Consider the following 68900-nt stretch of genomic DNA (forward strand, 5'->3'; position numbering starts at 1 on the left):
AAGAAAGAAAGAAAGAAAGAAAGAAAGAAAGAAAGAAAGAAGGAAGGAAGGAAGGAAGGAAGGAAGGAAGGAAGGAAGGAAGGAAGGAAAGAAAGAAAGAAAGAAAGAAAGAAAGAAAGAAAGAAAGAAAGAAAGAAAGAAAGAAAGAAAGGATTTTAGATGTGCTTGCACAGCAACCTCTTTGGTTCAAGCTTGCCTTGGGGGTGGAGGAGTGAGGGGGCAGGTCTCCCTGGGGTGTCGGGTGGGGCAGGCACCCAGCGGTGCGAGGGGCACTAGGTCCTGCCCTTGAAGAGCAGGGGGCTCCACAGCCATGTCCTGCTCTCCCACCACTTGCTCAGCCTGCGGGGCCCTGGTCATACCCAACAAGAGATTACTGGAATATTTTCCTCTGTAAGGATGGAGTGATGGATGCTTCAGGTTAAGACGCCACCAAGCAGCACTCAAAGGTCACCCTGATGGACCTCCAGGATGCTCTTGACTTTCATCAGAATGCCACTTTTTTTTGTCTTTTTAGGGCCGTATCCACAGCATATGGAGCTGTAACCTACACCACAGCTCATGGCAACACTGGATCCTTAACCACTGAGCAAGGCCAGGGATTGAACCCATGCCCTCATGGATACTAGTCAGCTTCTTAACCTGATGAGCCACAATCGGAACTCCTGTTTTTCATTTTCATATGTGAGAAAATTGATAGATGTGCTGAATCATCATATACTTGTTGACAGACTTAGATAGTATTTAAAATTTTTTTTTTTGTCCTTTTGTCTTTTCTAGGGCTGCTCCCGTGGCATATGGAGGTTCCAAGGCTAGGGGTCTAATCGGAGCTGTAGCTGCCAGCCTACACCACAGCCACAGCAACGTAGGATCCGAGCCACATCTGTGACCTATACCACAGCTCATGGCAATGCCAGATCTTTAACCCACTGAGCAAGGCCAGGGATTGAACCCGCAACCTCATGGTTCCTAGTCAGATTCGTTAACCACTGAGTCACCACAGGAACTCCTAAAAAAAAATTTTTTTTCTTGCTTTTTAGTGCTGCCCCCACGGCATATGGACGTTCCCAGGCTAGTGGTCCAAATGGAGCTGTAATCACCGGCCTACACAACAGTCACAGCAACTCGGGATCCAGGCCACCTCTGCGACCTACACCACAGCTCATGGCAACGCCGGATCGTTAACCCACTGAGCAAGGGCAGGGATCGAACCCACAACCTCATGGTTCTTAGTAGGATTCATTTCCGCTGTGCCTCGAGGGGAACTCTGGTAGTATTTTTAAATAGCACTGAACTGGGAGACAGGAGATCCCTGGCTCCTAAGTCGGGGGCTAGAATTCCCTTGTGCTCCAAATGCTTTGGTTAACCACACGCATGACACTTTTTCCCCCCTCGAAACTTCCTGGGACACTGTTCCCTGACTTCTTGGTCTATCTGACTTTTCCTCTCCTCCTTTCCAGGTCAGCTAATACATGACCTCCCCTGGGAGTTACTCCCAAATCTGGATTAGGTTCACCTTGCGGCTTGAATGTGCTTTCCCCACATTACTTATTACACGGTATGACAACATGTGGGACACTAGCCTGTCTATGTGCCTGTTGCGTGTGGGATCCGTGTTCTGCTTCCTTTTGAATCCCAGCACCAAGCAAGTGCCTGGCATAGAGTTAGTGCCCTAACATTGTAGCGTGAAGAATATTAGCCTCTCTGGTCCTTACTTCCTCCTCAGTTAAATAGGGTTGGCTTTGCTGATCTCTAGGGAGACATCCAGTAGTAGAATTGTTTATTCTAGAATCTTCTGGAGTTCACATCGTGGCTCAGTGGTTAACAAATCCAGCTAGGAACCATGAGGTTGTGGGTTGGATCCCTGGCCTCCCTCAGTGGGTGAAGGATCCGGCATTGCCGTGAGCTGTGGTGTAGGTCGCAGACACGGCTCGATCCCACGTTGTTGTGGCTCTGGTGTAGGCTGGCGGCTACAGCTCCGAATGAACCCCTAGCCTGGGAACCTCCATAAGCTGCGGGTGCGGCCCTAAAAAGCAAAAATAAGTAAATAAATAAAATAAAAGAAAATAATTGAATCTTCTACTATAGTTTTATCTGGTCATCTGTCTTCTTTAGTTACCAGGAGAAACGTGTGATGTCTGTATTATGCTGAAAACGATATTATTTATTGCTATACCATTTCAATAACTATAATGCACAAACTTGGATTATAGTATACATAATGTTCTATAGCTTACTATTTTTCACTTAACAATGTATTATGGGAGCTCCCTTGTGGTGGAGTGGGTTAAGGATCTGGCATTACCACTGCAGCAGCTCGGTTCACTGCTACGCCATAGGTTCGATACCAGGCCCAGGAACGTTCACATGTCATAAGCGTGGCCAAAACAAAAAATAAAAACAAAAATAAAACAATGCGTTATGGAAAACTTTCTCCCCTTGGAACTAGAAATGTAGCTTTTTCTTTTGTCTTTTTAGGGTCTCATCCACAGCATACGGAGGTTCCCAGGCTAGGGGTCCAAACGGAGCCAGCCTACGCCACAGTCACAGCAACTCGGGATCCAAGCTGAGTCTGCAACCTATAGCACAGCTCACGGCAATGCCCGATCCTTAACCCACTGAGCGAGACCAGGGATCGAACCCACGTCCTCATAGATGCTAGTCGGGTTTGTTATCTGCTGAGCCATGACAGGAATTCCTATAGCTTTTTCTTTTTGATGGCTACAGAATATTTCACAGAAGGATGTTGATCAGTCAGTCACCTATGCATGGTCATTTATGTTGCATCCTGTTTTTCACAACTACAAACAAGGCTAGGGGCATTTCTTTCTTTCTTTCTTTCTTTCTTTCTTTCTTTCTTTCTTTCTTTCTTTCTTTCTTTCTTTCTTTCTTTCTTTCTTTCTTTCTTTCTTTCTTTCTTTCTTTCTTTTTGGCTTTTTAGGGCCACTGCATATGGAAGTTCCCAGGCTAGGGGTTGAATTGGAACTACAGCTGCCAGCCTATACCACAGCCACAGCAACACGGGATCCAAGCCATGTCTGTGACCTATACCACAGCTCATGGCAGTTCCGGATGCTTAACCCACTGAGTGAGGCCAGGGATCAAACCCGCATCCTCATGAATCGTAGTTGGGTTCATTACTGCTGAGCCGTAACAGGAACTCCAATGCTGGGAGTATTTCTGTAGGCGACTTCTCAGTGGGTATGTGCAGTTAGCATTCTTATTGGAAGTTCCCACTGTGGCACATCAGAAGCGATTCTGACTAGTATCCATGAGAATGGGGCATCGATCCCTGGCATGGCTCAGTGGGTTAAGGATCCGGTGTTGCCGTGAGCTGTGGTGTAGACACAGCTCGGATCCCTCATTGCTGTGGCTGTGGTGTAGGCCCACAGCTGTAGCTCTGATTCAAACCCTAGCCTGGGAACTTCCATATGGTGTGGCCCTAAAAACAAAAAAAAATTCTTATCAATATTGCATCCGTGTATACTCAAGGTGATTATCACATAGCCAAGAATAATTCCAAGCACAGCAGCCAAGTTTGAGGGGTTCTCTGGACTGGGGCTATAAGGTCATATAGATGTCTCTTGTTTCACATCATTGAAGCTTCTTGAGCCCACTTGATATACAGTGATGTCACCTGGGTCACCTTGATTCCCTTCGAGGGAAGCTCCTGATCCTTTGAACCTCCCTCATGCTATCCAGGCTTTCTGGACTTGAATGGTTTAACTCCTGTCTTTATTACAGTCAAGTGTCACTGCCTCCAGGAAGTCTGCCCTGATCCTCTCCCCAACCTTCTCCACCACCACCCCGACACCCCCATCCCCTGCTGGGTTAGGTGCCCTCCTGAGAGCTCCCCCACGCTGTTTACTCCAGGCTGATCATGCTGGACTGTAATAGGCATGCCTGGCAATCTCCTTGAATGCCACGAAGATATAGTCACAGCAGAAAGAAAATAAACTTCCTTGTGACTGGCAGGTGGTTAATGGGCCAATCACACCTGGAGGCTACAGGATGGAAAACACACCTTTTGACTTTCCCTGTTGAGTCATCTTTTGGACCCTGCAGGTCCAGCTGATGGGTTCCCAAAAGTCCATTCTCTCTTGGCCCCTCCCTCTGCCTACCCCTGCCCCCAGGATCTGGGCTTCATTCTTCCGGCACAAGAAACAAGTACGGTCAAGGTCAAGGAGACCTCCTTTCCCGGCTCCATGGAGGACAGTCATGTGTCTTTATAGTTCTTTGTAGGACTAGGACTGGGCCTCTCAGTTCCCTCATAACAGAGCATCTGGAAGCTGAAAAAGCAGGATCGACCTCAACGCAGTGCTATGTATTCAACTAGTCATTTATTGGGGGCTAACTGTGTGCCAGGCTTCAGGCATAACAACAGTGATAACAGAGATGTGAGGCCTGCCCTCGTCAATAATGATAACATGTGTTAAACCCTTAATACATTCTGGGTACTATGCTAAGCATTTGTAAGAATTGGCCCTTTAATTCTCACCACAGGGAGTTCCTGTTGTGGTGCAGCGGAAATGAATCCATCTAGTATCCATGAGGATGCAGGTTTGATCCCTGGCCTCGCTCAGTGGGTCCGGGACCCACCATTGCTGTGAGCTGTGCTGTAGGTTGCAGATGTGGCTTGCATCCCTCCTTGCTGTGGCTGTGGTGTAGGCCGGCAGGTACAGTTCCAATTCAACCCAGAGCCTGGGAACTTCCATATGCTGCAGGTGTACATGTAGTTCTGTGCATCCTCGGTACCTGACTGGGTCCAAGCAGACGCTGTTTGGAAGGAAGGCAGGAAGGATAAATTCCCGACAGATGCCTCCATACACACAGCTGTGAAATCTTTGCCAGTGTTTGATCAGCTGTGTTGCTTCGAATGAGCCCTGAAACTAGGGTCAGGTAGACCGTGGGAGGAATCCTTGGCCACTCACCAGCCTTGTGACCTTGATCAAGTCACTCTCTGAGCCTCTGTTTTCCTTCTTTGAAGAATGGGGGAGGTGTTCCCTGGTGACACAGCGTGTCAAGGATCTGGCAGTTATCCACTGCTGTGGTTTGGGTTTGATCCTTGGCCCAGGAACTTCCACATGCCTCCGGCTCCTCCAAAATAAGACGAAGGAGGCGGAGGAGGAGAAGAAGAAGGAAAAGGAAAGCAGCAGTGCGTCCTGGGTGGCTCTGGAGGAAGCCCTTTTATACCACAGGTGCTGTCGCCATTCTCCCTTTACAGATGAGCAGACTGAAGCTCAGACGTGGGCTCAAGATCTTGTAGCTGGTGGAGTTCTCGTTGTGGCGCAGCAGTAATGAACCCGTCTAGTATCCATGAGGATGCAGGTTCGATCCCTGCCCTCACTCAGTGGGTTAAGGATCCAGCGTTGCTGTGAGCTGTGGTATAGGTCGCAGACACGGCTCAGATCCCGAGTTACTGTGGCTGTGGTGTAGGCCAGCAGCTGCAGCTCTGATTCGACCCCTAGCCTGGGACCTTCCATATGATACAGGTGAGGCCTTAAAGCGACCCCCCCCCCCAAATAAAAAAAGAAAAAAGAAAAAAGATCTTGCATCTGGTAAGCAGGAATGCAGCTCACAGGGGTGAGTGAGTGAAAGACCGCCCCCTAGAGGTAGCTTGGGAATTTGTGGGTGTGTTCTTCACAGTCGCAAAGACTGCGCCCGTTGGAGCCAGACAGCCCCTCATTCTGCAGGATTGCCCCGACATCCCGCAGGTGTCTGACTGTCCTGCTAAATGTTCCGGAAGCTAAAAAACAAAAACAGGAGTTCCCGTCGTGGCTCAGTGGTTAACGAATCCGACTAGGAATCATGAGGTTGCGGGTTCGATCCCTGGCCTTGCTCAGTGGGTGAAGGATCCGGCGTTGCCGTGAGCTGTGGTGTAGGTCACAGATGTAGCTCAGATCCCATGTTGCTGTGGCTGTGGTGTAGGCTGGCGGCTACAGCTCCGATTTGACCCCTAGCCTGGGAACTTCCATATGCCGAGGGTGCAGCCCTAGAAAAGGCAAAAAGACAAAAAAACAAAAACAAAAACAACCCCCCAAAAAACTTATTTACCATGTCACGATTGGATTCTTTTGCTCCTATACTTAGGGATAACGCCCATCACTTTGCAAGAACCCGGTATTTTCTCATTTCCTCCACCTTCATTTGCCTTGGTGTTCATCATTTTTAAGTTACCATTTTCTCCGCTGGTCTGTCATCATTGTCCCCACTCTGTCTTTATTCAAGTGTCTTCTTGTCTTCACTTTCATTTCCTGGGTGTTAAAGGACTCACAGATCACCCGCATCTGGAAAACAGAAGCTAAATTTAATGCTGGCTCAGGCCAGGGAGCAAAGCAAGCAGAAGTGCCCCTGCTGATACAACAGAGGACAAGACTGGGTTATTAAAGGGTTTGCGGGAAGAATGGGGTTTAGGTAACTAATGCTGACATGGAGTGGTGTTTCCTTGGGCTCTCAAGAGGGAGAGGGGCAAGGGGGGAAAGGGAGGAGCAGAGGATTAACACCTGCCCTGGGCTGAGAAGAAAGTCCTCTTGCGCTGGAAACCACAGAGTTTAAAAAAAAGAAAAGAAAAAAGTAAAAAGCTGCCTCCTTTTCTGTTCCTGATGGCTATGCCAGGAGAGCTGGGAGCTGGTGCTCTAGCCTCAGCTAAAGCAGGAGTGGACAAGCCAGGGTGTGGACTCTCTAGGTCAATGTGACCCACGCCATGAGAGCCTTCAGCCAAGAGTGGAAAATTCCACTTTCAGGTGTTACTGATCTAAACCCCTTCCTTTCATTCACAGTAAATGAGCACGAACATCTGTTTACTTCATAATGCCTTCTACCTCAGTAGAGTCCTGATTTGAAATACGGATGATTTTATGTTATTTTTTTAATTTGACTTTTTTTTTTGTTTGTTTTTTAGGGCTGTACCCACAGCACATGGAGGTTCCCAGGTTGGGGATCCAATAGGAGCTACAGCTGCCAGCCTACACCACAGCCACAGCCATGCAGGATCCGAGCCATGTCTGCGACCTACACCACAGCTCACAGCAGTGCCGGATCCTCAACCCACTGAGCGAGGCCAGGGATGGAACCCACATCCTCATGGATGCTAGTCGGGTTCGATAACCCATGAGCCACAACGGGAACTCCGGGAGAGCATTATATTGAGCTGTTTGGAAACTGTGTGATCAACAGATGCCGCGCAGCTAACCCTGTAGCAGGCAGTGTTCCAAGTGCCTTGCTGTGGATTATCTTGAACCTCTCCCCAACTCTATAACCTGGATACAACTATCATCCTCCGTTTACAGAGGAGGAAACTGAGGCCCAGAGACGTAAAGTGACTTGTCCAGGGTCGCACAGGAAGTAGTGGATCAAGGATTTGAATCCAGGGCATTTGGCTCCAGAATCTGCATTCTTAACCACTCTGCTAGCCCCCATCTCAGGAGGGGGAGATCACCTACTGACCCCCAGTTCAGGATGTTAAGGGGGCTTTCCAAGGTGTTTCTTATTTAAAAGTAAAAGGGGGAGTTCCCATTGTGGTTCAGTGGTAACAAGCCCAACTAGTATCCATGAGGAGCCAGGTTCGATCCCTGGCCTCGCTCAGTGGGTTAAGGATCTGGCGTTGCCGTGAGCTGTGGTGTAGGCCACAGAGGTGGCTCAGATCTGGTGTTGCTGTGGCAGAGGCATAGGCTGCCAGCTGCAGCTCTGATTCGACCTCTAGTCTGGGAACTTCCATATGCCACGGGTGCAGCCCTAAAAAAAAAATTATAAAAGAAACTACATAAATACAAGAAAAAGTGGGTGTTGGTTGAGATCAGGGTCAGAATGCATGACAGAGCACAGCGTGTGTTGTGTCCTCTCCCAGGTCATTCTTCACTCCGTGTTCTGCCGCCACGGTCCTGAATCTGAGCCAGAAGTGGATGGGGGTGGAGGTCAGCTGTGTGGCCATGACCCCCCCAGCCCAGGAAGGGCATGTGGCAGAGGGCAGGCGATGGCCAGGGAGGAGTCAACCAGGTGAGGCGCTGAGTTCCCTGCTGGTTTAGATCCCAAGGGCTGTTTATGCCAGACTCCGCCTCCTCCCTCCTTCCCAGCCCCCAGCCCTGAGGCTCTTCTCTGTGGAAAAATACCCAGCTGGGCGAGCCCCAGTGAGAGGGAGGAGGCAGCGGGGCTGGGGCTCACGGGGGAGGGGATGACTCCTTTCCCCTCTCGTGACTGGTGTTTACTTGGCTGGGTTCTGGGAAAAGGCCAGATTGCATCAGACAGAGCCTGAGGGGCTGGAGCCAGACTAGGGGCTGAGGAGGAGACGTGGCTTTATAAGTCGGGGCCAGTGAACTAGGAGGTGTCAGGAAAGCAGATGCAAACACAGCCTTAGAAGACGGGCGAGGGAGAGAGAGAGACAGAGACAGAGACATTATGACCACCTTCCCGCGAGCAGCCAGCCCCCCCAGGCAGCCCCCAGGCCCAGAGGATGAAGACCCCAACCTGGATGAGTACGACCTCTATAGCCTGGCTCATTCTTACCTGGGTAAGACCCGGCCCTGCCACCTTCCCAGTCCTTCTATTTCCAACACAGTCCGACACCCCATCTCCCCACACTAGAATCCTTCCTTGGGCTCCTGCCCACCCATCACCCTTCTCCAGCCTGTTCCCTTGATCCTTTAAGTTGCCGCCTTCTAACCCCGCATCCACTGAGCATCCCCGTCCTACTTGGCCCTGGGACCTCATACTCTGCTAGAGTGTTTGGAGCAATGACAGATTGGGGGGCGGTCCCCTATTTCCACAGATGGGGAAACAGGGACAAGGACATCCCTAAAGCTACGTGGTCATGACCCCCCAGCCTCCTGACTTTAACCCGAGCTCTTCCACCCCCGCCCGCTGGACCCCAGGCCTGTCCCTTGTGGCATCACGCCTCTGCCCACCTCACCGCGGACCCCTGTCTTGATTCCCAGGAGGGAGAGCCCGGAAAGGTCGCACCAAGAGAGAGGCTGCTGCCAACACCAACCGCCCCAGCCCTGGTGGCCACGAGAGGAAGCTGGTGACCAAGATCCAGAACACAGAGCGGAAAAAGCGAGCAGCACGGACCTGAAACAGAACTCGAGGTAAGGAATCAGGGGCTCCCTGAGTACCAGTAGAGGTCCCTCTGCTAGGAAAGGACAGGCCTGAATGTGCGTGGGTGGGCAGGGAGGAGGGATCAAACAATTGCTGTCCCAACATAGAATAAAATGAGACATATGTTGGACTCTGAGTTCCCTAGTGGCCAGAGCAAAGAGGGAAACAGATCCTTTCCAATTGGAGCAAAATTTGCTTTAGAGAGAGGGAAACCGAGGCCCAGAGAGGGTAAGATCTTTCTCTGGAGTCACGGGTGAGCGAGCAGGAGAGCCAGAATTAGAACCCGGGCCTTTGTGCTTTCACCATCTGCTTTCCTTCTGCCAGGTGAGGCCAGAGCACAGACACCCCACAGCAATGGAGACAGGACTGCGGAGGAATCAGTGCCTGGGGGCGGGATCCAGGCCTGCTGGCCGCCCTGCCCCTCCACCCCCAGGACTTACCCCACGTGACTGAGGCTCGAGGGGCTGCCAGGGAAGCCGCCCCAGCCTGAGAAAAAGGGCAGGTTGGGGAGCAAGAGGCAGGGGGTAGAGAAAAGCAGGGTCATGAAGGTACCCCCACCCCAAACAAAAAAAAAGAAAGATGCTAAAGAGGCTGGAGCTTCCCAAGGGTGACAGTGACAATAAACAAAGTATAGCAGCTGCAGCCTGTGTGTGTGTGTTTTGTCCTCTTTATTTTCGTGGGGTTTTTTTTGGGTACATGTGTATCTGCATTTGCATGAACCAGAGAGAGCAATTTTGGTTAGTGTTTGTATTTGGTTATGCGTCTGGGAAGGGCTGTTTCTAATTTAAGGTGAGCTTTTTTTTTTTCTTTTCTTTTTTTGTCTGCCTGTTTGGGTGCATGTGTTTCTGTGGTTTCTTATGCAGTGTGAGGGAATTTCCTCTGTTCTTTGTAATGCTGCCTGTGAAACAAGCCCTCTCCCCAGCTCCTCTCTGTTTTTGCTTTTTTTTTTTTTTTTTTGAGGGCTGCACCCGTGGCATACGGAGGTTCCCAGGCTAAGGGTCTAATCAGAGCTGCAGCTGCCCACCTACATCACAGCCACAGCAACATGGGATGCCAGCCGTGTCTGCGACCTACACCACAGCTCATGGCAATGCCAGATGTTTAACCCACTGAGCAAGGCCAGGGATTGAACCAGAGACCTCATGGTTACTAGTCAGATTTGTTTCCGCTGCACCACAATGGGAACTCCTCCTCTCCATTTTTTTTTTTTTTTGTCCTTTTGCCTTTTCTAGGGCCGCACCCACAGCATATGGAGGTTCCCAGGTTAGGGGTCTAATCGGAGCTGTAGCTGCCGGCCTACACCATAGCCACAGCAACGTGGGATCCGAGCCGCGTCTGCAACCTACACCACAGCTCACGGCAACGCTGGATCCTTAACCCACTGAGCAAGACCAGGGATCGAACCCGCAACCTCATGGTTCCTAGTCGGATTCTTTAACCACTGAGCCACGACGGGAACTCCATCTCCATTTTTGGAATAACAATCTTATTGTTTCTGTTGTCATCACATAAAACCATTTTTGAAGTAAATATTACTCATGGGTGCCACCTGCAAAATGGAGAGAATGGAGATTTAAAACATTAAGGGATTTCCCAGGGGCTCAAATTCTTATTGTCCTCATGTATGAGGTGTGTCCCTTTGACAAGGGGGCTGCAGGGACAAAATTCTGGGAGGTCAGCTGCGGAGGAAGATTCTTCCCTAGAGTTATCAGTCTAGGAGCCAGACTTTGAGAAGAACTTGGGGCAAATAAGAGGTGTGATGAAGAGGTCCTGGTGTGGTTCAGCGGGTTAAGAACCCGACACAGTGTCGGTGAGGATGCGGGTTCCATCCCTGGCCTCGCTAAGTGGGTTACAGATTTGGCATTGCAGATGTCACAGTCATTTTGGCAAACAGCTCCTTCAGATTTCCCGTCAAACCCTCCTTTCCACAAAAGATTATTTCTTCATTCAAGTTCATGTGTATTAGATGCCTGCTGTATTATCTGGTTGAAGGCATGCATGGTAAGGAGGGACAGATGGCGCCCTGATATGATTGGAACCAGCCCTTAGGGCCAGTGTCAGCTCTTGGACTCAGGAGGCAAATGGCAGGCGTGATACTCAGCACTAGCTCTCTGCCCAGGGCGGATCTGGTGCATCAGCTTCAGAAAATCACAGCAACAGGAGTTTCCGTCATGGCTCAGCGGTTAACGAACCCCACCAGCATCCATGAAGACGTGGGTTCGATCCCAGGCTTTGCACCGTGGGTTAAGGCTCCATGTTGCCGTGAGCTATGGTATAGGTGGCAGCCCAGTCTCAGATCCCGTGTTGCTGTGGCTGTGGTGTAGGCCAGCGGCTGTTGCTCTGATTCGACCCCTAGCCCGGGAACTTCCATATACCATGGGTGCGGCCCTAAAAAGACAAAAATAAATAAATAAATAAATAATCGGGTTTGTCTGGTTTTCAAAGCCAGAATTTTTCCCTTTTTGACTACTGGCCTTAGAACACTGCAGCCAATAATGAGGCATCCTAGACGCTAGTTAACTTCTAGTCAATTACTCCATCTGAGCCTCAGTTTCCCCATCTGTCCATGGCTGAGACCAGCCTCTCCTCTGTCAACTTCGAAGGAGAAAACAGGGTGGGAAGTGTTTCGTCCCTAGCTGGTCGGGGCCCCTCCCTGGGTAATGGGTCCTTTGACACTTGCCAGGAGGCCCCACACTTCCCCTCCCTCCTGGCCGCCAACTGACCTTCCTGGCCTTGCCGTCTCCTGACACAGCCTCTGCCTGGGAAGCCTTTAAGTGGCAGTTCCAGGAACCAGACAGCGTGTTCAGATCTGAAAGGATTCAGGGGGTTAGAGCCCCCTCTTCCTCCTTTGAAGAAGGGGAAATCAAGCCCTGGAGGAGAGGGGCCAGAGACTGGCTTAAACTCATATGAGAACGAGGAATTAAGTCGGCGGGGAGAACCTTCCAGAACTCCCTTTTCTGTTCTGCCCCCTTTTCCTACACCCTTTCTTTGTCATCTCCTGGTTGTATGTAATATCTATTTCCCTCATTTCTTTTTCTTTTTTTTTTTTTTTTTGGTCTTTTTAGGGCGCACCCACAGCATGTGGAGGTTCCCAGGCTAGGGGTTGAATCGGAGCTGTAGCCCCTGGCCTACGCCAGAGCCACATCAGATCCAAGCTGCGTCTGCGACCTACACCATCACTCATAGCAACGCCAGATTGTTAACCCACTGATCGAGGCCAGGGGTCGAACCTGCATCCCCATGGATCCTAGTCAGGTTCGTTAATGCTGAGCCACGACGGGAATTCCTATTTTCCCAATTTCTTGGGTTCCTTTTAAGAACTGACTTCTCTTTCCCCCCAGGGGCTTACGGAAATTTCCCACCAGGTTGCCATGATTCAAAAGATGACCAGCTCTTGCAGAGAATCGAGAAAGTCGGCACGGGGCTCCATTTTAGCTGGTCCTCGTTCACCCACTCCTTTCACAAAGGACAGCTCTCAGCTGCACACTTTTAAATTTCGGAATCACCCAAAGGTGATTTTCAACCAGCACTCCTTAAAGGTGCTAATAACAGTCATACGTACCAGGATCCATTACCTGCCTCGGGGTCTTCCCAGCTTTACCCTTCACACGGCACTTTTGTGATTTCTGCCCTATGTGCCTTCGAGCTACATTATTTACTCAGCATTTTAAAAATTACAAAAGCAGGAGTTCCCGTCGTGGCGCAGTGGTTAACGAATCCGACTAGGAACCATGAGGTTGAAGGTTCAGTCCCTGCCCTTGCTCAGTGGGTTAAGGATCTGGCGTTGCCGTGAGCTGTGGTGTAGGTTGCAGACGTGGCTCGGATCCCACATTGCTGTGGCTCTGGTGTAGGCCAGTGGCTACAGCTCCGATTAGACCCCTAGCCTGGGAACCTCCATATGCTGCGGGAGCGGCCCAAAGAAATAGCAAAAAGACCAAAAAAAAAAAAAATTACAAAAACAGAAGTTCCCGACGTGGCTCAGTGGTTAAAAATCCAACTAGTGAACCATGAGGTTGCAGGTTCGATCTCTGGCCTCACTCAGTGGGTAAAGGATCTGGTGTTGCCGTGAGTTGTGGGGTAGGTTGCCGATGTGGCTCGGATCCTGTGTTGTTGTGGCTCTGGCATAGGCCGGTAGCTGTAGCTCTGATTTGACCCCTAGCCTGGGAACGTCCATATGCCGCTGGGGTGGACCTAAAAAGCAAAAAAATAAAAATAAAAATTACCTTCTGGGAGTTCCCATTGTGGCTTAGCATGTTAAGGACCTGATGTAGTTTCCTCTAGGGTAAGGGTTTGATTCTTGGCCTGGCTCGAAAAGAAAAAAAATTACCCTTCTGGAGTTCCCTGGCGGCTTAACAGGTTAAGGTCACTACTGTGGCGTGGGTTCAATCCCTGTCCCGGGAACTTCTGCATGCCTAGCGCATGGCCGAAATAAAAAAATAAAAATTTAAAATAAAAAAATTACCTTATCTTTTTTACTCAAATGTATTTTAAAAGAGACTTGTAATCATCAAAAGTGGAAGCCCACAATCACTTGTCATAATTAGAAGACAACTGTAAAAAGAAACACTTGGGAGGTTCCCAAGGTGGCTTGGCAGAAATGAATCTGACTAGCATCCATGAGGATGCAGGTTCGATCCCTGGCCTTGCTCAGTGGGTTAAGGTTCCAGCATTGCCATGAGCTGTGGTGTAGGTCACAGATGCGGCTCAGATGCCGAGTTGGAGTTGCTGTGGCTGTGGTGTAGGCCGGCAGCAAGAGCTCCAATTTGACCCCTAGCCTGGGAACCTCCATATGCCCCGGGTATGACCCTAAACACACACATACACAGACACATACACACAAAGAAACACTTAACAACACCTTTTTTTTTAGTCTACCTGTGCACTACCCATGACCTAGCCAGGGAACTTTCATGTGCCATGGGTGTGGCCAAAAAAAAAAGAGTCCTAGACATGCACACTCGGGGAAAAAAAACTGTTGTTCATGGGCCAGATACTGCCAGGAGCTTTGCATACACTGGAGAAGACCTCATTGTAATAGTTGGGAGTTTAAAAAAAATACTGATTCCTGGCTCCCTGTCCGGGAGATTCTGATTTCATTGGTCTGGGGTATAGCCTGGTCACTTGGGATTTTAAAAGGTGACTCTGGAGTTCCCACCGTGGCTCAGTGGAAACGCATCCGACTAGGAACCATGGGGTTGCAGGTTGGATCCCTGGCCTCGCTCAGTGGGTTGAGGATCAGGCGCTGCCATGAACTATGGTGTGAGTCACAGTTGCAGTTCGGATCTGGCGTGGCTGTGGCTGTGGCGTAGGCCAGCGGCAACAGCTCCCATGGGACCCCTAGCCTGGGAACCTCCCTATGCCGCGGGTGTGGCCCTAAAAAGAAAAATACAAAGAAAAAACAAACAAAAAAACCCCACAAAGTGACTCTAACTTGAAGTTTGAGAATCACATTTATCAAAGATGATCATAGCAAGAAGTCCCACCACCACTGTAAGGTGGCTCTCCTTACAGTGTGGTTTTGGTCACCCTCCCTTCCCCAGCAAATGGCAGGCACAGAACTGTCTTCCTTTTGAGCCTGGGAGGACTTTGATGACCATTGTGGCTGCGGAAGTGGTGCCATCATAAAACACCCAGCGCCTCTACCTTGTTCTCTGTGGTTCTTGAACCCCAGACACCCTGCTGTGAGGAAGCCCAAGAGAACGCCCCCAGAAGACAGCACAGCAAGGTCACCTGCTGCTGGTGTTCAGGCCTCCAGTCCAGCTGAAGTCCCAGCGGAAAGCCATCCCCGACCCCCAGACACATGCGTGAAGGCAGCCTGCAGGTATTTCAGGCCCAGCTGTCAGGTTACTACCAGCAGCTGCGTCTTCCCAGATGAGGCCTGAGATGTTGCAGAGTCAAGCCACCTCCGGCTCCCAACCTCCAGAATCTGGGAGCATAATTTCTTAGTTGTTTCTTCCCACTGTGTTTGCGGATGGTTTGCAACATTGCGATAGCCACGCGCCCAGCCTTAGGGTCCCCCAGGCTCTGGTCCAGATCCTGCCTGCAAACTTGGCTGGGAGTGGGGTCAAGTCATTGTTTATCCTGCATCTTTCTTCTTCCTTCCTTCCTTCCTCTCTCTCTCTCTCTCTTCCTTCCTTCCTTTCTTTTTTTGCTTTTTTAGGGCTGCACCTGCGGCATGTGGAAGTTCCCAGGCTAGGGGATGAATCAGAGCTGTCGCCGCCAGCCTACACCACAGCCACAGCCACGCCAGATCCCAGCCGTGTCTGCGACCGACACCACAGCTCGCAGCAACGCTGGATCCTTAACCCACTGAGCGAGGCCAGAGATGAAACCCACATCCTCATGGATCCTAGCTGGGTTCGTTAACTGCTGAGCCACACAAAGGGACCTCCCTATCCTGCATCTTAATTTTCTCATCTGTGAACACTCACCTCTTGGAATGGTTTTGAGAACGAAAGGAAACGGTGTTTTTCAAGCACTTAGCAGGATATCTGAAAAGAACTTAAGAAGGAGGTGGAGGAGTTCCTGTGGTGGCGCAGCAGTAACATCCTCATGAACTAGTATTCATGAGGACACGAGTTCAATACCTGGCCTTACTCAGTGGGTTCAGGATCCGGTGTTGCCATAAGCTATGGCGTAGGTTACAGATGTGGTTCAGTGCTGGTGTTGCTGAGGCAGTGGTGTAGGCTGGCAGCTGTAGCTCAGATTTGACCCCTAGCCTGGGAATTTCCGTATGCCTCGGGTGTGGCCCTAAAAAAAAGAAGAAGACAATGAAAAAGAAGGAGAAGAAGAAGAAGCAGAAGAGGAAGGAGGAGGCGGAATGGTAGCTGATGGCATGGACTCTGGGCCCATTTCTATGGGTTTATGTCTCAGCTCTCTTACCATCTGTGTAGCCTTGGGCCAGTTACCTGGCCTTTCTCTGCATCCCTTTCCCTTCGTGTAAAACAAGAGTGCCAATAACATTCGGCATAGGACTGTTGGTATAACAAAGTGAGTTATTGCTATAAAAGGCATAGTAAGGAGTTTTCCTGTTGTGGTTCAGCCGGTTGAGAACATGACGTTGTCTCTGTAAGGATGTAGATTCTGTCCCTGGCCTTGCTCAGGGGGTTAAGGATCCGGCGTTGCCTCCAGGTGGCATAGGCTGCAGGTGTAGCTCAGATCCGGGGTTGCCGTGGCTGTGGCGTAGGCTGGCAGTTACAGCTCCGATTCGACCCCTAGCCTGCAGGTGCAGCCCTTAAAAAAAAAAAAAAGAGAGAGAGAGAGACAAATAAATAAACAAATAAAAGTAAAAATGAAACATCAGGGAGTTCCTGTTGTGGCTCAGCAGGTTAAGAACCTGACATAGTGTCTGTGAGGCTGTGGGTTTGATCCCTGGTCTCACTCAGTGTAGGTTGCAGACATAGCTGGGATGCTGCATTGCTGGGGCTGTGGTGTAGGCTGGCAGCTGTAGCTCTGATTCGACCCCTGGCCTGGGAATCTCCATATGCTGAAGGTGTGGCCCTAAAAAGCAAAAAAAAAAAATATATATATATATATATATATATTCTACAGCCACAGCGATTTTTATTATTGCATCGAATTTACCAAAGGCCTGTGGGAGGGAAAAGACTGGGTCATGGGTTCACCACCTGCCAGGGGGAGCCAGGAGTAGACCAGGTGTGCTGACACCCACACCCAAGCTTTCTAGAGAGTTCTGTGGTCTTTAGAGAGTCCCCGGGGAGCCATCATAGAAGTGAGAGCACCTCACTCCCCTGAGACCTTCTTGGAGCAGCCAGCCTTGACAGACAAGACCCCTCCCTGAAGGCTAGTCCCAGAACCCGGGGCTCCATCACCCAGAAGCACCTCCTTTTCTTTGTAAAACAAGGTTTTCATTGCTTTTCTGATTACAAAAGCAGCTGCTGCTGTGAAATCAGAAGATAACCCCTAACCTCTTGTTCGATCCTCCTGAAGGAACACGTCCTCCTTCCAAGTTTGGCAAAACACTTAAGGAATAAAATGAATCCCTTCGTGGAATGTTCACACCAGCGCTGTGCAGCCGTATCCTGTTACTTCTTTTCTGGAGAACACTTTGGAGAGTTGTTGTTGTTGTTTTGTTTGTTGGGTTTTTTGCTTTTTTTCTTTTTAGGGCTGCACCCATGGCACAGGGAAGTTCCCAGGCTAGGAGTTGAATCGGAACTGCAGCTGCCAGCCTATGCCACAGCCACAGCCACATCGGATCTGAGCCACATCTGTGACCTACCTCACAGCTCACGGCAACGCTGGATCCTTAACCTACGGAGCGAGGCCATGGATCGAACCTTCATCCTCATGGATACTAGTCAGATTCATTTCTGCTGAGCCACGACGGGAACTCCCAACGCCGGATCTTTTAACCCACTGAACAGGGCCAGGGATCGAACCTGCATCCTCACGGGTACTTGTTGGATTTTAATGCACTGAGCCACACCAGGAACTCCAGCTAAATTTTAATTTTACTTTTATTCCACTTAGTATAATCGCTATGAAGCCAGAATTTTCTGTCGGCTTCGCTCACTGCTGTATCTCAAATGCTCAGAACAATGCCTAGGACATGCTGGGTTGCTCAGTAAATATAGACCAAGTAGCTACTCTGCTTTCACACTATTCTTTCTTCCTTTTTTTTTTTTTTTTTTTTTGTCTTTTGTCCTTTTAGGGCTGCACCTGCGGCATATGGAGGTTCCCAGGCTAGGGATCTAATTGGAGCTGTAGCTGCCGGCCTACACCACAGCCACAGCAATGCCAGATCCGAGCCACATCTGCGACCTACACCACACCTCACAGCAACGCTGGATCCTTAACCCACTGAGCGAGGCCAGGGATCGAACCCTCAACCTCATGGTTCCTAGTTGTATTCGTTTCTGCTGAGCCATAACAGGAACTCCTGTTCTTTCTTCCTGAAATGCTCTCTCCACCGGCTTCTGAAACAGTACTCTTTGTCTACTATTTGACTTGGTCATGATTTAAAAAAATCTGTGCTGTAAATCAGCTATAATAATAATAAAAATGAACATATCTAACAAGAAAAATAAATAAGTAAAAATCTAGCCTGGGAGTTCCCATTGTGGCTCAGTGGTAACGAACTTGACTAGAATCCATGAGGATGCTGGCTCGATCCCTGGCTTTGCTCAGTGGGTTGAGGTTCCGGCCTTGCCATAAGCTCTGTTGTAGGTCAGCTCGGATCTTGGCTCCTGAAAGAGAACATTTCCGAGTCAATTGCTTCAGGAATAGCTGGATCCAGGAGCTGAAAGCAAATCATCCTCAAAATTGTGGGCTCCCTCTCCAACTCTCAGCTCTACTTTCCAAAGCATTGGCTCCAGTCTGAAGCAGGTCTTCCCCCGTGGCAGATTCAGCTTCACATCCTACCAGCTAGTCATCTCTGCAGAGAGAAAGCCTCTTCCTGACAGCAAGTCCAGGGACTCTCAGTGTGCCATGTACCCCTCCTCAAATCCGTCACTGAACTGAGGGGCATGGGGCATCCTGAATGGGTTGTCAGCATCAGAGAAAGAGGACGGATAATTCCCCAAAGGAAAATACAGATGCTTTATTATATGTTTTAATTTAAAAAGGAAGATTAGGAGTTCCGGTCATGGCTCAGTGGTTAACAAATCTGACTAGGAACCATGAGGTGGCAGGTTTAATTCCTGACCTTGATCAGTGGGTTAAGGACCCTGCATTGCTGTGGCTGTGGTGTAGGCCAGCGGCTATAGCTCCCATTAGACCCCTAGACTGGGAACCTCCATATGCCAGGGGTGCAGCCCTAGAAAAGACAAAAAGACTAAATAAATAAATAAATAAATAAAAAGGAAGAATAAAATTTAGTTAATTTTTATTTTTATTTATTTATTTTTGTGCTTTTCATTTTAGAGCCGCACCCAAGGCATGTGGAGAGTCCCAGGCTAGGGATCAAATCAGAGCTGTAGCCACTGGCTTCTGCCACAGCCACAGCAACACCAGATCTACACCACAGCTCATGGCAACGCCGGATCCTTAACCCACTGAGCGAGGCCGGGGATCGAACCTGCATCCTCACTGATCCTAGTCAGATTCATTTCCGCTGAGCCACCATGGGAACTCCCCCCAAATTAATTAATTTTTCAAAATAAAAGAATGGTGGATAGGTGGAAATGACAGGAGTCACCTGCAGCCTGAGTGACATTTTCTCCTCATCCTCTCACCCCCTGGCCAGTTGACAGTATTTTCTTTTTGAAGTTTCAATATTAACAGCACTTTGCAGTGTCAAGAGCATCAGAGCCCGCGTTCACGTGCCCGATTTCTCTGGAAGGAAGGTGTTGCTATGTCTACTCTGCAAGTGAATGAAATGAAGAAGTGAAGACTGAAATGCGGCCTGCCAGGGGCTCCCAGTAAGTTCCAAAGTGCTCTGCGTTATCTTGTTCTTTCTGGTTTCACATCTGGTCAGTCTGTTCAGCGAGGTGGTTGCCTCTGTGGGCAAGGCCCAGGGTTCCCACACCTCTGCACTCAACCCTAATGCTGTCTTCCTCTCTCTTCCCTCAAAGCAGAAATATGGAAGGTGGAGTTCCCGTCATGGTGCAGTGGTTAACGAATCCGACTAGGAACCATGAGGTTGCGGGTTCGATCCCTGGCCTCGCTCAGTGGGTTAAGGATCCGGCGTTGCCGTGAGCTGTGGTGTAGGTCACAGATATGGCTCGGATCTGGCATTGCTGTGGCTGTGGTGTAGGCTGGCAGCTGCGGCTCTGATTGGACCTCTAGCCTGGGAACCTCCATATGCCGAGGGAGGGAGAGGCCCTAGAAAAGGCAAAAAAAAAAAAAAGAAATATAGAAGGAGACTAATATTGCCCTCAGGACCGAGATGCCTGGTAGATGCTCAAGTCTGGAGAATACCCTAGAGGTCTGGGAAGGGTCTGAAATGTGTAGAAAAATGGAAAGGCTAAGAAACTAACATCTATTATCTTAGGACTGTAACAGAGTCTTAGTGGAAGTGGAAATGGGAGCTGACAGTCCTCAGAGCCTTAGAGTGAAGAAGGCATTTATGAGAAGCTGAGACCTGAAGGGGGGACAAGGAACGGGTTATTTGAAGAACAGATGGAAAAGTATTCTAGGCAGGAGGAACAGCAGGTGCAAAGGCCCTGAGGCAGGGGGTGTGCCTGGTATGATTATGGGGCAGCCAGGAGGCCATGGAGAGAATAGAAGAGGTCAGTGGGAGGGATCATGAGCACCCTGTAAACCACTGAATGGGTTTCTGTGTTCACTCAGAGTGAAAGGAGGAGGCCTGGGAATTGATGAATCAGTTAGACTGCAGATAGACTGTTGGGACCCAGGACAAAAACTGACCGAGGTAGATGGAAGGATAGTGGCTGATCAGATACCCATACATTTTACATATTCTTTTGCATCAGTCAGATAGTCCATTAAAACAGAAGCAGTTGTGGCTGTGGTGTAGGCCGGCAGCTACAGCTCCGATTGGACCCCTGGCCTGGGAACCTCCATATGCCACAGGATCAGCCCTAGAAAAGGCAAAAAGACAAAAAATAAAATAAAATAAATAGAAGCTGTGAGTGAGTCCCATTTCTGGGGAGTGAACTGTCCATACACCCGGGGGCTCCAACTGCCACGTTCAGAACAAGCAAGGGACATGGCGGTCGGGGAGGCTGAGACCCCGTGGAGGTCCCAGGATTGGCATGGGGTCTGTGTCAGCCTTGGAGCGTAGGGCTGCTGGAGGACTTGGTGTCTGCCTGGGGCCTGCCTGCCTCTCTCAGACACCTGGTAGTGTTTGTCTGGGGGCTCAGGGCAGAGCCTATCTCTGTTCCATGTTCTCTCCATAGGGAGGCTTGATGAAGTCCCAGGCAACCTAGAACGTGAGCCCTCAGTCAGTGGTCCAAGATCTGGGCTGTCTGCCCTGTGGCCCAGGGCTCCATTGGCCATATCCCTGAGAGCTCTGCTTCTGGCCCCACATTTTTTTTTTTTTTTTGGCTTTTTTAGGGCTGTACCCATGGCACATGGAAGTTCCCAGGCTAGGGATCATATCAGAGCTACAGCTGCCAGCCTACACCACAGCCACAGCAATGCTGGATCCTTAACCCACTGAGTGAGGCCAGGGATCGAACCTGCATCCTCATGGATACTAGCCAGGTTTGTTACCTGCTGAGCCACGAGGGAACTCCCTGGCCCACATTCTGATCCGACACACATCTCTGTAACCAGGTCCCGGTACCTACGGAACTTCCTAAGCTCTAAGCTCTAACTACAGCCTCTTCTGTTCCTTCCTCACCCTCTTCCTCCAATTGACCTGTCTTTGACCATCAATGCTTACCTTGGCTTATCAGTGACAACTGGCATTTCTTTCTTTCTTATTCTTTTTTTGTCGTTTTAGGGCCACACTCACGGCATATGGAGGTTCCCAGGCTAGGGGTCGAATCGGAGCTACAGCTGCCAAGCCTACACCACAGCCACAGCAACACAGGTTCTGAGCCACATCTGTGACCTTCACCACAGCTCTCAGCAATGCCCGATCCTCAACCCACTGAGTGAGGCCAGGGATCAAACTTGCGTCCTCATGGATCCTAGTCGGGTTTGTTACTGCTGAGCCACAATGGGAAATCCCTGGAGTTTCGCCTTTCTTCTTTTCTTTTCTTTCCTTCCTTCCTTCCTTTCTAATTTCTTTCTTTCTTTCCTTCCTTGGCTGTCCCACGGCATATGGAGTTCCCGGGCCAGGGATCAGATCTGAGCCATCGTTGTGACCTAAACTGCAGCTGTGACAACGGTGCACAGCTGCAGTTTAAACCACTGTGCCAGGCCAGGAAGTGAACCTTCGTTCCAGCGCTCCCAAGACACTGCTGATCCCATTGCGTCACAGCGGGAACTCCTGACAACTAACTTTTCTTGAACACTTCCTTGTGGGTCAGGCCTTGTTCCATTAGTCATAGCCAAAACCTACAGCCTGACCATGCTCCAGCCCCTGTTTTAAGCACTTTACAAACCATGGCTCACCGAATCCTCTGACCAGTCTCCTGTAGTTAGATTATTTGCCTAACATCTTAGATAATGAACCTAGGCACAGAGAGGTTAAATAACTTGCCTAAGATCACACAGCTTCTCAGTGGCCTCATCAACACACTATTCACAGCTGTCCTACCTGGCTGGTAGGAGTAGCGCCCCCACCTGGGAGACAAGCCAAGCACAGGGAGGTCTCCTGCCTTGACCAAGATCACCTGGGAAGGGACGGAACTAGGAAAGGTCTGTCTGACTCCCTGACCCCTGAAGCTCCATATATCCCCAATTTTGCCTTCAGATCGCCCCTGAGAGGTGGCCAGGGATGGGATCATGGGCTTTATTTAATGGACGGGGAAACTGAAGCCGGGTGTGTTCAGGCAGAACGGAGACGGGACTTGCACGGGGACTTTTCACCCCATCCCTACCCCCCACCCCAGCTGGTGTTTTTTCTCTGCAGCCCTGCCTCCTGGGCTTCAAAATCTTCCTTCCTGGCACTCGACAGGCCTGGCTTCCCACCTTCCCCTCACAGCCCTGCATTTATATGTCGCATGCATGGAACACCCAGCAATGACCATCTTGTCCAGGGAAGGTGCCCCCGCACGCCTTTTCTCTCAGCCACACCCACCTGCTTGCAGTGGCCTTGAGCAGTGTCCCCCTCATAGGAAAAAAGAGCTGGGATTGAGGAATCAAAGCCCTTTTTCCTTTGCCAGCCTCCTCCCCGCCCCGCCACCAGGGTCAGGAGTCCCTCAAGAGTCACCACTTTTGCTTTTGGGGTTTTTTTTTCTGTCTTTTTGTCTTTTCTAGGGCAACACCCATGGCACATGGAGGTTCCCAGGCTAGGGGTCCAATCAGAGCTGTAGCTGCCGACCCACGCCACAGCCGCAGCAACGCGGGATACCAGCCGCATCTACAACCATAGCTCTGGGCAATAGCGGATCCTTAACCCACTGAGTGAGGCCAGGGATCGAACCCGCAATCTCATGGCTCCTAGTCAGATTCGTTAACCACTGAGCCACGATGGGAACTCCAAGAGTCACTGCTTTTGAGGGGCAGCTCCCAAGGCAGGTGGGAGGAGGAGGGACACCCAAGCCACCTTGCTGCTGCCATGAGCGTGACGTGTAGAGAAACCTCTGGGGGGCCTGAGATGTGCTGTGGAAGAGGGCGCATGCGTTTAGTCATCGGGGCTGGGAGTCAGGGCCTAACGCTCCTCTATCCTCCCGGGAGCAGGTGGGCACTGTTCTTAGCCTCAGGGTCTCACCGCTTCTGTTTGGGAGCCTCAGGGGCATGGCCCCCGTTCCAGCCTGGCCTCCCCTCCCTCCCCCGCCCACAGGCTTCCCGCCTTCACCCAAGCCCATCTTTGGTTTCACCCCAGGGTTAGTTCCAAGCCCTGAAGCTGACATCACCAGGCCCAGGGATTCCCCTCCCCAGCCCAAGCTGAAAACGAGGGACTCGAGTTCCAGTCTTCATTCTGCCCCTCATCTGCTGTGTGACCTTGAACATGACTTCCCCTCCCTGATTCCAGCCTGATGTCACATCTGAAGCGTCGAACTTCTGCTTCCTGAACTCAGGATTCCCATGCAACCCCATGGAGTGCCCCAGAGGGTCAGAGCCGTAACAGGGCTTGGAAAATCATCAGAAAATTGGCGGGTTGGTTCCTTTCTCTCTCGATCTTTAATCATGCTCTGTGTTAGAAGAGCGGTAGCATTTGAAAATTGTCGTCACTTTTTTTTTGTGGTCGCACCCGTGGCCTATGGAAGTTCCCAGACCAGGGATCGAATCTGAGCTGCAGCTGTGACCTACACCCCAGCTGGGACAACACGAGAGTCTTTTTAATTTTTTTCTTTGTAAGGACCCACCTGAGGCATATGGAAGTTCCCAGGCTAGGGGTTGAATAGGAGCTACAGCTGCCAGCCAACGCCACAGCCACAGCAGCACGGCCTCTGAGCCGCATCTGCGACCCACACCACAGCTCACGGCAACAGCTGATCCTTAACACCAGGGATCGAACCTGTGTCCTCATGGATACAGTTGGGTTCATTACTGCTGAGCCACAAGAGGAACTCCCCACACTGGATTCTTAACCCTTTGCGCCAGGCTGGGTATCAAGCCTGCACCTCAGTAGCGATCTGAGCCACTGCAGAGACAACGCCAGATCCTTAACCCACTGTGCCACAGCGGAAACTCCTGTTATCATTTTTCAATGAGGAAACGGAGGTCCAGAGCAGGCTAGTGACTCACCTGAGGTCCCCAGAAAGCTTGACTGCACACTCGAGACTACAGCCGAGGGTTCTTGGTTTCCTTTCCAGGAGTTCTCACCTTTTACCACATCCCTTCCACTTCCTGCTGGCCTCAGCCCACGCTTCAGCCCACCAGCCAAGATGCACTTGAGCCCCAGGTGGGCAGAAATGGGCCCAGGTCCATCTTCCAAGGTTATGGACAGAGGCCAGCCCTGCCCTCATTTCTGCCAACCATCTGCTAAGATCATCAGCCCAGGATCATGCCCAGCAGCCCAGGTGCCTCCTTACACCCCTTAAGGTTGGAGCCTTCGCCAGCGTGGGAGAAGGCTGACTGTGAGACCTCAGGGCTCAGGCCGGTCCCAGACCTGTTGCTCCATCCGGGCAATTTACAGTTCACCAGCTCTGAGCTGAGTTAGACCCTTGTGGCAGAAATCAGGTGTACTCAATAATCTCTTTTTCTTTTTAGGGCCCCACCTGTGGCATATGGAAACTTCCAGGCTAAGGGTCTCATCAGAGCTACGTCTGCCAGCCTACGCCACAGCCACAGCAACGCGGGATCTGAGTCGCGTCTGTGACCTACACCACAGCTCATGGCAATGCCAGATTCTTAACCCACTGAGCAAGGCCAAGGATCGAAGCCGAGTCCTCATGGACACTAGTCGGTTTCTTGAACCACTGAGCCACGACGGGAACTCCGAAAAGCCCATTTGTGAAGGTGCCGTTTGAGCAGACTAGTAAGGCGAAAGTGAGCTTTGCAGCTATGAAGAGAGTCCTTGGCAGAAGTGCAAAGGTCCTGAGGCAGGAGCATGCCTGGCATGTTCTAGGAGCAATGAGGAGGCCAGTACGGCTAGAGTGTTTTGAGCCAGGATAGAGTGGGCAAAATAAAGAAATGTGAAAAGTCCATCGGAGGCGAGATTTATGGCGGGAAGGAATGAGCCATTCAGGGCAGAATGCCAGTGCCAGGGGGTCCAGGTACAGAGAAAGCTGGAGAAAGGGAATTCCATCCAGAGAAAAGGCAGCAAGGGCATTTGAGGCAGAGAGACCAGCTGTGCAAAGGCAAAGAAGCAGTCGGTGGAGCAGGAAGAGGGCAGGAGGGAGGGGAGAGGCTGGAGGACTCGAGTGCAGCCCGATTGAGAAGAGCAGAGAAGCAGCAAGGGCCGGGAGGTTGTGGCCAGACAGTGGGAGATGGGGTCCAAGATCAGGGCGAGGTACCACAGTTCTGGATGACGGCAGGAGTGGCTGCGGTGGGGTTGGGGGGCAGAGGGGTGAGTGGGGCTGCCATGCCTCCAGGACAATGGCAAGACTTGGGGATATGAGGAAGACCAGCCAGGGCCTCTGCCTGTTCCCACCACCCGTCTCAGGATGGATGGAACCCACGGCGGGGAGCACCAGCTGCATGGGACGGGGAGAACCGGTTGGCACCACTGGGGGGCGCTGCAAAGGAAGCCGGTCCTGGCTCGGCAGGTGCCAGCAGCTCTTCCTTTTCCTTCTCCTCCAGTAGCCCCCTGGGCTTGCTCCCCTGGCGAGTGCTGGTACTTCCCTGGCAGTTGGTCCCAGGTGGCCCTGCCCAGGCACCGCCGAGGAGGCAGGGTACAGGAAGGGGAAGCCCCCTAGGTTTCTGTCTCAGAGCTGGGACCCAACAGGGAAACCCCATGGGTCCTAAAAGGAAAGTGGCAGCCGTGGTCTTGGGGGAAGACCAAGAAACCCCCATCTTCTCCCTAAAGATGGGAAATCCAGGGTGGGGCTGAGGGCGGGGCTATGCTGGAAGGGAGAGCGGTAGCCTGGCCCCTGACCGCTCTTTACAGAACAGAAGCACCAGGACAATTCTGGGACCTGGCTGAGCCCTGATCCTGATCTCACAGAACCCCGACTTGGCCACAAGCTGAGCCCTGACCCTGGTCATTGGCTCTTATCCCAGCCCAAGCCGGATCCCTGACCTGAGTCACAGACTCAATTGAAACCTTGGCCACAGGAGTTCCTGTGGTGGCTCAAGCAGGAACGAACCCAACTAGTAGCCATGAGGATGCGGGTTCCATCCCTGGCCTCATTCAGTGGGTTGAGAATCCGGCATTGCCGTGAGCTGCAGTGTAGGTCTCAGACGCAGCTTGGATCTGACATTGCTGCGGCTATGGTGTAGGCCGGCAGCTGTAGCTCCGATTTGACCCCTAGCCTGGGAACTTCCATGTGTCGCGGGTGCGGCCCTAACAAGACACACACACACACACACACACACACACAAACGAAAAAAGAAAAAGAAAGCTTGGCCGCAGACTGAGGTCTGTGCTCTGTCTGAACAGAGCCTAACCACTGATAGCTCTGACCCCAAATATAAGCAGAGCCAGGATGTTGGCTCAGACAAATCTCTGAGGAGTCCAGCCCTCGACCAAGTCCTGATCCTAGTTATAGACTGAGCAGTAATCCTGGATCTGACTCTGGCTGAAGGCTGAGCATGACCCTGAATGCACCTGTTCTCATTCCTGACCTTGGCTGCTATAGATCAAACCCTGTCTCTGTCCGGACCCAGACAAAGCCCCCCTCCCAGCCACCCACCGAGCCCTGACTTCCCTGGCATTCCCTCCCTCAGCCATCTGGTAAACCAGAAAAGAGTAAGGATGACTCAAAACCCCCAGTCTCTTCGGATGGGCAATCCCCTTACCTGGCCATCCATCTTTTGCAGGACAGTGAGCCGGTGACGGCACTAGGATGATAATGACAAAGCAGAGAAACGGGAGGGGGTTCGAGTCTCTGGGACCTACCAGCACGCAGTGTGGGGTGGCACACCCGAGAGTGGGGAAGTGAGGGGAGGGCTGGGCCTGGGAGCCCAGCGGGGGTCAGAAGCTGGGATGGATCGAAACCCCAGCTTCCCGCCTCCCCCACTGCACCTCCCACCCTCTCTGGGAAGGGAAATTACATTTCCCCATTTTAGCGAGGGGTGGCGAGGAGGGAAGACTGAGTGAACACAAAGCCGAAAGTACAAGCAGCACGGAAAGTGAAACTGGGCGCAGCCCCCAGTATAAGATTCCCCCTGCCCGGGAGATGGCTGGCCAAAGAGGCTGGGCCCTGCCATGGGCCAGATGGCAGACGACCTTGGCTGGCGTGAGTTGGAGGCTGGGGCTGGGGGTAGAGGGATGGGGGACTTGGCAGAGCCTGGGCAGAGGGTGGGTGACCTTGACTTCTGTGGCTCAGGGCCAAGGGCTGAAAGACACAGGACCCAGCTGACGGGAGAATGGGATAGAGTCAGACATAAATGGGGAAGAGGGGCTGGGGCAGGGGGGTAATTGCTAGGCCAGGGCTGGGGAGAGGATAAGGTGGGGTGGCTGGCATGCATGGGGGGACAGGGGCAGAAGGCTGGAGGTTTGGTGAGGGCTGGGCTGAGAAATGGAAGACTGGATGGGTGTGAATGGGGAGACCTGGGGCAGGTGCTGTGACCAGGGTGGGGACCAGGCAGATAAATGAGGAGTTTCCTTGGAGTGAATGAGCAGGGGTCAGTCCACTTGGCTGAAGACAGGGCGGCCAGAGGAAGAACAGCAGGGCAGGCGGAGCTGGCCCGAGGGGGTTACACTGGGGGCAAGGAGTCAGGAGCTTAACTGGGGCAAGAGTCTGGAGTTTGGAGCTTCGAAGGAGGTCCAGTCTGGGGTTGGTGACTGAAGGGCTCAGAGGCTGGAACCAGAGCTATGGGCGGAGGAGCGGATGGTAGGGGGCAGAGTAGGGACCGAGGGCTGGAGGGTGGGGATGGAACCTTCCAAGTCCAGAGTGCAAGACCCAGGCTTGCCTGCAGATGTGGAAAGAGAAGCCAAGAGAAGGGTCCGGGGGCTCCACAGCCCAGGCGGGAAGCAGGGAAATGGTACAGCTCGGTTCGAGGTGGGAACACCGTCCCCCAGGGTAGGGGGCAGGGTGGGGAGGCGGAGGGCAGTACCCACCCATACAGCTAGGGAGAACCCCACACTGCTTTCGGTCTCCAGGGTGCCAGAGTGGTCCCAAGTCAGGGAACCCGAATGCTAGCCATGGCACACATGGCCCACCACATCTGGTAGCCCACGGAGCTGGGGGGGGGGGAGCTGGAAGCATCCAGAAGCTCCCCGTAGTGTCTATGGAGGGGTCATTTTGAGCAAAGCCTGGGGCGAGAGATCAAGAAGCCATAGGGTTAGAGGCATGGAGAGGAGGGTGAGCAGGAATAGACTTGAACTTCGGGGCCGGTTTTGGTTTGTGTTTCATGGAGAATTGCATAACCCCCGGTGATTGCTAGATTTCCTCTCCCTGAAAGAGAAACACGGCCCTCTTCCCAGAGCCACACTGCCTCTCTTCCCTCTTTCCAGGAAAGACAGGGCAGGAAGCGCTTTCAGGAATCAGCCGGTCTGACTCCCCCATTTTACAGATGGGAAACTGAGGTGCGGGGAGAGGGGGTGACTTGCTCAAAGGAAGAACCCAAATGAAAACCAGAGGTTCGGCCTCCCATGCCAGGCCTCCTTCTCCTTTCCTGGCCCCTCCTGTCCCTCCCCCCCTGCAAAGTGACCCGTGGGCCTCAGGGGAGGCTGGACCAATCTGTCCTCCTGACTCCCTGGGAGAGAGCTTTTAGCATCACCAGCCCACCCCCGAGGCCCTGGTTCAGGCCATCAGAGCCGCCTGGCTAAGCCCGAGGACTCCTTGGCAGAACAGACGGTGCCCGCTCCGGTGGGTGGTGGTGACCTCCTCTGCGTTCCCTGGCAGAAGCACCCAGGCTCTGCCTTTGGGCAGATCTGGAATCCAGTCCTCGGTCCCTTCATCCTCTGGCTATGTGACCTTGGGCGGGTCAACCCCACTGAAGCTCACTTTCCCCATCTGCAAAATAGGGAGCATGACAGTGTCCCTGCAGCCACATACAATCGTGCTGTTTAGTCTCTGAAAAAGGGAGTTAGCTGAGGGAGCTGGTGGGGATGGAGATCCAGCCGGAGATCCGTTTGCAAGAGTGGGGCCTCCATGCAACGCAGTGTCGCCTGGGGGAAGGGCATTTTCCTGTCCTTGGACAGAGATGACTTACGGTGGCCTTCATAGCTTCCATCTCGGAGCGGTTTTGAGGGGTCAGTGAGATGATACACATACACGCTTGCCTGTGGCACAGGCTCAGAAGAGACACGGTTCCTTCTTTCTCCTCCTGAGTTCTTCTCAAGCCCTCCGCTCATCTAACTCATCCTTGCCCATCTCTCTAGGGCTCAGCCTTTTGCTGCTTTCCTTGCTCCTGGCTCGAGCTGGTGTCTGGGGATTCCCGAGGCCCCCAGGGAGGCCTCCCCTGAGCCTGCAGGAGTTGCAGAGGGAGTTCAAGGTCAGCCTGCATCTCGCCAGGAAGCTGCTGTCTGAGGTTCGGGTCCAGGCCCGCCACTTTGTGAGTCTCCCCGATGCAGCTGGCTGTGGGGGCTGGGAAGACCCCCCCTCCCCGATCTCCTCAGGCCCCCACTAACAGACCTTGCCCCATAGGCTGAATCACACCTGCCAGGCGTGAACCTGGACCTGCTGCCCCTAGGAGAGCAGCTCCCCAACGTTTCCCTGAACTTCCAGGCTTGGCGTGGCCTCTCTGTGAGTTGGGGGCTGGGAGGGAGGGGGCAGGCAAACTGGGAATACGGCTGGGCTGGGTGGATGGAGAGAAACTCGAGGATTGCATTGAAAATGGATTTGGGGATGAATTAAAGGATAGAATCTGGATGAGATGTCATTGAATATAAAGATGAAGCTGGGGAGTTTCCGTCATGGCGCAGCGGAAGCAAATCCGACTAGGAACCATGAGGTTGCGGGTTTGATCCCTGGCCTCGCTCAGTGGGTTAAGGATCCAACGCTGCCATGAGCTGTGGTGTAGGTTTCAGACACAGCTCAGACCCGGCGTTGCTGTGGCTGTGGTGTATGTAGGCTGGCAGCTACAGCTCCGATTCAACCCCTAGCCTGGGAACCTCCATAGGCCACATGTGTGGCCCTAAAAAAGCAAAAAAAAAAAAAAAAAAAAAAAAGTTGGAATAAAGAAATGGCTCTAGGAAGAGGGTAAGCGTGAATCTGAGCAAGGGAAGAGGATCTGAGATAGAGATTAATCTGGAGGAGGCACAGAGTTAGTAGGAGGAGTCAGAGTAGGGTTAGGCTAAGGACGGGAAGAAGGTTGGGGTGAGGGTGAACATGAAGTGGGGGGCAGAGAAAGGATGGGGATTGCTGGGGAGGACGGGAAGGGAATGAGGGTGGGAGAGAGTTGGAGACGGGATGGAGAGATGGTGACGACGAGGCTGGACACGTGGAAGAAGGGTGGCACTGGGATTGGGAATACGGATGGGAAAGAAGTGGGAGACAGGCTGAAATCAAGTGAGGAGACGGAGATGGGCTGGGCTGGTAGAGAAAGGAATGGCCTGCAGCCACGAATCTGACTAGGAACCATGAGGTTGCGGGTTCGATCCCTGGTCTTGCTCCGTGGGTTAAGGATCCGGTGTTGCCGTGAGCTGGGGTGTAGGAAAGTGATAGGAGCATGGAGGCGGGGTTGGGGGATTGAGATGAGCCTGGGCCCGAGACTGAACATGAGGTTGGGAAAGGAGACAGGCTAGAGACCAGAGGCGGTGGAGATGGGGATGGTGATGAGCATAGGAAGGAAGCAGGGATGGAGATGGGGCTCAGGATGAGAATACACATGGCGGTGAATGAGGACGGGAGTCAGGGCTGGAGACGGAACCCAAATAGAGATGAGGTTGGGTTTGAGGTGGGTCATCCTTGGCCTGCAGGCCTTTCCTGATGCCTTCTCTCCCCTTCCACAGGACCCAGAACGACTCTGCTTCCTCTCCATGACACTTCGCCCCTTCCATACCCTGTTGGGGGGGCTGGGGAGCCAGGGGTTCTGGACCAGTTCAGAGAGGATGCAGCTGTGGGCCATAAGGCTGGATCTCCGAGATTTGCAACAGCATCTCCGCTTCCAGGTAGAGTGTCCACCCCCTTCCTCAACCCCCCAGAGACCAACACACAAAACGGAGGTTCACTGGCTCCCTTTTAAAACACCCCCTGCCCAGAGGTAGTCTGGAAGGAGATGCTCCAGATCCTGCGTGTGCGTGCGTGCGTGCGTGCATGCGTGCGTGTGTGTGTGTGTGTGTGTGTGTGTGTGTAGCTGCACCAGGTCCAAGCTCTGCCCCCTAAAGCTCTGCCTTCTCTTGGGGTCTTGGTCTTAAATGAGAGAGCAGCTCTGAAGCACCCAGGACAGCGCCTGGCATCGGCAGACCCTACAGCAAAGTAGGTTCCCTTCTCCCTCATCCTCTGATATCATCAGATCCTCCTGAACATTTCCAAGGGTAATTGGAATTTTATCCTTAATAAAAGGAGAAGAGAAAATGAAAGCAGTGTAGGAGTTCCCGTCGTGGCTCAGTGCTCACGAATCTGACTAGGAACCACGAGGTTGCGGGTTCGATCCCTGGCCTTGCTCCGTGGGTTAAGGATCCGGCGTTGCCGTGAGCTGGGGTGTAGGTTGCAGACACGGCTCAGTCTGGCCTTGTTGTGGCTGTGGCGTAGGCCAGTGGCTACAGCTCTGATTTGACCCCTAGCCTGGGAACCTCCATATGCTGCGGGAGCGGCCCTAGAAAAGGCAAAAAGACAAAAAGAAAAAGAAAAAAGCATTGTAAAAACTAACCCTGTCACCTTTCCGCCCATTTCTGGTCCTAAGACGACACTTAAGAGAGGAACTTCCGGGGACCGCAAAGCCCCAAGGCAATCCTGGATGAGAGAGAGCCAGCTGTGTGAGCAGACACCTTGCTCTGTGACTTCCAATTTCCTTCCTTTTTTTGTTTTTTTTCGGGCCATACCTGTGGCATATGGACTTCCCAGACTAGGGATCAAATTGGAGCTGCAGCCACTGGCCTACACCAGAGCCACAGTAATGTGGGATCCGAGCCACGGCTGCAACCTACACCCCAGCTCACGGCAACGCCGGATCTTTCACCCACTGAGCGAGATCAGGGATTGAACCCATGTCCTCAAGGATGCTAGTCGGGTTCATGACTGCTGAGCCACCACTGGAACTCCAGACTTCTATTTTCTTGAACAACAACATCAAAAGATAATCAGGCAGTTCACAGGAAATGATGACCTCATGAAAGATGTGAAATAGGGGGTATCCAGAAAAATCATGAGCTTGTGGTCTCTGAGGTCATCCTGCACAGGACACATAGAGAAACAAGGACGTGTGCTGGCTTTGGCCACACATATACTAAAATTGGAATGACGCAGAGAAGATTAGCCTGGCCCCCTGTAACCCACCGAGCGAGGCCAGGGATCGAACCCGCAACCTCACGGTTCCTAGTTGGATTCGTTTCCGCTGCACCATGATGGGAATTCTGGAAGTGTTCCATATTAAAAAAGAAAGAAAGGAAAAGAACCAAGGACTCATTCGGCGTCTCGGGCCGGCCTTTCTCTGACCCAGGAGCCTCTCCTTACAGGTGCTGGCTGCTGGATTCAACCTACCTGGTCAGGAGGAGGAGGAGAACGAGGCGGGGAAGGAGCTGCTCCCAGGGGCTCCGGGCGGTCCCTCGAAGCCGGCAGCGCAGGTGTCCTGGCCGAGGCTCCTCTACACTTACCAGTTGCTACGCTCCTTGGAACTTGTCTTGTCTCGGGCCATGAGGGACTTTCTGCTGCTCTCCCGGGCCGGGAACCCAGCCCCGGCCTTGGGGTTCCCAACACCCAGCTCCCCACCCTGATGGAGTGACGTCTCAGCACCTTCCCTCCACCCACGCGAGGACTGGAGTCTGGGCCACCAGGACCCCTTCCAGCTCATCTGCCGTAGACAAGGCAGGACTCCCCGGATCTCCCGCCCCAGACGCCACTCAATAACGTAAGGCCCCTCCAGTCCTTGCCTGATATTTATTTCTTGGATATTTATTTATTGTTCAGGGAAATGATGGTTTATTTATTGTTTGGGGGGCCTGCTAGTCATCCTCAGACTAGGCAGCCGTGCTGGGTGCATTAATAAAGCACTCTCACCCTCTCTCTGCCTCGGCTTCTTTTTGGAGAAGGGGTGCCTGACACCCACGGGGGGCCTGGAATGTCTGCAGCTTCTGACCACCCTGGACTCCTCTGCTCCTACTTTTGGGGGGTTCCTGGCCTGCATCCCCTGCCCCCCACTCTGGCTACTTCAGCTGGTGGTTGCCATAGTAACCAGCAGACTTCCAAGTCTGAGCTCCCACTTTGGAAACTCAAGACGGCTGGTCGGCTTCCCATCAGCTTTTGCTTACAAATGGAGTTCCCCTGGGCTTCCTGACCCCTTCCTCTGGGGACCTGTCTCCGTCCCCTCTCAGCCCTCCAGGCCCCTGACACAGGCTGGGGGCGGTGGTCAAGGCAGGACATCAGAGAGAGGTGATTCCAGGCGGAGCCGTGGTCCATCAGCCGCACTGGAGAGTCAGACTCCCTGCGTTCATGGTTTTTGAAGAGATCTGGTTCTTTCTGCTCTGTGGAGGCCACGCCAAGAAACTAAGGCCCAGAAGGTGGGAAGGATGCATCACAAATGGAAGAGGGAGCCAGGCTGAGCAGGGATCCACACAGCCTTTGGAGCCTTGCTCAGGGTGTGGCTCCCCCAGAGTCTCAAGTCCTGGTCACTGGGGCTTTGGCTGGCCCAGCCTGGCCCGCAGTTCCTGCATCATGCCGGGATGCCCGAGGCCAAACCTGTGGGTAGAAGATGAACCGAGGGAGCTGGTCTCCAGGGGCTACCTGCCTCCCCCATCCCAGCCCTGTCACCTCACCCTGTGCTTACCCCTGTCCCAGGGGCCTTCTCCTAGCTGGCAACGGGGTCCCTTCGGATCTTGGGGGGCTCGGCTCCGGGGTGTTCTCTGGCTGGAGAAGTCTCTGCTCGGAGGCTGGCAGCTCCTCTTCTGGTGGGGGGCTGGGAGGCTCCTCCTGCTGCTCGGGGGCCAGGGACCGCCGGAAAGAGGGCCGGGAGCGGCGCTGTGAGGCGCTTCGGGAGAGAAAGACCCGGCTCCTTGGGATGGAGACATCCAGGCGAGACCCAGGGAGCAGGGCCTACAGGAAAGACAGCATTTGAGATACCACGGGAGGGGGCCGGTGGGGGGGGAGTTCCCGTTGTGGCTCAGTGGGTTAAGAACCCAATTAGTAGGAGTTCCCATTGTGGTGCAGCAGAAATGAATCTGACTAGGAACCATGAGGTGGTGGGTTCGATCCCTGGCCTCACTCAGTGGGTTAAGGATCCGGCGTTGCCGTGAGCTGTGATGTAGATCGCAGACGTGGCTTGGATCCAGTGTTATTGTGGCTGTGGTGTAGGCTGGAAGCTACAGCTCTGATTAGACCCCTAACCTGGTGACCTCCATATGCTGTGAGTGCAGCCCTAAAAAGACAAAAAAAAAAAAAAAAAGTACCCAACTAGTATCCATGAGGATGCAGGTTCAATCCCTGCCTTGCTCAATGGGTTAAGGCTCCAGTATCCCCACAAGCTGCAGCCTAACTGCAGCTGTGGCTCAGATCCCATCTACACTGCTATCCTGTGGTGTAGGCCAGCAGCTGCAGCTCCCATTTGACTCCTAGCCTCGGAACTTCCATATGCCACAGGTGTGCCCCCCACCCCACAAAAAAAAAAAAAAGTGGGAAAAAAAAAGAGAGAGAAAGAGGTACCACGAGGCTGGCTTTGTCCAGCCCTCGATGCTACCCAGAGCCCTCACCTCACTCCAGGTGCCGTGAGCCTCCCCTGCGGCGCTCCCTGCAGCCTCGCTGCACGATCCAGGCTCAGCCTCTGCAAGGTCCTGGTTTGTCCACTGGTCCTCTTGGACTTGCATATCCTCCAGGCCTTCTGGATCATTCTCAGCCTCTGCCTTTTGGTCTTGGACATCCTCCATGTCAAGAGGTCTTTGTGCCTCTCCCTCGGGGGGCTGGTCCCCAGGCTGCCCCTCACCACCTGGCCCCTGTTCCCTCACTTGCCAGCCCCCAGCCTTTTCTTCCCAGAGTATCTGGCCTCCTGGGAGGCCCTCTGCCCTCCACACCTGGAAGCCTGAAGTAACATCCACCAGCCCACAGCTTCCTTCTGCCACTGCAAACGCCCCAGGCTCCACCTGCTCCCGGTCAGGCTCGCCCTCCGTGGCCTCAACAGCCTCTACTTGGCCACCCCTGCCAGACACCCCCTTCTCTGCGGAGCCCTCCAGGCCAAACTCCTGCCAGCCTCGCTTCTCACCCTCCGCAGCCTCCACCAGCTCTTCACCTCCAGCAGATTCCGCTCTCCATTCCGAGTTCCAGCCTCTCCCACCTGCTTCCCTGGCCTCTCTTTCAGGCCCTTCCCCAGCCCCGGGTGCCCTTCCATCCAAAGCGGCCCTGTCCTCCACATTCTGGGCAGCCAAAGAATTTGCCTCCATGTCCTTGCTGTCCTGGAGCCTCCAGCCACTCCCGAATGTTCTGTCTGCCCCCCAGGGCACGGCCGCCTCCCCCTCCCCCTCCTTGGTATCTCCAGCATCTGACTCTCCTGGGGACGGGCTGGTCCCATGCCCTCCACCCAGCCCCTGGTTCTCTGCTCCCAGGGCCTCGCCCTCCTCTGCTCCATGCCAGGCTTCCTTTGCTGTCACGCACTCCTCGGCTGCCTCCAGGATGTCTGGTGGCGCAGATTCTCGGCCTCTTTCAGCCTCAGCCACAGCCTGGCCTCCCACAGCCTCCTCCATCCCATCCTCAGCATCCTCATCTTCCTCCTGGGGATTCCCTCTCTCCTCATCCCTTCTCTGGCTGTTTCCCCAGGATTCCACCACTGAGCTGTTGGGCTCGACATCCCCTGCATTCCCAGAATATTCCTCCAGGATCCTCTCTGTCTCTTCCTTGTCCGGGGCTGGAATACTCCAGAGCTCTTCCTGACCCACCTGCCCTCCCTCAGGTTGCTCCCCTGGGGCCTGGGGACCTCCTACCAGCTCAGGTTCTTGGTCTTCTATGACCTGGTGCTCAAGGCCCCCCCACTCTGCCCCCAGTGCTTCTACCCCCATCTGAGCCTCCTCCTCTCCCCTCTCCCTGCTGAACTCCTGGGGCCTGGCCTCCGGGGTTGCCTCCGAGTCAGCTGCACCTTCAGCCTCTTTTGCCACTTCGTCCTGGAGCAGCTCAGCCTCTGCCGCCCAGCAACTCTCCTCAGGCTGCTTGGCTTCCTCTGCCTGCACTACCTCCTGGAGGCTGGCTTGAGAGGCCCCAATCTCTGCATCTTGCCTCCCTGGGGCTTCTTCCTCAGCCTGATCTGCCTGGATCTCCAGGCCCTCCCCCAGCAGCCCCTCTGACCCCTGGCCTTCCTCAGCCTCGCTCCCTGCTCCCTGCTCCCTAGCCGCTTCTAACACTCCCTCAGTTCCCAGGGCCTGTGTCTGTTCGGGGAACAGGCTCACCTCAGTCTCTCTGGGCTCATCCACCTCCCACCTCTGGTCTCCCTTGCACGTCTCCTCTAGGGCCCAGGCTCTCCCAGTCCCCGTGGAGGTCCTTCCTCCTGGGAATGCCCCATGTTCTGTCTCGTTGACTGCGAGAAGTTCAGCCTCCTCCCTGCCCGAGATTGTCCCAGCCTCCTCTCTGCCTGAGGTTGTCTCGGCCTCCTCTCTGTCCGAGATTGTCCCAGCCTCCTCTCTGCCCGAGGTTGCCCCGGCCTCTTCTCTGCCCGAGATTGTCTCAGCCTCCTCTCTGCCTGAGGTTGTACTGGCTTCCTCTCTGCCTGAGGTTGTACTGGCCTCCTCTCTGCCCGAGATTGTCCCAGCCTCCTCCCTGCCCGAGATTGTCCTGGCCTCCTCTCTGCCTGAGGTTGTCTCAGCCTCCTCCCTGCCCGAGATTGTCCCAGCCTCCTCTCTGCCTGAGGTTGTCTCGGCCTCCTCTCTGTCCGAGATTGTCCCAGCCTCCTCTCTGCCCGAGGTTGCCCCGGTCTCTTCTCTGCCCAAGGTTGCTCCGGCCTCCTCTCTGCTTGAGATTGTCCCAGCCTCCTCTCTGCCCGAGGTTGTCTCGGCCTCTTCTCTGCCCGAGATTGTCCCAGCCTCCTCTCTGCCCGAGGTTGCCCCGGTCTCTTCTCTGCCCAAGGTTGCTCCGGCCTCCTCTCTGCTTGAGATTGTCCCAGCCTCCTCTCTGCCCAAGGTTGCCCCGGCCTCTTCTCTGCCCAAGGTTGCTCCGGTCTCCTCTCTGCTTGAGATTGTCCCGGACTCCTCTCTGCCTGAGGTTGCCCCAGGCTCCTCCCTGCCTGAGGTTCCCCCATCCTCAGATTCTGCCCCTGCCTCCTGTGTCCCCTGTGCCCTTGTGCTTTGGCCACTGCTCACCATAACCACCTCTTCTTCCCTTCCAGCCCCTCTGGCCCCAGGCCCCCGGACCTCCTCTGCAGCTGCCTCCTTGACCACCTGCTCTGACCCATCGTCGTCCCCCGCCACCTTTTGCCCATCAGCACCAGCCTTGCCCTCAGGCTCCTTATGCCAGGTCCACTCTGACTCCGCCCCTCTGGCCACCCCTGGCTCTGCTGCTCTGAACTCTTCCTCTTCCTCCCGTTCCCAGGTTCTCGGTGTCTCCTTTCTGTTCACTTCCTGCTCATCAGCCTCCTGGCTCTCCTGGGATTGGCTCCTCCTGTCTCGACCAGCCTCAGACCCTGCCTCAGGCTTCTTTCTGGCCTCCAAGGGGACACTGAACTCCTGGCATTTGGTGGCCTTGGCTGCCTCCCAGGCCCCAGTGTCCTGCCTATCTGCTTGAGCCCCATGGGAGCTGCCTTCTCCCCCACCCCAGGTCTGTTTGGTAGCCGAGCTTCCCTCCGGGCATCTTCCAGCCTCTCCAGGCCCTCTGAGCCCTCTCTCCCCCTTGCTTTGGCTGCCTCCAAGGCCCTCCAGGGCCTCCTGGGCTTCCTCCTCTACTATCCTCCCCAGGCTTCCTGCAGCCACTTCCCCCAGTTCTTCCGCTGCCCATGCCTCCCTCCTCTCTGCTGTGGGGACTTCATCTCCTAGAAGGTAGGAGACAAAGGTGCTGAAAGAATCCTAGAAGAAAAGAGGGATGGGAACAAAGGCATTAAGGGGAGGCCCAGCCCTCTCCCTGGGAGCCCTGGGCCAGAGGAACTCAGGATAAGGACAAGGGCATTCTGGGATCTACGAGAAGGAGGGCAGGATTTGCAGAAGAAGTAGAAAAGGGCCTAGATTAAGGGTATGTGGATGTGTTTGTAGAGATGGGGGGATTGAAATCCAGAGAAGACTGGGTCCCCTGGGGCAGGAACCTTGACTCTGGGAAAAGGCTCAAAGCAGAAAAAGAAGGCAGGTCCCCAGGAAGCAGGGTGAAAGTCTGTGGCATCTCTTTGCCCCTCTCACCAGTGCCCCCCTCAAGGCCTGATGCAGCCCAGGGAGATGTAGCCGGAGGAAATCCATCCTGTCTGTCTCTGTCTGTGTGTCCAAAAGGCTGACAGTGACCGTCCCCACCCACCAAGACAAGCCAGGCTTCCCCAGGACCCAAGACACTTCCTCTTCCCCTGTCTCTCCCTCACACATCCCCACCCCAAGCCCTGCCCACTTTCCGTAATGCCCACAGCTGCTTCCAGTCCAGGCTGGGAAATGGGTGCACATCAAACAGGGGACTCAAGGGTACACGTAGAGCAGAAAGGGCAAGGGAGGAGGACTGAGAGGGAAAAGTGGGACCTGGAGACCTTAGAATTGTGGAGGGGGAGGGGGCATTGTCAATTGCAGCTCAAGTGACTCAGGTCTTGTATTTACACCTCAGCCATTTCCGTCTCCCCTCAAAGCCACAGCCTCTCTGTGAGAGGAAGCTGGGGTTTGTGGTTCCTGTTTTGCTTGAGGACAAGGAGTAGGAGGGATGAGGGGGCTGCTAAGAGCCCTGGCTTCTCATTTCAGGGTCATTAATTCTTCCCTAAGAGGAAGAAGGGGCTACACTGGTGACTCCAACGCCTATTCCTTCACCTGTAGTCATTCTTGCGAAACAACACTTGGCTAAGTTTTGTATTGCGGTTATTTACGTCTACCTCCCACCCTCCTCTGAGTTCCTCAAAGGCAGAGGTCATGTATGACCTGTTGCTGAATTTCTAGAGCCCTGCATGGGTAGTAGGTTCCCATTTATCTTTGGTTGAGTGATCTGGGAAGCAAACCAAAGTGGGTACATTTCAAACAGCCCTCTGAGGCCCTGGTGGTGAGAAAGAGCTGAGACAGGTGGGCACCAACTGCTGGAAGCTCACAGAAGAGATCGGCAGGGGAAGGACGCAATGAAGAAAATTCAGGATGCTGCTTTATCACCTGGAGGAAGGTAAGAGACTAATCGCTCCTTATTTGGGACTATGTGAAGTGACCTCGAGCTACACCTCTTCCTCCAGCCCCCTCCCTAAGCCTCCCTTTCCAAATTTCCAATTAGAGGAACTAGATGAGCTGACAGAGTCAGAACCTGGGCCTTAGAATCATCTGGTCTAAGCACCTCTGATGCAGGCAGGAATCCAGCAGCCTGCTCAGCCTGTCTCTGGTGCTCTATTTCTTATTGCTGAAAGAGTCTCTAAGGTCACCTTTAGATCTAACATTGAATGATCATCAGTGACTTTCTCTTTTTGCTTTCTCATCTGTAAAACCAGGGCTGAACTACTTTGGTTCTAAGATAATTTTAGAAAAGGGATCTCTTTACAGCCTTGGATACTCCAATAGATCATTCATGAAATCTCTTTAGGTGGGTGTTATCTTTATTTTCAGTTTCTAAAGCAATCTAAAGGCAACAGAAATAAGAATGACCTGAAGCTGGCCGTCTTTGTTCTCAGCCTGAAACAGTCCGAGCTGGCCAGGTGGCCATGGCTGTTTCTGGCAATTGCAGGCCATGAAAAGGAGCCGAAGCCGTTCGCAGCCATTATTAGTGCTGGCACGATACCGTCACGGTCTTGGGCGCCGCTAACTAACGTCATGGCCCTTCTTGTTGATCCTACCCACTCCAGTTTTAAAGCAGTGGTTCCAGGGTTCCCTCGGCCTCTCTCTGTCCCACGCCCGGAAGCTGGGAAGGTCTAAAGCGAAGACAGGGAGAAGACCCGGAAGTGGGGCCGTCCTTCAAGCACGTGATGAGGGAACACACCGGTGCTGTCACGTGACTCGCCGTTCCTGGGTGCTGAATGTTTAGCTGCTCTTAAAGGTACAGGCTGCTGGGCCCCCTGCATTAGACGGGGCGGAGGCAGAGTCCGACCGGTGGGTCTTGGTGGGGCGTTCGAGGGCGCGAGATGGAGCCCGGGGTTAGGGCCGTGGCTCGCCGGGCGCGAGTGCAGCGGAGAAGCCGGAGCTGGGACCGGCAGTGGGGCGTTGATCCTTCTCACCTGTCACAGCCCCTCATCCGCCCCATCAGGGCCAACTCTGAACTCTCGCTGACTTTGGACCCTTCGGGGGACCTCAACTTGATGCCATGGGAGGCTGCGCGGGCTCGCGGCAGCGCCTTTCGGATTCGGAGGGTGAGTATTCCCTCCCACCCTCATGGGATTGGCTACCTCTGTCTCCGCGACCCACCTGACAGGTTTGGGCGCTGGTCGGCCCCAGGAGAACACCGGTGGGGCCACCGTGCACCTGAGAGTGGGGTGGGGGTCATGCCCTCTTCTCCTCCCCCTTCCAGGGGAGGAGACCGACCCGGCACCTCGGCCTCCTCTGCAGGACCGTCAGGGCGCCCATTGGAAGAACGCGGTGGGCTTCTGGTGAGTGGCCTGAAGAGTGCAGCAGAAGTAAAAGTGGGGCGGGAAGAAGGAAGCGACCAGAGGAAAGAGGGAAGAAAGAGTGGAGCTTCGAAAAAGGAGCTGAATCCACAAAATATTTGCTGAACCATTTGGTTGGCCCTGAGGCAGTGTGTAAATTTCCCAAGTTTCACTCATTCACTTTTCACCTTCACCTTTTGGCCACACCCTCCTATCACCTGTAGGGTTACTTCAACCAACTCGGGCTTTAAATTTGAAAGTACGTTTATTTCTAAAAGAAAATGTTAAGATTACTGGTTTGGGGGGGGGTATTTTTCTCATTTGTTTGGTTTTTTTTTTTTTCCTTTTTGGCTGCACACGTGGCATGCAGAAGTTGCCAGACCAGAGATCAAACCTTTACCATAGCAGTGACAACACTGCCGGATCTTTAATGCAGTGAGCCACCAGAGAATTCCTTAAAAGAAAACTTTAAATCACTACTCTGGATGGAAAACCAGTATTTTCTTAACGCACATTTAAATAAATGCAGCACTATTTTTCTTTTTAAGGGTGGCACCTGAGGCACATGGAAGTTTCCAGGCTAAGGGTCAAATCAGAGCTACAGCTGGCGGTCTACACCATAGCTCATGGCAACGTCCGATCTTTAACCCACTGAGTGAGGCCATGGATTGAACCTGAATCCTCAATGGATACTAGTCAGATTCATTTCCACTGCACTGCAGTGGGAACTCCTGCATCACTATTTTTTAAATGTCTCCCATCTACCTCCTAAAAATCATTCAAATACTGAGCCTTGGGAATAGTTCTAGCACGAACCTAAACATCAAAGACTTGGGTAGTAGGTTGGATTGGAAGTGAGGCTCCCTCTGTGAGCCTCAGTTTCTCAGCAGTAAAATGGGAAGAGTGGCAGTACCACTTCCTAGGCTTGTGAAGAGGACACATGACGTCCTGGTGCTGGGCCCAGTTCCCTTCCCATCACTGATGGCAGCTCTGAGAGATGAGAGTAAGGAAACAAGATCCTTCATGGATCTTAAAGGGTATTATCTTATTTTGATCTCTGCAGCCCTCTGAGATAAGAGAAATTTTTCTTTTTTTTTCTTTCTTTTTTTTTTTTTTGTCTTTTTGCCTTTTCTGGGGCCACACCTGCGGCATATGGAGATTCCCAGGCTAGGGGTTTAATCGGGGCTATTGCTGCCGGCCTACACCAGAGCCACAGCAATGTGGGATCCGAGCCACATCTGCGACCTACACCACAGCTCAGGGCAATGCCGGATCCTTAACCCATTGAGCAAGGCCAGGGATTGAACCCGCAACCTCATGGTTCCTAGTCAGATTCATTAACCACTGACGTGAACTCCCTGAGATAGAGAAATTTATATCCCTGTTTTCCACATCAGCACACTGAGGCCGCTCAAGTAGGAAGTGGCAGCGTGGGACCTGAGCATAATCCTTTGGGTTTCAAGCCCCCCAGGAGCTTTCTGCTGTACCACAATCAGAGACAGCGGATCAGTGGATGAGAAATACCCTAGGACCTGACTCATGGGGGGAGCTTGGAGGAGAAAGTCATCCAGATGCCTTCTTTCTCATCCTCCTGGGAAAAGTCTTGGCGATTAGATGTGACCCCAAGTTTGTCTCATCCAAAAGTCTGTATTTCTGACCCTCACACTACATGGAGATGGGGGTCTGGTGATAGAAAAAAAGGAGGTACAGGGAAAGGGGAGGTTTGGTGCTAAAACTGCGGATAGATTGTAGTCCTGAAAGAAGGTTATGATCTAATATGTCAGTTATGTCTTATGAAAACTTGGTGGGGGTGGGATCTGTCCTGCTCACTCCAGGCTCCTGGGCCTCTGCAACAACTTCTCTTATGTGGTGATGCTCAGTGCTGCCCACGACATCCTTAGTCACCAGAGAGCACCTGGGAACCAGAGCCACGTAAGTGACCCTCTCTTTCTGACACCACTACCACCATGTCTGGTTCCTCTGGGAAGATAGGGACTCACCCTGGGGCAGAGACTCCCGGGAAAAATTCTTAGAATGAGGTGGCTAAGGGGTGGGGCAAGAGGGCTGAAGGTCCCAGACCTCAGAGCAGGAAGGGTCTTTGAGAATCAGTGGGGGGAGTTCCCATCGTGGCGCAGCGGAAACGAATCCAACTAGGAACCATGAGGTTGCGGGTTGGATCCCTGGCCTCGATCAGTAGGTTAAGGATCTGGCGTTGCTGTGAGCTGCAGTGTAGGTCACAGACAAGGCTCGGATCCCACGTTGCTATGGCTGTAGTGTAGGCTGGCAGCTGTAGCTCCAATTCCACCTGTAGCCTGGGAACCTCCCTATGCCAGCAGCGGGCGGGGGACGGGGTGGGAGGGGGGAGGTTCCCTAAAAAGCAAAAAAAAAAAAAAAAAGGAAAAAAATCTCTTGGGTGGTTGCCAAGGTGGGGGAGGAAGTGGCATGGTCTGGGAATTTGGGGTTAATGGATGCAAACTCTTGCCTTTGGAATGGATAAGCAATGAGATCCTGCTGTGTAGCACTGGGAACTATATCTAGTCACTTGTGATGGAGAATGATAATGTAAGAAAAAAAGAATGTATATATGTATATGTATCTGGGTCACCTTGCTGTATGGTAGAAAATTGACAGAACACTGTAAACCAGCTATAATGAAAAAAAAAATCATTTTAAAAAAGAATCAATTAATAGCAGCTGTGCAAACTCAAATGTTGGCTGAATGGGACTATGGTCTAAGGCCTGGTTTTTTAACCCCTGCAGTGCTGACATTTGGGGCTGGACAGTTCTTTGTTGTGGGACTTTCCTGTGTGCTATACGATGTTTAGCAGCATCTCTGGCCTCCACCTGCTGGATGCCAATAGCCAATCTGCTACCCTCCAGTTGTCTAACCGCCAAGAATGTCTCCAGGCATTGCTAGATGTCTCCTAGAGGGTATACTCACCTCTGGTTGAGACCCCCTCATCTGGTGAGCAGGAGGATGCAGACCCAAGGGGAGCAGCTGCCACCTTTCAGGTCCAACAGGGAATTTGATCCAAGATCAGATTTTTTAGAAACTCAAATTATTTAAATCGAAGTTCCTGAGTGTGTTACCCAAATCTAGTCCATTTACAGGGCCACCTTTTTTTTTTTTTTTTTTTTTAGGGCCACACTTGCAGCATATGGAGTTTCCCAGGCTAGGGGTCCACTTGGAGCTGCAGCTGCCAGCCTACACCACAGCTCACAGCACTGCTAGATCCTTAACCCACTGAGCGAGGCCAGGGATCAAACCTGCAACCTCATGGTTTCTCATTGGATTCGTTAACCACTGTGCCACAATGGGAACTCCAGAGACACTGAGGTCTTAAGAAGCCAATGCTGGAGTTCCTGTTGTGGCACAGCGGAAAAGAATCTGACAAGTAGTCATGAGGATGTGGGTTCAATCCCTGGCCTCACTCAGTGGGTCGGGGATCCAGCGTTACTGTGAGCTGTGGCGTAGGCCAGCAGCTACAGCTCCAATTCGACCCCTAGCCTCGGAACTTCCATATGCCTTGGGTGTGGCCCTAAAAAGAAAAAAAAAAGAAGAAGAAGCTACTGCTAACCTGAGCCCATCCTTCAAGTTAGAGCAGAGCTGGGAATGGAGTCAGCTGGTCTGCCCTCCTGCCTCCCTGGGTGCAAGATTTTCTTCTCTCCCATCAGGTGGACCCAGACCCAACACCCACCCCTCATAATAGCACATCTCGATTTGACTGTAACTCTGTCTCCACGGCTGTGAGTACCATCTGGTCCTCCCCTTACCCTTACTCTGGGTCTGTAGACCCCACCCCTACCCCCTGAGCACCCGGCTGGTACTGCCCTGACTCTTAATAATGAAGGCTGCCATTTACTGAGTGCTTTCTTTTTTATTTTATTTTTTTTAGGGCTGTACCCTCACCATATGGAAATTCCCAGGCTCTGAACTGAAGCTGCAGCTCCCAGCCTACGCCACAGCCACAGCCATGCCAGATGTGAGCCACGTCAGCAACCTACACTGTAGCTCACGGCCATGCCAGATACTTGGCCCACTGAGCAAGGCTAGGGATCGAACCTGCATCCTCATGTATACTAGTCAAGTCCATTACCACTGAGCCACAATGGGAACTCCCTGCTGAGCCCTTTCTCTGGGCAGGAGATATTATCTTATTTGATCTGCCTGTGAGCCAGGTGCTGTCATGGTCCCCATTTTCCAAATAATGAAATCAAAGCTCAGAGAATGTGTCTACCTTGACACAGAGCTAAGGAGTGGCAGACCTGGTACTGGACGCAGTTCTGTGTGGCTGCAGAGCCTGTATTTGTAGCAGGTTTAACTGGCTGGCTTCTGTCTTTCCCTGGCCACTCGGTTGAGAGGCTTGTCCCTGGGAAGGTCTGGGGTCTCACTGTGTTCTCTGGTCCCAGGCGGTGCTCCTGGCAGACATCCTTCCCACCCTCATCATCAAATTGCTGGCTCCTCTTGGCCTCCATCTGCTGCCCTACAGGTCTGGGGCGGGGGTGGGGGTGGGAGTGGGAGGAAAGGCAGGTGGGATCCGAGAGCAGAGCGATCGGCAAGGCAGAGGAGCTGGCGGGAGGGCTGGGAGCTGAGCAGGGTCGCTGAGCATCTGCGCCCCCCACCCCGACCCCCACATCTCCCTTCAGCCCCCGGGTTCTCACCAGTGGGATCTGTGCCGCTGGAAGCTTCATCTTGGTCGCCTTTTCTCATTCGGTGGCAACCAGCCTGTGTGGTGAGTGTCAGGTGAAGGCCCTGAGGAATCACAGCAGAGCCTTGGTGGGGAGGGTCTGCCCAACTTCCCAGCGGAGAGGGATTTTTTCTGTAACCCTCAGAAGCCCGCTAGGACTGTTGCAATAGGAGACGAGAGATGAGGTCAACTTGGAGTGGTAGGTGGGGGCGGGGGTGGGAGGACGTGGGTGGCTTAGATGGAAATTGGGATGAGCACAGTCCCCATGACCAAGACTCCGTGGTGGAGGTGGTGGAGGCATCGAGGATGCCTTTTTTTTTTTTCTTCTGCTTTTTAGGGCTGCAGGCGCGGCATATGGAGGTTCCCAGGCTAGGGCTTGAATCAGAGCTACAGCTGCCGGCCTACACCACAGCCACAGCCACGTGGGATGCGAGAGCTGCGTCTGCGACCTACACCACCGCTCATGGCAACAGGGCCAGGGATCGAACCCACATCCTCATGACTCCTAGTCGAGTTCGTTAACTGCTGAGCCACAAGGGGAACTCCAAGGATGACTTCTTGTTCCCGGTTTGCTAACTGGGTGGACGGAGGTACCATCCCCTCTGGCAGACATGCAGAGGAGGGGGTTGGTTCTACTTTAGATCTGGAGCCCAGCCTGTTCGGGGATCTGGTTTTGTTTTGTTTTGTTTTGTTTTTTGTCTTTTTAGGGCCACACCCACAGCATGTGGAGGTTCCCAGGCTAGGGGCTGCACTGGAGCTGTAGCCACAGGCCTACGCCACAGCCACAGCAATGCCAGATCCCAGCTGCATCTGTGCCCTACACCACAGCTCATGGCAACACTGTATCCTTAACCCACTAAGCAATGCCAGGGATCGAACGTGTGTCCTCATGGATCCTAGTCAGATTCATTTCCACTGAGCCATGACAGGAACTCCCAGGGGATCTGTTTTTAGCTCCTCCGTGTGAATGCAGAGGATGCAGAAGAGGCTGTGGCCAGACACCTTAAGGGATTGGGGCTGTCGGGGAAAGGCTGATGTGGCCAAAGCCGTGTCTGTCCTTTCCCAGGTGTGGTCTTGGCTAGCATCTCTTCAGGTCTGGGGGAGGTCACCTTCCTCTCCCTCACCGCCTTCTACCCCAGGTAAGCAGGCAAGGAGTGCGGGGAGGGGGTCCCACTGCTGGCTTTGGTCCTCCTTAGTGCTGCTGTGTTCTCCTTCTCAGGACCGTGATCTCCTGGTGGTCCTCGGGTACTGGGGGAGCCGGGCTCCTGGGGGCATTGTCCTACCTGGGCCTCACCCAGGCCGGCCTCTCCCCCCAGCACACCTTGCTGTCCATGCTGGGTATCCCCGCCCTGATGCTAGCCAGGTAAGTGGCCTTGGGCCCAGAGGAAGAGGGATTTTTTTTTTTTTGGCTTTTTAGGGCCATACCCACAGCATAGGGGAGTTCCTAAGCTAGAGGTGGAATTGGAGCTGTAGCACCGCTCAGGGCAACGCCAGATCCTTAACCCACTGAGTGAGGCCAGGGATCGAACCCGCATCTTCATGGATCCTAGTCGGGTTCGTTAACCACTGCGCCACGAAGGGAACTCCGGGAAGAGGGACTGGAGGAGGGGGAACTTGATCATGATTCTAGTCTTCAGATCCCAACAGCCGTGTTAGGAGGAAATATGAGTTCTAGGCTCTGATAGGCCTGTTTGAGTTCTGGAGCCACCCCTTATTGGCTGTGTTGTATGGGACAAGTTACTTTACCTCTCTGACCACATTTCAGATGGGGGTAACTTTCCTTGCTTCCCTCCCCGTGTGGTGACATATGTGAAGCGTTGAATATAGTGTGGCTCCCACAGTGATTTAAGGGGGACAAGGGTGGACTTTGTTCATTTTGTGCATATTTTCACGTGTGTTAGGAAGAAATTTTTTTTTGTCTTTTTTTTCTTTTTAGGACCTCATCTGCAGTATTTGGAGGTTCGCAGGCTAGGGGTCTAATCAGAGCTGCAGCGGCCAGCCTACACCACAGCCACAGCAACATGGGATCAGAGCCACGTCTGCAACCTACACCACAGCTCACGGCAACGCCGGATCCTTAACCCACTGAGCAAGGCCAGGGATCGAACCCACAACCTCATGGTTCCTAGTCAGACTCGTTTCCACTGCACCATGACAGGAACTCCTGTTAGGAAGAAATTTTAATTGGTCTTTCAAATGGTTATTTCATAGATTATTGTTTAGGGCCAGGCCTTGTAGAAAAAAGTGAATCAGTTGAAAGGAAAATTTTCAGTAAAAAATAATATATGCAGGAGGAATGTAGATATGGCAGATATCATGAAGGTAAAATATAAATGACTGAATTTTGGAAAGTTCTGGCCTAGCACAGGAGGAACACATAATAAATGGTAGCTAGAGCGATTATTAGAATAACAGTGACAGGAGTTCCTGTTGTGGCTCAGTGGTTAACGAATCCAATTAGGAACCATGAGGTTGTGTGTTCCATCCCTGGCCTTGCTCCGTGGGTTAAGGATCCGGCGTTGCTGTGAGCTGTGGTGTAGGTCGCAGATGCGGCTCGGATCCCACGTTGCTGTGGCTCTGGCGCAGGCTGGTGGGTACAGCTCCAATTAGACCCCTAGCCTGGGAACCTCCATATGCCGCAGAAGCGGCCCTAGAAAAAAAAAGGTAAAAAGACAAAAAAAAAAAGAATAACAATGACAAGAAAACAGAGTTGACTTTTTTGGTGTGAGCCAGGAGTCAAAATGAAGCTGCGTGGATTAGAACCAACAAGGAACAGAGTTCCCACTATGACATAATGGGATCAGTGGTGTCTCTGCAGTGCCAGGATGGAGGTTTGATCCCTATCCTGGAGCAGTGGGTTAAAGGATCCAGCATGGCTGCAACTGCGTTATAGGTCACGACTGTGGCTTGGATCTCATCCCTGGACCTCCATATGCCACAGAGCGAAAAAGAAAAAAAATAAAAATAAAAAAAGAGCCAGCAAAGATGTACATTTCTTTTTTTTTTTGTCTTTATTTTTTTTGCCTTTTTTAGGGCCTCTTCCCGTGGGATATGGAGGTTCCCAGGTTAGGGGTCTAATCGGAGCTGCAGCTGCCAGCCTACGCCACAGCCACAACAACACAGGATCTGAGCTGTGTCTGTGACCTACACCACAGCTCACGGCAACGCCGGATCCTTAACCCACGGAGCAAGGCCAGGGATCGAACCCGCAACCTCATGGTTCCTAGTCAGGTTCGTTAACTACTGCGCCATGATGGGAACGCCTACATTTCTTTTCTTTTTTTTTTTTTTTTAATTTATTTATATATATATATTTTTTCTACTGTATAGCATGGTGGCCCAGTTACACATACATATATACATTCTTTTTTCTCGCATTACGTGTTCCATCATAAGTGACTAGACAGAGTTCCCAAGAGGTGCATTTCAGCTCCAGAGAAAGAAGCGTTTCTGCACAGTCGGAGGTCTCTGGCTCTGGTTGGGGGTGCCTTGAAGGAGAGTCAGAACGAGAGGGGCTGCCTTTCCAGCCCGACAGAGGCTTTTCAGTGTGATCTTCTTTCTGCCTGATCCTAGCTATTTCCTGTTGCTCACGTCTCCTGGGTCCCAGGACCCTGGAGGGGAAGAGGAGGCAGAGACAGCAGCCCGGCAGCCCCTGATAAATAGCGAGGCCCCCGAGTTGAAGCCAGGTAGGAGACACAGGAGCCCCTTCCAGCTGTCACCGTCTCTTTCTCTCTCTGCCTTTCAGTATTTCTCTCTCTACGGTGGACAGGGGAGGGGAAGTGGATGGGTGTGCCGGCTATGGCAAGAGCCAATCGCACTCATCTGTTCAAGAAATACTCAGTGGGGAGGTCCCATTTTTGTTGTTTTTGTTTTTTTTTTGTCTTTTCGCCTTTTCTAGGGCCGCTCCCACAGCACATGGAGGTTCCCAGGCTAGGGGTCCAATGGAGCTGTAGCTGCCGGCCTACACCACAGGCACAGCCACACCGGATCCAAGCTGCATCTGCGACCTACACCACAGCTCATGGCAACGCCAGATCCTTAACCCACTGAGCGAGGCCAGGGATTGAACCCGCAACCTCACGATTCCTAGTTGGATTTGTTAACCACTGAGCCACGACGGGAACTCACAAGGATGTCCCATTTCTGGCTCAGCCATTTAAGCACATTGTCTCTGTGATGTGATGCAGGTTCGATCCCTGGCTTTGCTCCATGAGTTAAGGATCTGGCGTTGCCAGAACTGCATAGTTCGAGGATGCAGCTTGGATCTGGCGGGGCTGTGGCTGTGGCCTAGACCAGCAGCTGCAGCTCTGATTTGAACCCTGGCCCTGGAACTTCCATATTCCCCAGGTGCGGCCCTAAGAGGGAAAGAGAAAAAAAAGAATCATTGTGTACTTATGGCTACCAGGCACATTCTGATCACTGAGGTGCGGTGGTGACTCAGATAAGGAAATGAGGCTCACTTGTAAAACAAACAGCCAAATTGGAAACGTGTTGTTTTCACACGTTGCCAAGTAGTAGAGGAATATAGCACAGCAACGCCCCGGGAAATGGCAGCTGCGGGGAAGGAGAGGGGTTCTAGAGAAAGCGGTCAGTGAGGGCCTTTTTTGAGGATGGGTCATTGGGCTGAAACATGAATGACAAGGAGTCAGCCCTGTAAGCACCAGGGAGAACAGGTTCCAGGCAGGGGAACAGCAAGTGCTAAGACCCTGTGGCAAGAATGAGCTTGAATGTTCAAAAAACAGAAAGGAGGGCCCAGTGCGGCTGGAGTGGAGAATATTCTGCCACGGTCAGGAGCCATGAAGAAGTCTCACCTGTGGAGTTCCCATTGTGGCGCAGCACAAATGAATCTGACTAGGAACTGTGAGGACTCGGGTTCGATCCCTGGCCTCCATCAGTGGGTTAAGGATTTGGTGTTGCTGTGAGTTGTGGTGTAAGTCGCAGATGCGGCTCGGATCCTGTGTTGCTGTGGCTGTGGTGTAGGCCGGCACAGCAACACAGGATCCTAGCCTGGAAACGTCCATATGCCACAAGTGCAGCTCTTAAAAAAAAAAGCAAAAAAAAGAAGTCTTATCTAGTTCCCTTTTTTTTTTTTTATTTATCTTTTTAGGGCTGCCCCTGTGGCATATGGAGGTTCCCAGGCCAGGGGTCAAATTGGAGCTGTATCCACTGGCCACAATGGGAACTCCCAGTGTACCCACTTCTAAGTACAGTCCAGTGGCCTGTGTGCATTGACACTATTGTGTTGGCTGATTCTTGCACACTATCACCCCTTTTCTGAGTCATGTGCCAACCTCACCTGCCCTTCTCTCCCTGTGCCCTCCCCTCCCACCTGCAGGCTCCGGCTCACACCTGTCCCTTCAGGAAAGGTGGACTGTGTTCAAGGTACGGACCGTGGTGGCGGGGGCGTGTCCCCTGTGGCCAGTGTTTGTCTCCCCGGCTCCTGCTCACGTCTCCTGACCCTTCCAGGGCCTGCTGCATTACATCGTCCCCCTGGTGCTGGTTTACTTTGCTGAGTATTTCATCAACCAGGGCCTTGTGAGTGAGGGGCTGCGGGGAGGGGGTGGAAACAGTGATGGAGGTGGGGACCCCCACATTCCCATCCTTCTCCCCGTCCCCCGTCTGGTCTTTGCTGCAGTTTGAACTCCTCTTCTTCCGGAACACGTTCCTGAGTCATGCTCAGCAGTACCGCTGGTGAGAAGAGGGAGGGTGGGGGGGCAGGACAGCCGGTGGGCTGGGGGAGCCTCCCCTTGGTGATCAGCACTGGGGTTGGGAGGGGCTGCCCTGCTCTGGAGCTGCCCTGCCAAGTAGGCTCTGGAAGCACTTCCTCCCACTTCCTGCCTCATCGAAGGTACCAGATGCTATACCAGGCTGGCGTCTTTGCCTCCCGCTCCTCTCTCCGCTGCTGTCACATCCGCCACACATGGGCCCTGGCCTTGCTACAGGTACTGACTGTGTGCCCCCCCCCAGCTCCTAGACCTACCTTGGCTCCCAGCTTCCCCCAACCCCATGCTTCCCTCCCTCAGCAGGGGGTATTTTTTGCACACCCTCATATTCTAAGCACAGGGAACAAAAGCCAGCTGGGATGTGTATAAAATGTGGCAGGAGCCAGGCAAACCTGGACCCAAATCCCAGCTTATGTACTCAGTAGCCATGTGATTTTGGGCAGGCGCCTAAACTAATCTGAACCTCATTTTCCTCCTCTACAAACCCAGCCTAGGCATTCCCATTGTGGCTCAGTGGGTTAAGAACCCAACTGGTATCCACAAGGACTCGGACTCAATTCCTGGCCTCGCTCAGTGGGTTAAGGCTCCGGCATTGCCACAAGCTGCAGCGTAGGTCCCAGATGTGGCTTAGATCCTGTGTGGCTGCGACGATGGCGTAGGCTGGCAGCTGCAGCTCAGATTCCACCCCTAGGCTGGGAATTTCCATATGTCCCAGGTGTGGCCCTAGAAAGGAAAAAAAATCAAAAAACAAAAAACCCCCCAAGTGGTTGTGAGACATAGAGATAGGAAGAATGAAAGAACAAGATTTTATATTGTGCTTTAATCACTTGGAACACTTAATGGTTATTTGCCCAAGCCATGCAGAGAGACATGCTTTCAGATAACATTTCCAATGATAAGGAAATGTCCAGTTCTTTTATCCTGGATGGTTAATTACAATAGAATCAGTGATGTTGTAGTGAACAGGTTATTTAGCTCAAGCCTGGTGAGCAAATTCGTGGCAAAAGTCAAAATGAACAAAGACACCTTTCCCTCCAGCAGTCCTAACAGAACGAGTTTTATGGAACCAGCATTCATATTTCAAAGTCACATGTCTTCAGCCACCGAAGGTGACTGTGAAAATAAACTTGCGGTGGCACAGGACATTACTGATCTTATCTCTGTGGCAGCACCAGTTTGATTCCTGGCCCAGCACAGTGGTTCCAGCATGGCCACACCTGCTATGTAAGTTGCAGCTGTGGCTCAGATTCAGTCCGTGGCCTGGGAACTTACATATGCTGCAGGTGTAGCCATAAAGTTTTTTAAAATAAAAAATAAAATAAGATAAACTTTCCACTATTTTAGTGGGGGGAAGGAAAGAAAACGTGATTTTAAACATTCATATTTTCTTGTTTGTTTCTAAATGTCAGAGTCCTGGGTCACACCTAAAAATATTTTAAAGCAAGTCCTTGGGAGTTCCCGGTGTGGCTCAATGGTAACGAACCCGACTAGTAACCAGGAGGATGCGGGTTTGATCCCTGGCCTCGCTCAGTGGGTTAAGGATCTGGTGATGCTGTGAACTGTGGTGTGGGTCGCAGATGCGGCTCAGATCCCCAGTTGGCTGTGATATAGAGCAGCAGCTATAGCTCCAATTGGACCCTTAGCCTGGGACTTCCATATGCCACATTGGAGGCCCTAAAAGGAAGCAAAAAAAAAAAAACAAAAAAAAACAAGCAAGTCCTTGGCAATCTCCAAATTAGTCTTTTTTTAATGGCCACAACCAAGGCACATGGCTACAGCAATGCCGGATCCTTTAACTGGCTACACCCAAGCCTCTGCAGTGACTGAGCTGCTGCAGTCAAAAAAAATTTTTTTTTTTTTTATGGCCACACCATATACCAGGAGGGTGTATAAAAAGTCATCTTTAGGAGTTCCCGTGGCTCAGTGGTTAACGAATCCGACTAGGAACCATGAGGTTGCGGGTTCGATCCCTGGCCTTGCTTAGTGGGTTGAGGATCTGGCGTTGCTGGGAGCTGTGGTGTAGGTTGCAGATGGGACTCAGATCCCGAGTTGCTGAGGCTCTGGCGTAGGCCAGTGTCTACAGCTCTGATTTGACCCCTAGCCTGGGAACCTCCATATGCCGAGGGAGGGAGAGGCCCTAGAAAAGGCAAAAAGACAAAAAAAAAAAAAAAAGACGTCTTTAAAATAAACCTTCAGGAGTTCCCATCGTGGCGCAGCGGAAATGAATCCGACTAGGAACCATGAGGTTGCAGGTTCGATCTCTGGTCTTGCTCAGTGCGTAAAGGATCTGACGTTGCCATGAGCTGTGGTATAGATCATAGACTTGGCTCGGATCCTGTGTGGCTGTTGCTGCGGTGTAGGCCAGCAGCTGCAGCTCTGATCCAACCCCTAGCCTGGGACCTTCCATATGCCAAGGGTGCAGCCCTAAAAAGCAAAATAAATAAATAAATAAATAAACCTTCAGGGATTTCCCGTTGTGGCCCAGCGGAAACGAATCTGACTAGGAACCATGAGGTTGCTCAGTGGGTTCAGGATCTGGTGTTGCCATGAGCTTTGGTGTGGGTCACAGACGAGGCTCCGATCTGGCATTGCTGTGGCTGTGGTGTAGGCTGACAGCTGCTGCTCTGATCCAACCCCTAGCCTGGGAATCTCCATGTGCCACAGGTGCAGCGCTAAAAAGCAAAAAAAAAAAAAAAAAAAAAAAAAAAACTAGGACCAGGGCCATAGGACGGGATGGCTTCCTGTGTGCCTCTGGTCCCAGGCGGACCCACCTCCCATCCCCACCCCCCTAACCCTCCCCATCCCCCCACCTGCACCCACAGTGCCTCAACCTGGTCTTCCTGCTGGCGGACGTGTGGCTGAGCTTCCTGCCCAGCATCTACCTCGTCTTCCTGATCATTCTGTATGAGGGGCTCCTGGGAGGAGCGGCCTATGTGAACACCTTTCACAATATTGCCCTGGAGGTCAGTACTGAACGGGCCAGGGCTGTGGGTGGGTGGCCTCCCTGGGAGAGTCCCAGGCCGGGGTGTGCAGCACTGAAGCCTCACCCCTGCTCCCCACCCTCCTCAGACCAGTGATGAGCATCGGGAATTTGCCATGGCAACCGCCTGTGTCTCTGACACCTTGGGGATCTCGCTCTCAGGGCTCCTGGCCCTGCCTCTGCACGACTTCCTCTGCCGCCTCTCCTGACACTGTAGCTCCTTGGGACATAGGACACATTGACCTGGACCCACACTGACCAGTGGGCAGGTCGGACCGACCCGAGGCCCACAGCCCGGAGCCCATCCAGGAGCTCTGCCCCCGATCCTCCCTGCATGGCTGGGATGTGGGAAAGTGCTGAGGCCCTGTTCCCCTCTGATGGAGGAGCAGCAATTTTCTCCCAGTCCCAAGCTGGTTTGGGGAATTTCTTGGTGTCATGCCCTGGGAATAAATGCCTATTTTATCAATTGACTCTTGTGCCATTTTTCTCCCTGAAAAAACATAGTATAAAAGCAGTAAGGAGTTCCTATCATGGCACAGTGGTTGACAAATTCGACTAGGAATCATGAGGTTGCGGGTTCGATCCCTGCCCTTGCTCAGTGGGTTAAGTAAGGATCTGGCATTGCTGTGAGCTGTGGTGTAGGTTGCAGACGTGGCTCGGATCCTGATTTGCTGTGGCTCTGGCGTAGGCCAGTGTCTACAGCTCTGATTTGACCCGTAGCCTGGGAACCTCCATATGCCTCGGGAAGCGGCCCTAGAAAAAGACAAAAAAAAAAAAGAAAAGCAATAAGCTCGCTTTGGAATACATAGAGGAGCGTGTAAAGAAAGCATTTCAGCAAATTGTCTAGTCTTTTTTTTTTTTTTGGCTGCACCCACAGCATGCAGAAGTTCCTGGGTCAGGGATCGAACCTGCGCCACCACAGTAACCAGAGCCACAGCAGTAGCAACACCAGGTCCTTAACCTGCCGGGCCACCAGGGAACTCCAAATTGTCTAGTGTTGGAGGCTTTGCTTATTCATTCACTTAGTCATTTCCTCATTCATTCACTGTGTAGGACAATCTCTATACATTTTTTTCCCCAGCACTTAAGTTTCCAAACCTACAGAGAAGTTGAAAGAACTTGCGCAGTGAGTACAGGTGTAGGCACCAGCTGGGTTCTACTGTTTTGCCAGTTGCTTTGTCATGCATCCAGCCTTCTGTGCACATCTGTCCTTTCCTCAATTCAACTTTTTTTTGTGATGCATTACACACTAAGGAGATGAGTGCCATGCACCTCCCTCTAAATATTTCAGCATGCACATATTTCACTAGACTCCAGTCTTTTTTTTATTTTTATTTTTTTGTTGCACTGGTGGCCTGGGAAAGTTCCCAGGCCAGGAATCAAAGCTGTGCTACAGCTACTGGATCTTTTTTTTTTTTTTGTCTTTTTGCTATTTCTTGGGCCGATCTCGCGGCATATGGAGGTTCCCAGGCTAGGGGTCTAATCAGAGCTGCAGCCACCGGCCTATGCCAGAGCCATAGCAACTTGGGATCCAAGCCGCGTCTGCAACCTACACCACAGCTCACGGCAATGCCGGATCCTTAACCCACTGAGCAAGGGCAGGGACCGAACCCGCAACCTCATGGTTCCTAGTCGGATTCGTTAACCACTGAGCCACGACGGGAACTCCAGCTACTGGATCTTTAACTCACTGCACCACAAGACAGCTCCCAAGAATCCAGTCTTTTTTATAGTCTTATTTAAAGTAAAATGTACAGAAGTTCCCATCTTGGTGCAGTGGTTAACAGATCCGATTAGGAACCATAAGATTGCGGGTTCGATCCCTGGCCTTGCTCAGTGGGTTAACGATCCGGCGTTGCCGTGAGCTGTGGTGTAGGTCACAGACACAGCTCGGATCCCGTGTTGCTGTGGCTCTGGCGTAGGCTGGTGGCTACAGCTCTGATTAGACCCCTAGCCTGGGAACCTCCATATGCCGCGGGAGCGGACCTAGAAAAGGCAAAGAGACAGAAAATAAATAAATAAATAAAGTGCACAAACCGTTTTATAAATATATATATTATCTATTTCATATATTAATAATATATAAATAATAATTATATATATATAGTTGTTGCCTTTTAGGGCCACACCCACAGCATATGGAAGTTGCCAGGCTAGGGGTCAAATCAGAGGTGCAGTTGTCCACCACAGCCACAGCCACAGCCACGCAAGATCTGAGCCTTGACTGTGACCTACACCACAGCTCACGGCAATGCCAGATCCTTAACCCACTGATTGAGGCCAGGGATTGAACCCAAGACCTCATGGTTGCTAGTCAGATTTGTTTTTGCTGTGCCAGGACAGGAACTTCATGTACAATGTTTTATTAGTTTCAAGTGTACAACAAAGTGAATCTGTCATACCTAAAAATATAGCCATTCTTTTTTCCCAGATAGGTTATTACAGAACATTGAGTAGATTTTCCTGTGCTATACAGTAGGTTCTTGTTAATGTATATTTTGGATATTAACCCAGAAATCTGCATTTTTTTTTATGGCTGCATCTGCAGCATATGGAAGTTTCCAAGTTAGGGGCTGACTTGGAGCTGCAGCTGCCAGCCCACCCCACAGCCACAGCGACAAGGGACCCGAGCTGCATCTGTGACATACACCACAGCTCACAGCAACACTGGATCTTAACCTACCGAGTCTGGCCAGGGATTGAACCCACATCCTCATGGATACAAGTCGGGTTCATTGCCACAGAGTCACAATGGGAACTCAAGAAATCTGCATTTTAACAAGCTCTCTGGTGCACACTAAAGTTTGAAAAACACTGGCATAATGCGATATAAAAGGTAAAGGCAGGATTCAAACCACAGCGCGATCTAATTTACTGAGTGTTCTGCTTTCCCAGGAGCTCATGTGATTTCCACAACCACCTTTCGATGTGTTGGTACTATGGTTATTCCCATTTGACAGATCAAGAAATTGAGGTGCAAAAAGGTAAAAAGACCTGCCCAAGATTATAGAGCTACTGATGGCAGAGTTGGGACTCCAAAACCAGATTTCTCCACTTCCAAAGTTCATACTGTCAACCACGATGTCATCATTTCCCCCGCATATGGGCCACAAGCATCACTGGCAGAGATGGGCTAATCTTGGGGGTAACTGAATGTTCGTTTTACACTCCAATAGCTAGGATTTTATTTGATTATTTTATTACACTAAAAAATTCTGCCGGAGTTCCCATCGTGGCGCAGTGGTTAACGAATCCGACTAAGAACCATGAGGTTGTGGGTTCGGTCCCTGCCCTTGCTCAGTGGGTTAACGATCCGGCGTTGCCGTGAGCTGTGGTGCAGGTTGCAGACGCGGCTCGGATCCCGTGTTGCTGTGGCTCTGATGTAGGCTGGTGGCTACAGCTCCGATTAGACCCCTAGCCTGGGAATCTCCATATGCCGCAGGAGCGGCCCAAGAAATAGCAAAAAAAAGACCAAAAAAAAGACCAAAAAAAAAAGGCAAAAAAGTTCTGCCGTGAGCTGTGGTGTAGGTCACAGACGAGGCTCAGATTGGGTGTTGCTGTGGCTGTGGTGTAGACTGGCAGCTTCAGCTCCAAATCAACCCCTAGCCTGGGAACCTCCATGTGCTGCAGGTGCAGCCCTAAAAAGACTCCCCCCCAAAAAAATTGTATGTCAACCATAGTTAAATTTAAAAAAGACGAAAGAAGATACTTACATCACAACAATGGAAGGAGAAAGTATGTATACATGTATGTGTAACTTGGTCCCCATGCTGTACAGCAGAAAATAAATAAAGACAAAAATATATATATAAAGAAATCATACAACCCAATAGCCAAAAAAAAAAAAAAAAAAGCAAATAACCCAATTTAAAGAAGGGCAAAGAAGCTGAAAAGATATTCCTCCAAAGAGGATATACGAAAGGCCAACAGGTACTTGAAAAGATGCTTCACATCGCTAGTCATGAGAGAAATGCAAATCAAAACCACAATGAGCAGTCACCTCATGCCTGTTAGAATAGTCATCAAAAAGACCAGAGGAGTTCCCATCATGGGTCAATGGAAACAAATCTGACTCACATCCATGAGGACGCAGGTTCGATCCCTGGCCTCTCTTAGTAGGTTAAGGATCTGGCATTGTGGTGAGCTGTGGTGTAGATCACAGATGAGGCTTGGATCTGGCGTTGCCGTGGCTGTGGCGTAGGCCAGTGGCAACAGCTCTGATTCAATCCCTAGCCTGGGAATCTCTATATGCCGCTGGTGCAGCTCTAAAAAGACAGGAAAAAAAAAAAAAAAAAAAAAGACCAGAGATAATGAATGCTGGTGTGGATATAGAGAAAATGAATCCTTGCCCACTGTTGGTGAGATTGTAAATTTCCCCAGCCAGTAAGGAAAACAGTATAGACGAGCCTCAAAACATTAAAAGAACTACCATATGATGCAGCAGTTCCACTCCTGGAAATATATCCAAAGGAAACAAAAAAAAAACTAATTTGAAAAGATATCCACATAGTTCCCGTTGTGGCGCCGTTTAAATGAATCCGACTAGGAACCATGAGGTTGCGGGTTTGATCCCCGGCCTCCCTCAGTGGATCTGGTGTCGCTGTGAGCTGCGGTGTAGGTCAAAGACACGACTTGGATCTGGTGTGGCCGGCAGCTGTAGCTCTGGTTGGACTCCTAGCCTGGGAACTTCCATGTGCTGTGGGTGAGGCCTTAAAAAGACCAAAAAAAAAAAAAAAAAACCTCCAGTTATAAGTGGGTGCCAGGAACGTATTGTACAACATGAAGACTGTAGCTGGCACAGCTGTATGAAATATGGGAAAATTACTGAGTTCTCATCACAAGGATAAAATTTTTTCTCTATTTTTAGCTGAACTATTGCAATCATTTCACAATATATGTAAATCAAGCCATGGTAAACTTATACAACGATGTATGTCAAATATTGCTCATTAAAATGGGGGAGGGAGGAGTTCCCGTCGTGGCACAGTGGTTAAGGAATCCGACTAGGAACCATGAGTTTGCGAGTTCGATCCCTGCCCTCACTCAGTGGGTTAAGGATCCAGCACTGCTGCAAAAGTGGTGGTGTAGTTCACAGATTCGGCTAGGATCTGGCATTGCTGTGGCTTGGTATAGGCCAGCAGCCGCAGCTCCTATTCAACTCATAGCCCAGGAACTTCCATATGCTGCAGGTATGGCCCTAAAAAAACAAAGGAAGGAAGGAAGAAAAATAAATACATAAATAAATAAATAGACATTGCCAAATCCAAGGTCCAGAGAAGAATTACTTCTCTGTTTTCTTCTGAGCTTATAGTTTTAACTCTCACATTTAACTCTTATGTTTTTAGGTCTTTGATCCATTTTGAGATTTTTGAGGATTTTTTTGGGGGGGGGTGTTTTCTTTTGTTTTTGCTTATAATGTGAGGTATGCATCTGTCCAGAAAAGAGTTACTCCAATAAAGTTTTTTTAAAAATAATAATAGGGAGTTCCCGTCGTGGCGCAGAGGAAACAAATCTGACTAGGAACCATGAGGTTGCGAGTTGGATCCCTGGCCTCCCTCAGTGGGTTAAGGATCCTGCATTGCCTTGAGCTGTGGTGTAGGTTGCAGACGCGGCTCGGATCCCGCATTGCTGTGGCTCTGGTGTAGGCCAGCAGCCGTTGCTCTGATTCCACCCCTAGCCTGGGACCCTCCATATGCTGCAGGTACGGCTCTAAATAGCAAAATGATAATGATAATAACAATAATAATAAATCAAAAGAAGAGTTAACAGGAGTTCCCACTGTGGCTCAGCAGAAATGAATCCAACTAGCATCTGTGAGAATGCAGGTTTGATCCCTGGCCTTGCTCAGTGGGTTAAGGATCCAGCATTGCTGTGAGCTGTGGTGTAGGTCTCAGACGTGGCTCAGATCCTGCGTTGCTGTGGCTGTGGTGTAGGCCAGCGGCTACAGCTCCGATGTGACCCCAAGCCTAAAAAAAAAAAAAAAAAAAAAAAGTTAGCATAACATACTGCTAAACTTACAAAGTCTGCTTGCAAGAATGACCTTTGGCTGGAGGTTTCCCACCACTAATGAATGAGAATGACTCTCACCTCCTAAACAGGTTCCACGAACAGTATGGTTTATCTGCTTTCCTTCTGAGAATCGGGAATTTTGGTGCATGCTAGTTAGAGTGCCTGTGTGACTGGCCCCTATGAGAACCCTGGCACTGACTCTTAACAGGCTTCCCTAGTTGGCAACATTTCATAGTCGTTGTTACAACTCATTGCTTGCAGAGCTACATGTATCCTATGTGACTCTACTGGGAGAGGACCCTTGAGAGCTTGGGTCTGCTTTCTCCCAGACTGCATCCCATCGTCTTTCCTTTACCCTTTGCTTGTTTCGCTTCATTTCCTTTCGCTGTAATAAATCATAGCCATGCGTACAATTATATGCTGAGTTCTGTTAGTCTTGCTAGCAAATCACTGAAACGGGGTGTGGGCTCGGGGACCCCCACTTCAGGGTCCAGGGTCATTCTTTTGCATGTGAATATCCAGTGGTCCCAGAATCACTTGTTGAAAAGACTTTCCCTATTGATTTCTTTTGGTACCTTATTGAAAAATCAGTTGACTGTAAATGTCAGGGCTCATTTCTAGAGTCTCAGTTTGATTCCATTGACGTATGTCTTTTCTTATGCCGGTACAACATTGTCTTGATTACTGTAATTTCGGAGTGGTTTTTTTTGAAATTGAGAAGTGAGAATCCTCCAATTTTGTGCTTTTCCAAGATTGTTTTATGAATTTTAAGATGAGCTGGTCAATTTCTGTGAAGAAGCCAGCTGCGATTTTGATAGGAATTACACTGGATCTGAGTATAAATTTGGGAAGTGTTGCCATCTTAACAATCTTGTCTCTTCTGATCCATGAACATAGGATGTCTTTTCACTTGTTTCGAAATTTTTTTCTTTCAACAATGCTTTCCTATATTCATCATATACATTTTTCATCTCTTTTGTTAAATTTATTTCTAAGTATTTTATTTTTTGTACATGGAATTAATTTCCGTTTTCTTTCTTTTTTTAAAATTAAATTATAGTTGATTTACAATGCAGAATTATTTTCCTAATTTTATTTCTGGATTGTTCATTATGGGAGTATAGCAATACATTTGATTTTTATCTATTGATTTTTTTATCTTCCAACCCTGCTGAACTTATTAGTTCAAATAGGTTTTTGTAGGTTCCTTAGGATTTTCTATGTAGAAGATGACATCCTCTGCAAATCTTTCTAATTGGATTGCCTTTTATTTCAGATTAGAAATAAGGCATTAGGAGTTCGCCTGGTGGCTCAGTGGTAACAAACTCAGCTAGTATCCATGAGGACGAGGTTTCGGCACTAGAAAAGGAAAAAAAAAAGATAAATTCATAAGAGAAATTGGTCTGTAATTTTCTTTTCTTTCTTTCTTTCTTTCTTTTTTTTTTTTTTTTTTTTTTGTCTTTTTAGGGCCACACCCAAGGCATATGGAGGTTCCAGGCTAGGGGTCGAATCGGAGCTGTTGCTGCTGGCCTATGCCAGAGCCACAGCAACACCAGATCTGAACCATGTCTGCGACTTACACAACAGCTCATGGCAACACCAGATCCTTAACCCACTGATCGAGGCCAGGGATTGAACCTGCAACCTCACAGTTCCTAGTCGGATTTGTTTCTGCTGCACCATGATGGGAACTCCTGGTCTATAATTTTCTTTTCTTGTGTCATTTTTGTCTGGTTTTGGTATTAGGGCAATGCAAGCCTCATAGACTGTGTTGGGAAATGTTCTCTCTTATTCTTTGGAAGAATTTGTGAAGAACTGGTATCAATTCTTTAATATTTGTAGAATTAACTAGTAAAACCATCTGGATCTGGGCTTTTCTCTGTGGGTAGTTTTTGCAACATTTATTTTTAAATTTTATTTTATTGGAGTATAGTTGATTTACAATGTTGTATTACTTTCAGGTATACAGTAAAGTGAATCAGTCATATAATATATCCATTCTTTTTCCATATAGGTTATTTCAAACCATGAGTAGATTTTCCTGTGCTGTACAGTAGTGCCACCTGTGGTTTTTAAGCAGTTGAAATATAGTTAGTATGACTGAAAAAAACTGAACTGTTAATTGTATCTAATATTTAGTTAAGTTAAATATAATAAGCCATGAAAGGTTGTTGTTCTTACAGAAGAGGTTTTGGGAGTTCCTGTTGTGGCTCAGCAGTTAACAAATCTGACTAGCATCCATGAGGATGCAGGTTTGATCCCTGGCATTGCTCAGTGGGTTAAGGATCCAGTGTTGCTGTGAGCTGTGGTATAGCTTGCAGACTCAGCTCAGATCCTGCATTGCTGTGGCTGTGGTGTAGGCTGGCAGCTACAGCTCAGACTTGACCCCTAGCCTGGGAACCTCCACATGCCTTGGATGCAGCCCTAAAAAGCAAAAAAAAAAAGTTTTGAACAGTGGTACTAAATGGGGTGGTACTGCCCCCATGGTCATTTAGGAAGTTTATGGGTTTTTGCTTTTGTTTTTGTTTTTTGTCTTTTTTGCCATTTCTTCGGCATATGGAGGGTCCCAGGCTAGGGGTCCAATCAGAGCTGTAGCCACGGCCTACGCCAGAGCCACAGCAATGCCAGATCCAAGCCACGTCTGCGACCTACACCACAGCTCACGGCAACGCCGGATCCTTAACCCACTGAGCAAGGTCAGGGATCGAACCCGCAACATCATGGTTCCTAGTCAGATTCATTCATCACTGCGCCATGACGAGAACACAGAGGAAGTTTATGGGGTTTTGATTCTCAATGTAAATGGGACAGAGCCCTTTAGAGGGTGAAGGCCAAGCCATCCTGCCATGCACGACATGGTCCTTTGTGAAGAGTGATTCTCCTACACCTGGTGGCTTTTCAGGATCCCCCCACCCCAGACATCTAACTCTATTTTACATATGAACTCGATGTATATCTTGCTTGGCTTTAATGTACATGAATTTTCCAGGATTTCAGCTATCGTGTTCATTGAAGGAAGACTGTATTTTGTTTTGTTTGGACATTTACCGAGAGCTTTTATGCTATATTTGGAAAATCCCCTCACTAAAGCAACACCCAATGCCTCATTCACTGTGATTCTAAACATATATAAAAGTGCTAAGTATGCATACATATATTTATTTCAAAATATCAACTATAGGAGTTCCCATTGTGGCTCTTTGGTAACAAACCCGACTAGTATCCATGATACTAAAAGGACCCGCTCCCCCAAAAAAAGTCAACAATAAAGAAAAAAAAAATCCAACATTTGTTCCTATGATAATTTCATAAATCCAAACCATGGCATTACAAATAGATGCAAATCTCTATTCTTTATATTTCCTAGGGAAATCATGTCTCAACATTTACATATTTAAATACACATTTCTGATAAAGAATTTTTCTATTTTTCCTTTATAAATACACTTGGAGCACAGTGGTATTTACTGAAGCTGAAAATATACTTATTCTATGATTCAGATTTCCCACCCAAGAAGATAAATATTTATGTCCACAAAAAGATTTGTATAAAAATGGTCATAAAAGCTTTATTCAGGAGTTCCCATCATGGCGCAGTAGTTAACGAATCCGACTAGGAACCATGAGGTTTCAGGTTCCATCCCTGGCCTTGCTCAGTGGGTTAAGGATCCAGCGTTGCCGTGAGCTGTGGTGTAGGTCGCAGACGAGGCACGGATCCCGAGTTGCTATGGCTCTGGAGTAGGCTGGTGGCTACGGCTCCGATTCGACCTGCAGCCTGGGAACCTCCATATGCCGTGCGAGTGGTCCTAGAAAAAGCAAAAAGACAAAAAAAAAAAAAAAGCTTTATTCATAATAGCCCCACACTGGAAACAATCCATATCAACAGGAAAATTAATACATTGTGTGATGTATTCATGAAATTGAAGATTATTCAATAATCAAAAAGAAGGAACTTCTGGTTCAGGAACAACATGGATGAAATCTCATAGGCTTCTGAAAGCAAGCCAAACCATAAAAGAAATGAAAAGACAGTCTATGAGTTCCCATCATGGCTCAGAGGAAACGAATCTGACCAGTATCCGAGAGGACTCGGGTTCGATCCCTGGCCCTGCTTAGTGGGTTAAGGATCTGGTGTTGCCTTGAGCTGTGGTATAGGTTGCAGACATGGCTCGCATCTGGTGTTACTGTGGCAGCTGCAGCTCCGATTCCCCCCCCTAGCCTGGGAGCCTCCATATGCTGTGAATGCAGCCCTAAAAAGACAAAAACAAAAAAGACCAGATGGTCTACAGAATGGGAGAAGGTATTTGCCAATGATGCAACCCACCAACAAGGGCTTAATTTCAAAATATGCAATCAGCTTATACAAGCGAAAGCAGCCAGACAAAAAAGAGGACATATCTTATTTATTTATTTTTTGGCTTCCCAGAAGTTCCAGGGCCAGGGATCAAACCCAAGTCACAGTAGTGAGAATATCAGATCCCTAACCTGCTGAGCCACCAGGGAACTCCTATTTTTATATGAAACTCAAGAACAGGCAAAACTAATAGATGATGGTAGAAGTCAAGACAGTTGGTGCACTCAGCTGTATGTATGTTGTCTTTCAATAATAATAATGAAAAGAACCCTTTTTCTTTTATCCATGCACCTAAGGCATATGGAAGTTCCTGAGCTAGAGATCGAATCAGAGCTGCAGCTGAGGCATACACCACAGCCATTGAGACAACAGATCTAAGCCGCATCTGCAACCTACACTGCAGCTTGCAGCAATCCCAGATCCTTATCCCAACGAGTGAGGCCAGGGATGGAGCCCGAATCCTCACAGAGATAGGATCAGGTCCTTAACCTACTGAGTGACAGCGGGAACTCCCCCGAGAGGAATCTTACTGCCACCTCCTCCCCTGCCCCTGTGCTCTGTTCTCTGCCTCCTTTCAGTCCACTCCCCTTCCAAATTATGCTGTATCCCACTGTGGTCACTATTAGAAAATAAAACAGGAGTTCCCATTGTTGCTCAGTGGTTAATGAACCCTATTGGTATACATGGGGACATAGGTTCGATCCCTGGCCCCACTCAGTGGGTTAAGGATCCAGCATTGCCTTGGGCTGTGGTGTAGGTCGCCGACATGCCTTGGATCCTGTGTTGCTGTGGCTGTGGTGTAGGCCGGTGACTGCAGCTCTGATTGGACCCCTAGCCTGGGAACCTCCATATGCCACAGGTGTGGCCCTAAAAAGACAAAAATAAAATAAAATAAAATAAAAATACATCCTGTAGAGTCTTCTGTGGCCTCTCCATTAGAGGACCTCATTTTAGGACCTCACTCTGTCCCTAGTTTGACCATCACCTGCCCTTTATGAGTCTTGGTTTTCTCATCTACAAAATGAGGTTACTAATAGTTGCTTTTCCTGCCTACCTGCAAGTTGGTTATGAGCTTCAGATGCTTTTATGCATTTGAAATTGCTCTTCAAATGCCTGTAATGATAATCACCTTTCTGCTTGCTGGTTGCATTATTACAGGCACTGGGAGAGAAGCAATCCGATAAGGGTAATGTGACGCCCCCAGGAGCCGGGGATGCCAACTGATCAAAGTTCCTCCAGGGTGTGCTTCTGGCCCTCAAGTCATCAAAATCTAGGCATTAACAAAAGTCACCCATTAAAAACACCCACCTTCTGCTTGGCTCCAGTTAGGGAGCCTAATTATGCTCACAAAGGAAGACATTCTTAGGGTTTTTGTGTTTTGCTTTTTGTGTATTTTTTCACTCTTCTGCGTCATTGCCATCCATCCTCTTCACAACACCAGGTTGTCTTAACTCAAAAATTGTTAGGGGAGTTCCTGTCGTGGCTCAGTGGTTAACGAATCCGACTAAGAACCATGAGGTTGCGGGTTCGGTCCCTGGCCTTGCTCGGTGGGTTAAAGGATCTGGCGTTGCCATGAGCTGTGGTGTAGGTTGCAGACTCGGCTCGGATCCCATGTTGCTGTGGCTCTGGCGTACTGGAGCCCTAGCCTGGGAACCTCCATATGCCGCGGGAGCGGCCCAAGAAATGACAAAAAGACAAAAAAAAAAAATTGTTAGGGTCTGGTTCTAAAACAGCAACTCTCTTGACGTCAAGAAGGCTGTGAAATAAATTTGGGTTAAAATACAGGCTATCGATGTGATCCCGGGCAAGTTGCTTAGTCTCTTAGCAACATCCGCTTCTCTAAAGTTGGGATATGGGAGTTCCCATCGTGGCTCAGTGGTTTTGCTGTGGTGTAGGCTGAAGGCTGCAGCTCTGATTCTACCTCTAGCCTGGGAACCCCCCCATGCCATAGGTGTGGTCTTAAAAAGATCTAAAAAAAAAAAAAAAAGAGAGAGAGAGAGAGAAAGAAAGAAAAAAGAGGTATTCCTGGAGTTCCATTTGCGGCACTGTGGGCTAAGAATCCAACTAGTATCCATGAGGACGTGGGGTTCCATCCCTGGCCTCACTCAGTGGGTTAAAGGATCCGCCAATGCTGCAAGCTGTGGTGTAGGTCATGGGTGTGGCTCCCATCTGGCATTGCTGTGGCTGTGGCATAGGCCAGCGGCTAGGGCTCCAATTTGACCCCTTGTCTGGAAATTTCCATATGCCCCAAATGAGGCCTAAAAAGACAAAGACAAAAAAAAAAAAAAAAAAGAATGAAGTGGGAGTTCCCATTGTGGTGCAGGGGAAACGAATCCGACTAGGAACCATGACGTTGCAGGTTTGATCCCTGGCCTCACTCAGTGGGTTAAGGATCCAGCATTGCCGTGAGCTGTGGTGTACGTCGAAGATGCGGCTTGGATCTGCTGTGGCTGTGACTGTGGTGTAGGCTGGCAGCTGTAGCTCTGATTAGACCCCTAGCCTGGGAACCTCCGTATACCGTGAGTGTGGCCCAAAAAAAAAAAAAGATAATAATGAAGGGGAGGAAGGAGAGCTGAATTTGGAATTCGGGATTAACAGGTACACAATACTGTACATAAAATACATAAATAATAATGGAGTTCCCTTGTGGTTCACCAGGTTAAGAAACCGACTAGTCTCCATGAGGATGTGGGGTTTTTTTGTTTTTTTGTTTTTTTTTTTTTGGTCTTTTTGCCATTTCTCGGGCCGCTCTTGTGGCATACGGAGGTTCCCAGGCTGGGGTCAAATCGGAGCCGTAGCCGCCGGTCTACGCCAGAGCCACAGCAACACCGAATCCGAGCTGTGTCTTCCACCTACACCACAGCTCACGGCAACGCCGGATCCTTAACCCACTGAGCAAGGCCAGGGATCAAACCTGCCACCTCATGGTTCCTAGTCGGATTCGTTAACCACTGCGCCACGATGGGAACTCCAGGATGTGGGTTTTGACCCCCGCCTTGCTCAGTGGGTTAAGGATCTGGCATTGCCACAGGCTGTGGTTATAGGTCGAAGATGCAGCTCTGATTCGACCCCTAGCCCAGGAACTTCCATGTGTTGCAGGTGGGGCAGTAAAAAATAAAAGAAATACATAAATAAACAACAAGATCCTACCGTATAGCACAAGTAACTATACTGAATATCTTGTAATGACCTATAATGGGGTCCAATCGGAGCTGCAGCTGCCAGCCTACACCACAGCCACTGAACACAAATATATATATTATATATATATTATATATAATATATATATATACACACTATTCCATCTGTCTCTAGGTAAGTAGATAGATGTTTATAGATAGATATCGGTAGCTCTTTTGACCTCTTTCCTTATACATAGACATAGCTATGTAAAATGATATAGATGTATGTGCATGTTTAAGAATTATATAGATAAGGGGTTCCCGTCATGGCGCAGCGGAAACGAATCCGACTAGAAACCATGAGGTTGCGGGTTCGAACCCTGGCCTTGCTCAGTGGGTTAAGGATCCGGCCTTGCTGGGAGCTGTGGTGTAGGTCGCAGATGAGGCTTGGATCCCGAGTTGCTGTGGCTGTGGTTGTAGGCTGTTGGCTACAGCTCCGACTGGACCGCTAGCCTGGGAACCTCCATACGTCTAGGGTGCGGCCCTAAAAAGACAAAAAAAAAAAAAGAATTATATAGTTAAGAATATATAAAGAGAGATGTACAATATCCCATATAGACAGCCAATACATAGATAGAGCTTTATATAATCCTTATATACATACATACGCCCATATATCCACATCCAATCACGTTTTAGTATACATACATAATAAAGACACATCTTCCTGATTGGAAGATTACATTATAAACTGGTAGTTGGAAGATCACACTATAAACTGATCATTGTATTTGCCCCTAAGGAGAGAAGTTAAGGAACTTCCATACCCCTGTATGTTCTCTTATTTTTTGCTTTTTTTAGGGCCGCACCTGTGACATATGGAGGTTCCCAGGCCAAGGGTTGAATCAGAGCTACAGCTGCTGGCCTACACCACAGCTACAGCAACAAGGGGTCTGAGCCACGTCTGTGATCTACACCATAGCTCATGCAACTCTGGATCCCCAACCCACTGAGCGAGGCCAGGGATCGAACCCACATCCTCATGGATACTAGTCAGATTTATTTCTACTTACCCCTGCATATTCTTTTGTATCATTTACGTTTTTGTAA

The 68900-nt window shown here is 50.9% G+C and overlaps 4 protein-coding genes across 12 annotated transcripts; 3 read left to right on the forward strand and 1 right to left on the reverse strand.

The window, feature by feature from the left end:
• Positions 1-8204: 8204 nt before the first annotated feature.
• Positions 8205-9729, forward strand: NUPR1 (nuclear protein 1, transcriptional regulator). Its single transcript, XM_047780170.1, has 3 exons — positions 8205-8503; positions 8928-9077; positions 9412-9729. The coding sequence occupies exons 1-2, from the start codon at positions 8392-8394 to the stop codon at positions 9062-9064; spliced, it is 249 nt and encodes an 82-aa protein (XP_047636126.1). The 5' UTR covers positions 8205-8391; the 3' UTR covers positions 9065-9077; positions 9412-9729.
• A 17522-nt stretch (positions 9730-27251) lies between these two features.
• On the forward strand, positions 27252-33279 carry IL27 (interleukin 27). Its single transcript, XM_047780182.1, has 5 exons — positions 27252-27407; positions 29498-29670; positions 29763-29861; positions 31070-31228; positions 32735-33279. The coding sequence occupies exons 1-5, from the start codon at positions 27377-27379 to the stop codon at positions 32990-32992; spliced, it is 720 nt and encodes a 239-aa protein (XP_047636138.1). The 5' UTR covers positions 27252-27376; the 3' UTR covers positions 32993-33279.
• Positions 33142-38706, reverse strand: APOBR (apolipoprotein B receptor). 2 transcript variants are annotated; one of them, XM_047780172.1, is made up of 5 exons: positions 38570-38706; positions 37001-38245; positions 34961-36784; positions 34042-34307; positions 33142-33953 (listed from the first exon to the last, which is right to left on the reverse strand). In XM_047780172.1, the coding sequence occupies exons 1-5, from the start codon at positions 38624-38626 to the stop codon at positions 33884-33886; spliced, it is 3462 nt and encodes a 1153-aa protein (XP_047636128.1). In that variant the 5' UTR covers positions 38627-38706; the 3' UTR covers positions 33142-33883. The 2 variants fall into 2 exon arrangements, with proteins under 2 accessions (XP_047636128.1, XP_047636127.1); XM_047780171.1 differs by having other exon boundaries at positions 34961-38245.
• A 322-nt stretch (positions 38707-39028) lies between these two features.
• Positions 39029-54775, forward strand: CLN3 (CLN3 lysosomal/endosomal transmembrane protein, battenin). 8 transcript variants are annotated; one of them, XM_047780177.1, is made up of 17 exons: positions 39029-39512; positions 40180-40370; positions 40558-40680; positions 40839-40917; positions 42750-42846; positions 44590-44661; positions 45325-45404; positions 45562-45647; positions 46669-46741; positions 46822-46965; positions 49176-49288; positions 50938-50984; positions 51069-51137; positions 51238-51293; positions 51451-51544; positions 54148-54288; positions 54395-54775. In XM_047780177.1, the coding sequence occupies exons 3-17, from the start codon at positions 40635-40637 to the stop codon at positions 54512-54514; spliced, it is 1317 nt and encodes a 438-aa protein (XP_047636133.1). In that variant the 5' UTR covers positions 39029-39512; positions 40180-40370; positions 40558-40634; the 3' UTR covers positions 54515-54775. The 8 variants fall into 8 exon arrangements, with proteins under 8 accessions (XP_047636133.1, XP_047636132.1, XP_047636136.1 ...); XM_047780176.1 differs by having other exon boundaries at positions 40578-40680; XM_047780180.1 differs by having other exon boundaries at positions 39030-39512; positions 40877-40917.
• Positions 54776-68900: the final 14125 nt, after the last annotated feature.

Source organism: Phacochoerus africanus, chromosome 5 (assembly GCF_016906955.1).
Source record: "Phacochoerus africanus isolate WHEZ1 chromosome 5, ROS_Pafr_v1, whole genome shotgun sequence".
NCBI lineage: Eukaryota > Metazoa > Chordata > Mammalia > Artiodactyla > Suidae > Phacochoerus > Phacochoerus africanus.

Coding starts and splice junctions, on each gene's coding strand:
- NUPR1 (XM_047780170.1), top strand. CDS start 8,392: ATGACCACCTTCCCGCGAGCAGCCAGCCCCCCCAGGCAGCCCCCAGGC. Junction 8,504..8,927: donor CCTGGCTCATTCTTACCTGG/GTAAGACCCGGC, acceptor CTTGATTCCCAG/GAGGGAGAGCCCGGAAAGGT.
- IL27 (XM_047780182.1), top strand. CDS start 27,377: ATGGGCCAGATGGCAGACGACCTTGGCTGGC. Junction 27,408..29,497: donor GGCAGACGACCTTGGCTGGC/GTGAGTTGGAGG, acceptor CCATCTCTCTAG/GGCTCAGCCTTTTGCTGCTT. Junction 31,229..32,734: donor AACAGCATCTCCGCTTCCAG/GTAGAGTGTCCA, acceptor CTCTCCTTACAG/GTGCTGGCTGCTGGATTCAA.
- APOBR (XM_047780171.1), bottom strand. CDS start 38,626: ATGGATTTCCTCCGGCTACATCTCCCTGGGCTGCATCAGGCCTTGAGG. Junction 38,246..38,569: donor AGGCCTTGAGGGGGGCACTG/GTGAGAGGGGCA, acceptor CTTTTCTTCTAG/GATTCTTTCAGCACCTTTGT. Junction 34,308..34,960: donor CTCACGGCACCTGGAGTGAG/GTGAGGGCTCTG, acceptor TCTTTCCTGTAG/GCCCTGCTCCCTGGGTCTCG.
- CLN3 (XM_047780173.1), top strand. CDS start 40,456: ATGGAGCCCGGGGTTAGGGCCGTGGCTCGCCGGGCGCGAGTGCAGCGG. Junction 51,294..51,450: donor CATGCTCAGCAGTACCGCTG/GTGAGAAGAGGG, acceptor GCCTCATCGAAG/GTACCAGATGCTATACCAGG. Junction 51,545..54,147: donor GGGCCCTGGCCTTGCTACAG/GTACTGACTGTG, acceptor CTGCACCCACAG/TGCCTCAACCTGGTCTTCCT.